Source organism: Lutra lutra, chromosome 15 (genome assembly GCF_902655055.1).
Source record: "Lutra lutra chromosome 15, mLutLut1.2, whole genome shotgun sequence".
Classification (NCBI taxonomy): Eukaryota; Metazoa; Chordata; class Mammalia; order Carnivora; family Mustelidae; genus Lutra; species Lutra lutra.
In genome coordinates this window covers 49,774,559-49,846,647 of record NC_062292.1, presented here as the reverse complement: position 1 = coordinate 49,846,647, position 72,089 = coordinate 49,774,559, and positions in this window count along the sequence as shown.

Sequence of the window (72,089 nt, the reverse complement as noted above, 5' to 3'; positions counted from 1 at the left end):
ACTAAGACACATTTATAATAATGATACAGAACTTTCCAAAATTCATGACAGATGCCAAATCATGTTTCCAAGCTCAAAGAACATAAAGTAGGATAAATTTAAAGACACCAAGAAAGTTGCAACCATACATATTATATTCACACTTATAATAAAGCTTCTTATTCCACATTTTTTAAATGTTTGCTAACAGCTCTTAAGCTGTGTCCTCCCTTTTCACATTCACAAATCAATGTCATACACCACATTAATAAAAGAAAGAATAACAGCCATATGATCCTCTCAACAGATATAGGAAAAACATTTGACAAAATACAGCATCCATTCTTGATTTAAAAAAATAAACAAAAAACCTTCAACAAACATCATAAAGGCTATATACAAAAGCCCACAGCTAATATAATCCTCAATGGGGAAAAACTGAGAGCTTTTCTTCTAGGCTCAGGAACAAGACAGGGATGTCCATTCTTATCACTGTTATTTCACATGGTAGTGGGAGACCTAGCCTCAGCCATCAGACAAAAAGAAATAAAATGCAACCAAACTGGCAAGGAAGAAGCAAACTTCCACTCTTCACAGCTTGATTATCTATGTAGAAAACCTGAAAGACCCCAACAAAAAACTGCTAGAACTGATACACACACTGAGTAAAGTCATAAGATACAAAAATCAATGTACAGAATTCTATTGCATTTCTATATACCAACAATGTAGCAGCAGAAAGAGAAATTAAGAAAATACCATTTACAATTGTACCAAAAATAAGATACCTAGGAATAAACTAAATCAAAGAGGTGAAAGACCTATACTCTGAAAACCATAAAACATTGATGAAAGACATTAGAGATGACACAAAGAAATGTAAAGACATTCTATGTTCTATGTTCATGGATAGGAAGAACAAATATTGCCAAAATGTCTATGTTACCGGAAGTAATCAATACACTTAATGTGCTCCCTATCAAAATGCCAGCAGCATTTTTCACAGAACTAGAGCAAGCAATCCTAAAATTCAGGGTCTTTTATGGTTATGGAATAGCCAAAGCAATCTAGAAAACCAAACTGGAGGCATCACAATCGCAGACTTCAATTTATATTACAAAGTTGTAGTGATCAAGACATTATGGTACTGACACACAAATAGCTATATAGATCAAAAGAGCAGAATAGAAAACCCAGAAATGAATGCATAACTAAGTGGTCAGTCTTTGATAAAGCAGGACAGAATATCTAGAGGAAAAAAAATCTCTCCACCAAATGGTATTGGTAAAAGTGGACAGCAACATGTAGAAAAATGAAACTGGACCATTTTCTTATTTACAAAAATAAATTCAAAATGGATAATTAAAGACCTAATTGTGAGACAGGAAACCATCAAAAACCTAGAGGAGACCACAGCAAGCAACCTTTTTGACACTGGCCATAGCAACTTCTTATGAGATATGTCTCCCGAAGCAAAGGATACAAAATCAAAAATAAACTATTAGGACTTCATCAAAATAAAGATCTTCTGCACAGTAAAGGAAACAATCAGCAAACTAAAAGCCAGCCTATGGAATGGGAGAAGATATGCAAATGGCATACTTGAAAAGGGTTAGTATTCAAAATCTATAAAGAACTTATAATATTCAACATCCAAAAAAAATAACCCAGTTAAAAAATGGGCAGAAGACATGAAGAGACATTTCTCCAAAGAAAGCACAGATAGCCAACAGACACATGAGAAGACGTTCAACATAGTTCATCATCAGGGAAATACAAATCCAAACTACAATGAGCTATCACCTCATACCAGTTAGATGGCTAAAATTAACAACACAGGAAACAACCAGTTTTGGCAAGGATGCAGAGAAAGGGGAACCCTCTTACACTGCTAGGAATGCAAACTGGTGCATCCACTCTGGAAAACAGTATGGAGGTTCCTCAAAATGTTAAAAATAGAATGACGCTATGACCCAGAAATTACACTATTAGGTATTTACCCAAAGGATACCAAAGCACTAATTTGAAAGGATACATCTACCCCAATTTTTAATAGTCAAGTCATGGAAAGAGACCAAATGTCCAATAACTGATGAATGTATAAAGAAGAAGTGGCATATTACACAAGGGAATATTACTTACCATACAAAAGAATGAAGTCTTGCCATTTCCAATGATGTGGACAAAGCTAGAGGGTTATGCTGAGTGAAATAAGTCAGTCAGAGAAAAACAAATACCAAATGATTTCACAAATAAGTAGAATTTAAGAAGCAAAATAAATGAACATGGGGGCTGGGAGGAAGAGAGGAAAGTCAAGAAACACTCTTAACTATAGAGAATAAAACGATGGTTAACAGAAGAAAGCTGGGTGGGAGGGAAGGGCTAAACAAATACAGGGATTAAGAAGAGTATTTGTCAGGGGCACCTGGGAGGCTCAGCCTTTTGAGCATCTGACTCCTGGTTTCGGCTCAAGTCATGATCTCAAGGGTCATGAGATCAAGCCCTGCACTGGGCTCCATGATCAGTGGGTAGTCTGCTTGAAGTTTTTCTCCCTCAGCCTCTGCCCACCCCCACCCAACACCCCTCTTTTCATGCATGCTCGCTCTCTCTAGAATAAATTAATCTTTAAAAAAAAGGGGGGGGACACTTGTGATGAGTATGAGGTATTATATATTAATGTTAAATCACTACATTCATATTCATACATATATACAATATTCATACATACCTGAAATATTACACTGTATGCTAACTAACTGGAATTTAAATAAAAATTTGGAAAAGATTATTTCAATTCTATAATGTCAAAAAAATAAAATATTTTATCTCTGTGGTCCTCCCTTCTAAAACTCATAAACACTATCTAATTATAAGAAAAAAATAGTAAGAGAAATCTCAGATGAGAGACATTCTAAAAATACCTGGCTTTTATGCCTCAAAACTGTCAAAGTCATCAAATACAATTATGAAGTCTGAGAAATTGTTGCAGCCAAGAGAAGCTTAAGATGACATGACAATTAAATGTAACAAGGCGTCCTGAATGGGATCCTAGAACAAAAAAAAAGGGCATTAGGTAGAAATCAGAAACTCTGAAAAAAGTATGGACTTTCACTAATAATATTATATCGATATTGGCTAAATTAACACTAACAAATATACTCCACTAACATAAGATATTCATAAAAAGGGAAACTATGGTGGTAGAGGTGGTATATGAAACTGTACTATCTTCACTACTTTTCTGATTATCTAAAACTGTTCTAATAAATTCTGTACAAACTTGAATATTCTTAAAAGAATGGGTAAATACACTGTGGCAAATCTCACAAAGGAATATTGTATAAAGCAGTAAAAAAACAATGACTACATGTCAGCTTCTTTCAACAAAATATGTGAATCCTACTCACCAAAAATTCATAGAAGACAACTTTTTCCAAAGTGTGGAAATAACTAAAAGCCAAATACATATTCTAAACATATGTAAAAAAAAATAGCAATAATTACCAAGATGATAATATCTCCCAGTTTCGGGATACTGTTTATATCAGATGTAAGGTTGCAAGCTGGTAATGTAAAAGAAGGGAAATACTTGCATGCAAGTGATTTTCAGTTTTCTTATCCTTGAACTGGGTTGTCCATTTGTGGGTATCATTTAATATACACACATACATTATATATATTAAAATAGAAGGGGTTCTACATAAACCAATACTGATAGCAGGCAACAAACAAGAATCATTAATCAATCCTGTGCACTGAAGTCAACAGCATCAAAACTTAGTCACACCTAAATGGATATTTAAAATATTTATCTTAGAATCATTCTTTAATTTACCTTTAAATGGTGATAGCCATACTGGCTTCCTTACATGTCTGGTGTTACTGTTATGCTCATTTTTATAATTTCCATGTACTATGCCAGACAAAAAAGCAAAAAATATCAAAGGAAAAACTGCTTGCAAAAAATATTTTATATAACTGCATGAACTGAAATGTCAGAAAATATTAAATGTTAGTGGTATACAGTAAAAATGCAGACAATGTTTAGGCTTATCAGTGAGCCAGTATTTGCAAACAGAAACCTACTCTGTTAACAAGAAAACATAACAAAGTTACACAAAAAGGTTACATGTAAAAAAATAATATTGTTACAAGGAAGCTTCCAGAAGTACTGGTAGAGCTAGAGATGTAGGCTACTTCATCAGATTCAAGTACATTTCAGTAGTGGTTCTTGATTAAAAGTCAGTGACAGTCTCTCTAGGAATAGTCTCTCACTGTGACAGTTTACCCTCAGAAAAGCAGATATCACTGAAAGCTGCATCTCTAGGAGGGATTCAGTGCAGTGCTTTCTTTATCCCGTATCTCCAGCTTCTATACTGCAGCTCTCGGTAAGTTTACTTGGTTGGTGAAACTCAGTTTGCCTCCATGGGCTAAAATATACTGAGACTGGGAAACAATTTCTAGCTTCCATTTTAGGAATTCACAAATATTCACATAATGAAAACCACCTCTAAACAGTTTTTACAAAACAACAAAGGTACATACTCATTAGAATGTCTCAGGCAAAACTTGCTTTGATTGTAATTATTTACCGAAATACTGGCAACTTGAGGAGAGCTAAACTATGATATCTGTATATTTGTATATGTAATCTAGATATCAGATTATTAAGAAAAAATTCAATGAAATAGGACCAGAATATCCATTCCTATTTCATGCCATTAGATACTATATCATATGTTAAGAGATTTATCCTAATGATACCAACTCTGAATGAAATACCATTGTAATGAAGAAGCATGATTTATAATGAGCTTATACAATTCAGTTCATAATTGATTCCTGACAATAAGTCAAAGTTCAATGAAAGCTCAAAAACAATTATGTTGCTCATAATAGAGTTCTCCACAGAACTGCTGCCTCTAAAGCTTCATTGCTTTTAGAATTTTGTTTGATAACCCTTGCAACTAATCAAGTAATTAAATGGTATGAAGCATTTTGCATAAAAGCTCTGTATAAATACATCTAAGATTGGAGGGAAAACGGCTATTCTCTTTTTTAAAAAGGACAAAAATCACTTATGGCTTGTTTCAGAAAATGTCAGGATACAGAAAGTCACATTTGGGTCTGTGTTTTGACTAAAACCAAAATCTAAGATATAGTATAGTTTGAACTTTGGTGGGAAGCAAAAGAGAGAGAGAGAGAGAGAAAAACATTAACAGGCCATGTGGCTGAAGTGGCACTTTGTTAAAACAGTTGCCTGAGAAACTTGGAAGACAAAACTAATTTCTCCTGGGAATTTACATCTAAGTAAAAAGGTGGAAAACAATGTTATTGGTGGATGTTCCCTTGCTATTACTGTCTTTGTTAACAAGATACAAAAACAAAGTGGCCATTAATAGGAAGAAATAGAGAAAAACAGAAAGATTCTAGAAATGTGGGAACTTGGCAGTTGGAAAAATCAGATGCTTCTAAATTCCAAAGAATAATTAAACAGTACAAAAAAGATTTTAAGTGACAAAAATCAAACAAGAGTTTTAATTGAACAAAATCTTCTTTTGAAGTTTAATTTACAAACCAACTGGATATAATGGCCAAAAGGATGGGAAAAGCAGAGGAATGAATAAGTGATATAAAAGATAAAATTATGGAAAATAATGAAACTGAAAAGAAGAGGAAAAGAAAAATAATAGATCATGAAGGTAGACTTCAAAAACTCAGCTAATTCCATAAAGCATATTAACTCATACACAGGAGTCCCCGAAGAAGAAGAGAGTGAAAGGAAGAAGGTTTATTTGAACAATTTATTGCTGAAAACTTCCCTATTCTGGGGAAGGACACAGATATCCAACTCCAGGAAGCATAGAGAACTCCTATCAAAATCAACAAAAGCAGACCAATATCAAGATATATTGTTGTAAAATATAAAAATTCAAAGATAAGGAAAGAAAATTGAAAGCCATAAGGGAAAAGAAATCCCTAACCTACAAGGGAAGACAATCAGGCAAGCAGATATCTCCACAGACACCTAGCAGGCCAGAAGACAATGGCATGCTATATTTAACATGCTAAATGGAAAAAATATGCAGCCAAGAATACTTTATCCAGCAAGGCTATCATTTAGAATAGAAGGAGAATAGAGTTTCCCAGACAAAAATTAAAAGAGCTCATGACTACTAACACAGCCCTGCAAGAAATATTAAAGGGGACTCTTTGGGGGAAAAAAAAGAACCCAAACCAAGAAACACAAGAAAGGAACAGAGAAAACCTCTAGAAACACTGACTTTGCAGGTAATACAACGGCACTAAACTCATACCTATTAATAATCACTCAATGCAAATGGACTGATTAAATGTTGCAAACAAAAGACACAGGGTATCAGAATCAATAAAAAAATGAGACCTATCTGTATACTTTGTACAAGAGACTTATTTTAGACCTAAAGACACTTGCAGATTGAAAGTGAGAGGATGGAGAACCATTTATCATGGTACTGGACATCAAACAAAAGAGGGAGTAGTCATACTTATATTAGACAAACTAGATTTTATAAAGACTATAACAAGAGATGAAGAAGGGAACTATATCATAATAAAGGGGTTTATCCAACAAGATGATCTAACAATTGTAAATATGCCCCAAAATGCAAGTGCCAAAATATATAAATCCATTAATAACAAACATAAAGAAACAGAAACACACTGATAATAATAATGTAATAGTAGGGGATGTTAACACCCCACTTACTCAATCAATATATCATCTAAGCAGAAAATCAAAAAGGACACAATGCCTTTGAATGATACACTGGACCAGATGGACTTAGATATATTCAGAACATTTCATCCCAAAGCAGCAGAATACACATTCTTTTTGAGTGCACATGGAACATTCTCTAGGACAGATCACATACTGGGTCACAAATCAGGCCTCAAACAGTTTAAAAAAAAAAAAAAAAAAAAAAGCTTGAGATCATACCATGCATATTTTTAGAGCACAACACTATGAAACTTAAAGTCAACCATAAGAAAAAATTTGGAAAGAACACAAACATGTGGAGGTTAAAGAACATCCTACTACAGAATGAAAGGGTCAACCAGGAAATTAAAAAAGAAATTAACAAAAATATATAATGAAGCAAATGAAAACAAAAAAACGACAGTCCAAAACCTTTAAGGTATAGCGAAAGCAGTCCTAAGAAGGAATTACATAGCTCTGCACACCTTCCTTATGAAGAAAAGTCTCAAAAACACAACCTAACCTTACACCTAAAGAAGCAGCAAATAAAGACTAAAGCCAGTAGAAGAAGGAAATAATAAGGATTAGAGCAGAAATAAATGACATAGACACACACACAAACACACACAAAAAAACAGTAGTACAAATCAATGAAACCAGGAGCTGGTTCTTTGAAAAAATTAATAAAATTGATAAACCCCTAGGCCAGACTAATCAAAAAGAAAAGAGTAAGGACATGAATAATAACACAAATGAGAGTTCAAAACCAACAATACAGAAGTAGAAATAATTATAAGAGAATGTTATGAAAAATTATATGCCAAAAAATTGGCCAACCTAGAAGAAATGGATAAATCCTTAGAAATGTATAAACTACCAAAACCAAAACAGGAAGAAATAGGAAACTTGAACAGACCCATAAGCAGCAATGAAATTAAAGCAGTAGTCAAAAGTCTTCCAACAAACAAAAGTCCAGGGCCAGATGGCTTCTCAGAAAAATTCTACCATTCAAAGAAGAGTCAGTTACCTCATCTTATCAAATCATTCCAAAAACAGAAATGGAAGGAAAACTTCCAAATTCATTCTATAATGCCAGCATTACCTTGATTCCAAATCTAAACAACGGTCCCACTATAAAGGAGAATTATAGACCAGTATCTCTGATGAACATGGATGCAAAAATCCTCAACAAGATACTATCAAAGTGAATCCAACATACCATTAAAAGTATCATTCGGGGCGCCTGGGTGGCTCAGTGGGTTAAGCCGCTGCCTTCGGCTCAGGTCATGATCTCAGGGTCCTGGGATCGAGTCCCGCATCGGGCTCTCTGCTCAGCGAGAAGCCTGCTTCCCTCTCTCTCTCTCTCTGCCTTCCTCTCCGTCTACTTGTGATCTCTCTCTGTCAAATAAATAAATAAAATCTTAAAAAAAAAAAAAAAAGTATCATTCACCACAATCAAGTGGGATTGATTCCTGGGCTGCAAGTGTGGTTCAATATTCACATATTAATCAATGTGATATATCACATTAATAAAAGAAAGAGTAAGAACTACATTATCCTCTCAATAGATGTGGGAAAAGCATTTGACAAAATACAACAACTATTCTCGATAAAAACCCTCAACAAAGCATCATAAAGGTTACTTACAAAAACCCACAGTTAACATCATCCTCAATGCGGAAACACTGTGAGCTCTTCCTATAGGGTCAGGAAGAAAACAGGGATGTCCACTCTCACTACTATTACTTCACACAGCACTGGAAGACCTAGCCATGGCAATCAGACAAAATGAAATAAAAGGCATCCAAACTGGCAAGGGAGAAGTCAAATTTTCACCCTTCACAGAAAGCTTGATTATTTATGTAGAAAACCTGAAAGACTCCCATCAAAAACTGCTAGAAATGATAAATTCTGTAAAGTCACAGGACACAAAAATCAATGTACAGAATTCTGTTGCATATCTATATGTCAATAAGTAAGCATGAGACAGAGAAATCAAGGAATCCATTCCATTTATAATTGCAACAAAAACCATAAGATACTCACAAATAAACCTAACCAGAGAGGTAAAAATGTGTACTCTGAAAACTATAGAACACTGAATAGCAATTTTCACACAGGTAGAACAAACAATTCTTAAAATTTGTATGGAACCACAAAAACCATGAATACCAAGCAGTCTTGAAAAAGGAAAAAGTTGGCGGCATCAGAATTATAGACTTGAAACTATATTAAAAAGCGGCAGTCATCAAGACAGTAGGATACTGGTAAAAACACAGATATATAGATCAATGGAACAGAACAGAAAACCCAGAAATGGACCCACAACTATTATGGTCAACTAATCTTCAACAAAGCAATCGGAAAAAATGTCCAATGGAAAACAGACATCTCTTCAACAAACAGTGCTGGGAAAACAGGACAGCAACATCCAGAATAATGAAACTGGTGCACTTTCTTACACTATACACAAAAATAAATTCAAAATAGATGAAAAATCTAAGTGTAAGATAGGAACCATCAAAATCCTAGAAGAGAAAGTAAGCAGCAACCTCTTAGACCTTAGCCATAGCAAATTCTTATTGAACATGTTGCTGGAGGCAAAAGAAATAAAAGCAGAAATGAACTATTGGGACTTTATTAAGGGAAAAAGCTTCTGCACAATGAAGGAAACAATCAGCAAACTAAAGAAAGACCTTCAGAATGGGAGAAGATATTTGCAAATGGCATATCTGAAAAGGGTTAATATCCAAAAATCTATAAAGAATTTACAAACTAAACATCCAAAAACCAAATAATCCATTAAGAAACGGGCAGGAAGACATGTATAGACATTTTTCCAAAAACGATGTACAAGTGGCTAACAGACACATGAAAAGATACTCGACATCATTCTTCATCAACAAAATGTGAATCAAAACTTCAATGAGATATCACCTCATACTTGTCCAAAAGGCTAAAATCAACAATTCAAGAAACAACAGGTGTTGGCAAGGATGTGGAGAGAAAAGAACCCACTTGCACTGTTGGTGGGAATGCAAACCAGTACAGCCACTCTGGAAAACACTATGGTGGTTCCTCAAAAAGTTAAAAATAGAACTACCCCATGACCCAACAATTGCACTATTAGGTATTTACCCAAAGGATACAAACTGATATGAAGGAGTATATTTACCCCAATGTTATAGCAGCATTATCAACAGTAGGCAAATTATGGAAAGAGCCGAAAAGACCATTGACTGAATAAACACACACACACACACACACACACACACATATGAATAAAATGAACTGAACTGAATATATATATATGTATATATATACATATATATATGTATATATATATACATACACTCAGTGGTATATTACTAAGCCATCAAAAAGAATGGACCCGCCATTTCCAATGATGTGGGTGGAGCTAGGGTGTATTATGCAAAGCCAAATAAGTCAGAGAAAGACAAATACCACATTATTTCACTCATATGTGTAATTTAAGAAACAAAACACATGAACATAGGGGAAGGGAAAGGGGAAGAAAAGAGAGAGGTACAGAAACCATAAGAGATTCTTAACTATAGACAACAAACTGAGGGCTGCTGGAAGGGAAGTGAACAGGGGATGGGCTAAATGTTTGATGGGTATTAAGCAGGGCAGTTGTGATGAGCATTGGGTGTTATATATAAGTGATCAATACTGAATCCTACTCCTGAAACCAATATTGCACTATATGTTAACTAACTAGAATTTAAATAAAAACTTGAAACAAGAAAAAAAAAAGTTCTGCTTAAGTAACTCTTCTGGGTCTTCCATTCTTCCATTTTGGAATGTTACACTTTTGTTTACTCTTTGTGTGTGCTGTGAAAAGGGTTAGTGTCTGATAGGGATAACTTACTATTATTAGTTCTAAATGTTAGATCTATGCCTAATGTAGATGAGAACACAATGGCCAGAGCTTTTAGCCTTTGAGGAGAATCCAAGAGTTGGATGAGCCTTTGGTATACCTCTTTTGAGGAGGAAGAGAATATACTTTGTGAAGAAGAGAACAAAAGAGTAAGTAGTGTAGGAAGTGTGTAGTCTGTGGAAAAAAAAAAAAAGAAAGAAAGAAAGAAAATTGTGTTCCTCATCCTCTGCCTATCTCCTTTTCCTTTCATTGACATACAGCTAAAATGTATTTCTCAGTCTACTTTTATTAAGTGGAGTTTTAACATTGGGTTCTGGCCAATGGAATGTTGGCAGAAGAGATATATGCAAATCTCAGGCCAACTTGAAAATGACTCATGCAATCTTCTACGAATTTTCTTGACTCCTATCTGTTAATGTCAACCTCAAGATGACCTTGAGAGTCACTTACTGAAGGAAGTACCACAAAGTGGAAAAGTAAATGTCCTTGTTATATGCATCAGAGCTCTCCTAGCAGTCTGCACTGGACTATGATATGGGTGAGAAATAAACTTTTTATTTACTTGTTATTTTATTTATTTGTTAGGCAGTGAAAAATTTTCTTTGGTACAGCACTTAGCATTACTCATTCTGACAATTTCAGTGTTAAATCAGACAAAATTATACCAGAAAAGTTTATAAAAAATATAAAATATAGTGATATTTGAAATCTACCATTCAAAATCCTTGAGAAGTTGTGAGGACAATATATATATGTATATATATATATATATATATATATATATATATATATAATTTTTCAAATAAATTGCATTACATGAAAGAATTTCCTGAAACTACTCAAAAAGCATTTGAAGTACAGTTCACCTTGGGTTGTAAAGCTGAGAAAGAGAATTATCATTGAAAATCTGAATTACTGCAATCACATTCACTAAATTCATCCTCTAAAATGTTGGCCTCAGAATCTTTCCTTACCATGGATCTATCAGGCAAACTCAGGTCTTCACATTGAAGAGGGGGTCTGGTTTTATTTTGTTCAAGATTTTGAAGCAAAAAACATTTTAGAGTAAGATTCAATCATAGCATATTGTGTTCCTCTTCTGATTTTTATTTTCCCTGTTTTAAATTAACATTTTCAGTGTTTGGTTATTTGTTTTACTGACAGAATGTTTTCTAAATCACAAGACCTTTTTTAACATCAAATTTTCGGGGGCCAAGATGGATAGAAGAGGCTTTTCAAGGATGAACAGCCCAACAGAGAAACTCTGCCTTAACACAGTTGAAGTAGGTTTAAAAACAAAACAAAACAAAACAAAAAGCAAAATAAAACTACCATAGAACATTTGTTTCAAAGTTAACTTACATAATTTTACAGTCTAATCGTGAAGACAGAGTGCTTCAACTAACTCCAAGAGTTAAAATAAAGCAGCACTAACAATTTATTACAAGTAAAATATAACCTTCTTAAGAATGATAATGAAGCAGACAGACTCAAATAATGATAGAGCATATACTATAGCTGTCTAGTGGAAAAACCAGCTCTGACAGAGAATTTTACTCTGGGTCTTGAGAAAACATGGGTGGGTTTTCCTTAGGAAAATAGACTCACTCAAGGGATGAGCACCATCTAAGGATCCAATAATTCATTCAAGTAAGACATAAGTATAAATTATTTGTGAGCCTGGTTGGGAGCTACTATAGTTCCAGACACATAGGTTCATTCAAGGGTAGCGTTCACCCATTTGATAGAGTCCTGAAAAGCAGAAATATAATGGCAGAGAACTTAAATTGAAAGTAAAAATTTTATCAGTACTGAACCAGTCACACAGAGATAATCACGATCTCTGGTGAACAATTGTGTTTATAAGTTATCTCACTATACATGTTCCTGCACTTCCTCAGTGAGTAATTTTGATCACATTATTTAACATTTGTTTTTATCAATATTCTATCTTCAAGTAAGAAATAATGATAGTACTCATAGGAATTTTGTGAAATTAAATGAGTTAATACATGTAAATGTTTAATAAAATGACTTCTATTAGATCATTTGCTCAACAAAATATAATATATTTTTGTATTTATCTCATTTCATGAATCCTTATTAAGCACCAATATTTTTAGGTGCTGGTCTACATGTTGGAGATATGACAGTAATGACCCACATACAAATTTATGTTATCATTCATATCATATTATACTGGGAGATAAACAATAAGTAAAATATGTACCACATTAGAACTATGCTGAATGCTACAGAATAAAATAAAGGACCAAAGTTAGGATGTGATGGAAGATAACTAGAATTTTAAATAGAAAAGTGTAGAAGTGAGTTGGGGGTAATCAGAGAGGGAGACAAACCATAACTGTGGACTCTGAAAAACAAAGAGGGTTTTGGAGGGGAGAGGGGTGAGGGGTTGGGTGAGCCTGGTGGTGGGTATTATGGAGGGCATGTATTGCATGGAGCACTGGGTGTGGTGCATAAACAATGAATTTTGGAACACTGAAAACTGAAAAAAATTAAATTAAAAAATAAAAAATAAAAATCTAATCTAAAAAAAAAAAAGTGTATTACTTAGCTCAGGCTGCCCTGAGAACACCATACATAGACTAGGTTACAGAACACCATAGCATAGACTAGGTAGCTTGAAGAACAGAAACTTATTTCCTCACAACCCTGAAGCTCCAAGTCTGGGATTAGAGCTTGGGGGAGGGCGATCTTTCTGGCCTGTAGGTGAGGCCTTCTTGTTGTTGTCTTCACATGCTAGAGAGCACACGCTTGTGTCACTACCCCTACTTATTATTAAGGTCACCAGTTCTATGAGATTGGGTCTCCACCTTTAGGATTTCATTTAACTTCAATCACATCCTTAAAGGTATTATCTTCAGCATAGTCACAGAAAGATCAGTGCTTTGCTATATCTGAAGGGACATAATTCAGCCAATAGAAGGGAGTTTGGGAGTCCTTATTGAAAAGATAGTATTTGGGGCGTCTGGGTGGCTCAGTGGGTTAAAGCCTCTGCCTTCAGCTCAGGTCATAACCCCAGGCTCCTGGGAATGAGCCCCACATCTGGCTCTCTGCTCAGCAGCGAGCCTGCTTTCCTCTCTCTCTGCCTACCTTTCTGGCTACTTGTGATCTCTGTCTGTCAAATAAATAAATAAAATCTTAAAAAAAAAAAAAAGATAGTATTTAAGGGAATATCTGGAAGCATATAGCAGAGGGACCAGGGGATTATGTGGGGAAGACTAGTTCAAGGAAGAATAAAGTATAAGAGCGAAGATCCTGAATGGGAAGCATGCTGGGCAGTTAGCTAGAGCAAACAAAGGGAAGAATAGCCAGAAATGAGGTAAGAGGTAACAGGAAGATTTGATTAGATTCAGCTGTTGTACCCTTATAAAAATGCTGATTTTTAATTATGAGATGGGAAGCCATGGTAGCAAGTAAGTGACTAAATTTTAATAAGATCATTCTAATTACTACATTGAGAATAGACTAAAAGGGGAAGATGGGAAGTAAGCAGACTAGAAAAAAAGTGATTAAAATAATCCAGAGATTACAATGGCTTGGGCCAAGTGGTAGCAGTGGACAAAGTGTCAAAAATTAAATTTTTAGGGAATACAGTGCAGCCACTCTGGAAAAGAGTACAGAAGTTTCTTTAAAAATTAGAAATAGAATTATTTCTATTGATAGCTGAAATATCCAACTATCTTGAGAAGCTTTTCTTTCACTACCATTGTAAGAAATATGTGGATACTATCCCCCCAACCAAATTCTTCTCCCCTGACCCTGAAAAAAGGGGAGTAAGTCAGAAATACACACATTATATGGGAAAGGGGTTCACTTGCATGAAGTTTAAGAACCAAACCACGAGATCTACTGTGGCTTCTTCCATAAACAGTTAGTGGACTTGACAAGATTTGGTTTCTCAAATTTCATTCTAAGAGTGTTGCCTGATAGGCTCCACCCTGGGACTGCGTGGCTTACTCCCCTCCTTTATTTTCTTGGCTTGTAGATATGACTTCCTGAAATTCCAAGTTAGGTGATCCATACCATATATTCCAAAAAGAGAAGATCCTCATCTAAATAATAATGGTTTGTGATGTTGGAAAGCAATGCCATTTCAGTAATCAACTGGGAATTTACTATATATATATATATATATATATATATATATATATATATTAACTGCATGCAGTTATCATATTAATCTGATCACCTAACTCACCTGGAGTTTAAGGGAACAAAACAAGTATCTGTATAATTAACCCACTGGGGGACAGGAAGTAGTGGCTGCAGAAACACCTGTAGCAGCAAGACTACATTTCTCCTACAAGAATTCAAAACTTTATAGCTAAACTTACTGAGAGACGACAAAAAGGGTGGAAGGGGGAGATTAAGTTACACACACAAAAAAAGTAACAGAAGATTTAAAATAAGAAATGTAAACTTAGATATTAAATATAAGAAAAATTTAGGGAATTTTTAAATAAAAATAAAACTAAAACTAAAAAAATAAGATGAAATATATGCAGTTTAATATTTTAAAAAACTTATTAAAGATATAAGTTATACTGAGGAATAAATGATCAGTGAGCATGCACAATGAGAAAATATCTTAAAAACAAGAAAATAAAAGGATTGAATCTACCTGTTCAATAGTGTTAAAAGTGGTGTTAAAACTCATGAAAATTTCCACTATAAAAACAAATGAAATTATAGATTGAGAATGAAAGATATATAAACACTTTGTAAAATAGATTAAAGATGACTAAAAGCAAAAAGCACGGAGATTAGAGAAAGAGATGTGTAACAAATACGTTAATAGAACAAGGCAATAAATACAAAAAGTTATCAAAGTAAAAAAAAATTAATTTTGTAAATGTATTCCAAGATATTCCCTTATCAGCATGTTGTTTGTTATGAATCACAATCTCCTAGACTACACTAAAGACATCTGTTGTCTCTTACCTCCAGACTCCCTTTTAAAGAGTCCACCTAATGAGATCAGGGACACAAAGGGTGATCTCTCTTGGAATTAATACTAAGCAATGGTTGAATGACCTTAATTACATCTGAAAAACTCATTGCTTTTTGGCATGTAATATAACCTGACCATGGGAATGAAATCCATCATATTCATGTAAGTCCCACCAACACTAAAGGAAAAGGGATTATATAGGTCCTGCATACTATGGAGCAGGAATCTTAGGGGTCATTTAAAATTCTACCTATCATATTAAACCTTTCTCTTTACAGAAAACTTAGTGAATATTGAGAATATTCTTCTGTGCTTTCACATGTGACTTCAACTCTATGAAGACATGCAGAATGAATCTGAATAGTGTTAATTAAATTGAATATATGTAAGGAAGAATTGGGCTCTCACATGAATCTTTTAAAACTACTTTGAGTATTTAAAAAAAAAAATGCTTCCTGCTTTCCTCTCTCTTACACACACACATACACACAGATGTTTTCAAAGTTAACACAGGATGGGCTCCCCAGTAAGAAAAAAACTTGAGAAGAAATGTAAGGAAAACTTCTAATTTAGTTCTACATCAGTATAAATTTGGACTCTTTAAAAACAAGTATATTAAGATATTTCATATAATTAGTTAAGCATGTAATACGGCACATATTATCAACATAAAAATTTCAATAGAAAGTAATTCATAATAACATTTTTAATAGATGGCTATATATAAAGATAAAATTATATAATAAATTATACTCTTATTTATGTCTATATAACAAATTATTCTTTTTGGTATTGGTATTTGGCTAGATGTTTAAATTCTAACCTCTATTAATAAAAACACAGAAGAAAATCCTTGAATCATTTCAGAGTACTTTCAAAGCTTCATGGCTTCCACAAGAACAGAGGTGAAGACCATATCATACTTCCTATTTTCTTAGTCTAGCAAGTATACATTGTCTTGTAAGCATAGGCAACATGCTCCATTGATGGAAAATAAGGTAGGTAACTGTCTTCTACAAGCTTAGCATTAATTTATAATCTACTTTAACACTGCTCTTAAGAATTGCAGTGTAAGATGCTTTTAATAGCATAAACAGAAAAAAACATGTTATGAGGCCCCGTGAAATTCATATTGTATTTTTGAATTAGCTAAAGTCACAGCATGCTGAAAATCTTACAGAATTTACAGTGGTTGGGTAGTCTTTGACAAAGTTGTGTTTAAAACTAAATTCTTGGGGCGCCTGGGTGGCTCAGTGGGTTAAAGCCTCTGCCTTCGGCTCAGGTCATGATCCCAGGGTCCTGGGATTGAGCCCTGCATCAGGCTCTCTGCTCAGCAGGGAGCCAACTTCTCTGCCTACCTCTCTGCTTACTTGTGATCTCTCTCTCTCTGTCAAATAAATAAATTAAAAAAAAAAACAACACTAAATTCTTTCACTATTTGTTTTATTTAGATTTCACCAAATACACATTTTTAAAGATAAAATGTATAACTGTCAAAGTGTTAAAAGTAGCAAGATAGTTTTTACTGACTTTAGGTTCTGATGAGTAAATGATTTTAAAAATGTTTTATATCTAGATTTTAATTGCCACATAAATAATGACAGAATTTTAGTCCCTGATATAAAAGAAATATGAAATTTTAACATAACAAAATAGTAACAGTTCAAGACATCCAAAGCAGAATACAGTTTCTAAGAACAAAAAGGAATAAATTTAAAGAGGATATAGATTCATTATAAAATATTTTAGCTAATATTTGTTTAGCATTTAAAGAGTAATTGGCACTATGGTGTTTTATATTTGATATTTCATTTCTACTTCAAAACTATCCTAGGAAGTAGGTATTCTTTAGATTTAGAAATAACTATAGGAGATCAAATAATTAATCATAGGAAGTAGCAAGTGATGATTGTGAAATTTCACCCTAATCCTCTGATTCTAAAGCCTGAGCTATGACCCATCATGTATTATTGCAGATTCAAAAAAAATATTTTTTGGTATCCTATCATATTAGAATCCTCTAAAAAATCTAAAATCCCTAATTATCCTGTAGTAGAAGCACTTTACGTGAATTTAATTCAACTACTTAGAATTTTTCTTTTATGTTTAAGCCACATTTGGGGGAAATTCGGTGCTTTATTTAGCTTATATATAAAATAATAAATATATGTGTATATATTTAATCACAAATTTTCTTTAAATCTTGCAGGTTTCTTCCTTGTTATCTTCTAGTATATATTACAGCCATGACTAAACTCCTAGATAGCAAGATATGAGGAAAAGCTGGCTGGAGATGTATCCCCGCATTAATCATTAGAGCTGATTTGTCTGACTGAGTATGCAAGTGCCCTGTTTCTCTATACTCCATCAAGGTACTTCTTCAACTAGTGTGCTTTTTTAATAAGTATTACCTTCCAGTCAGGAGTGGAATATCCTTCAATCAAGGATATTTGATTGCATTATCCATGCCTTGTTTCTATTTGCATTCTCCATCAGTCTCAAGGAAATAAATATGTAGGTCTTTAAGTAACAAATGAAAATCTACACTTCTCCTAAATATAATGCTCAATCATCAGTCCTCATTAAACCTGAGTTACGAGCTACTGATATAGCCGATCAGTCTCCTCTTTTGAGATTATTTTCTCCCCTTGTCTTTGAGGCTAGCACATTCTGTTCAGAGTGAACACTCACTTCCCTCCTCCTTGTCCACTCTTCCAACATCTCATTTGCTACTTCCCCTCCATAAAATTTTGACTGCTCCAAGGCTCAGCCTTTGTACCTTTTCTCTTTTGCTGTTTATTGTCATTTTCTAAGTCAGATCACTCAGTCTTATTACATTAAATGCCCTAAATATGCTGATAAATTAAATGTGTGTATCTAATCTGGACTCCTGTGAAACACAGATGCATATTCCAGTGCCTATACTACCACTCTGATGTATACTTGGCATCTCAAATTTAAAATTGTCACAAGGAGATGAGGGGAGTAAAGAGCAGATTTTTGTTTTTGTTACAATTATCCCATTGCCATTAGTGGAAATTCTTCCGGCTGCTCATAATTAAAATTTTGGGTTTATCTTTACTTTTCATTTTTCTTTCAAACCTTACATCTAATCTACTGGGTAATCCTGCTAGCTCTATCTTCAGAATGCATCCAAAATAAGGAAAGTTCTCATTTCATTCACTGCTACTCCTGTGCTCCTAGTTCCCAGCATATATCACCTGAATTGTTAAAATAGTCACCTTCTGATCATCTTCCTACGGTTGCTTTTATAATCCTTTATTCTCTTTTCTACTCAGTTGCTAGAGTTGTTTAAATACAAGTTAGATTGTGTCACTCCTCTACTCCTAAGTTTTCACTGGCTTCACAGCTCATGAATAGTAAATGAAAAACTCTTACTAGCCTAATTATCTTAATTTTTATATCCTTTTCCCCTAAGTCATGATAAAAAGCTTTTGCATAGTAAAGGAAACCAATAAAACCAAAAGACAACCGAAAGAACGGGAGAAGATATTTGCAATGACATATCAGATGAAGGGCTAGTATCCAAAAATCTATAAAGAACTTATCAAACTCAACACCCCAAGAACAAATCATCCAATCAAGCAATGGGCAGAAGACATGAGCAGACATTTCTGCAAAGAAGACATCCAAATGGCCAACAGAAACATGAAAAAGTGTTCAACATCACTCGGCATCAGGGAAATACAAATCAAAACCACAGTAAGATACCACCACACACCAGTCAGAATGGCTAAAATTAACAACTCAGGAAACGATGGGTGTTAGCAAGGATGCGGAGAAAGAGGAACACTGCTACACTGTTGGTAGGAATGCAAGCTGGTGCAGCCACTGTGGAAAACAATATGGAGGTTCCTCAAAAGTTGAAAATAGAGCTACTCTATGACCCAGCAATTGCACTACTGGGTATTCAACCTAAAATACAAATGTAGTGATCTGAAGGGGCATGTGCACCTGAATATTTATAGCAGCAATGTCCACAACAGCCAAACTTAGAAAGAGCCTAGATGTCCATCAACAGATGAATGGATAAAGATGTGTTATATGTGTATATGTATACATACATACATTGGAATACTATGCAGCCATCAAAAATTGAAATCTTGCCATTTGCAATGACATGGATGGAACTAGGAGGTATTGTGCCAAGCAAAATAAGTCAATCATAGAAAAACAATTATCATATGATCTCTATGATATGAGGAATTTGAGAGGCAGGGCAGGAGGTCATGAGGTAAAGGGAGGGAAAAATGAAACAAGATGGGACTGGGGAGGGAGACAAACCATAAGAGACTTTCAATCTCAGAAAACAAATTGAGGGTTGCTGAGGGGTGAAATGGGGGATAGGGTGGGTGGGTTATGGACACTGAGGAGAGTATGTGCTATGGTGAGTGCTGTCAATTGTGTAAGACTGATGATCCACAGACCTGTACCCCTGAAACAAATAATACATTATATGTCAATAAAAAATAAAAATAAAAATAAATAAAATACCTCATCTCCTTCCACTAAACCCCACTCCCTCTAGTTGCAGCCATACTGGCTAGCTTCCAGGCCCTTCCTCAAACATGCCAGATACACTCCCACCTCAAGGGCTTGTCACTAGTTTTTTGCTTGAAAACACTAACATATTCTCTCATCTTACTCCTCTACTTCAAGTGTGTGCTCAAGTATCCCTTCCTTATGAAACCTCTCCCATGTCACTTTTTAATAAATTGCTACCTACAACAATATTCTTTTTTTAATCTCTCTTTGACTTTTCTTAACACCTATCACTATCTAATATACCATATCTTTTGCTGACTTATCTTGTTTATTCTGCCTCTATCTACTAGAAAGTACTATCCATTAGCATAAACATGCTTATCTCCTTTTTATTGTTCAGTCACAACTGAAATATTCACTAGAGTATAATACTTAACATATTTGTTTAAAGAAACCAAATAAAAAAATGTAAAGTAAAACATCTTGCCTATCCTTTAGGATTTTCATATATATTCATTCATTCAACAAGTATTTAGTGAATTCCTACACTGTGATATAGTTCATTTAACAGATAAAGTAGTGTAGGAGTTGACAAAGCCCAAGCTGTATAGGGGCTTATAATTCGGTCAGAGAAAAGGTTAAAAAAAAAAAAAAAGCCAAATAAAAAGCTTTTTAAATATGTTCAAATGGTAGTAATTACTGTGAAAAAAAATTAAATAAAATGCTGTGTTAGAATGAGGCTGGTCTATCAGAAGCTGCATTAGATAGCAGGGTAAGGAATATCCTCTTTGCTACTTCAAGAAATACATTTAAATTGAGACTCGAAAGATATAAATGAAACAGCTAAGGAGAGATGTACAAATGTCATTTCATACAGGATAAAGCAAGAACAAAAGAGAACTGCAGGACAGGGTAACATAGGTCTAGGAACCAAAGGAATTGAGTGTGAAAAAACCTTTATGACCAAGGGGAAAGCGGTAAAGGGTTTAGGCAGGAAAGTGACAAATTTGGATATTTTAAAAGTTCATTCAGTGTGTCCCAAAGAAAATGAATTGTAGTAGAACAGAAGTGGTAGCCAGAAGGTGACTAGGAGGCAACTCTCTTATTCAAGGCTATTGATGCCAGTTTTGAGGTAAAGAAACTAAGAAAAATGTATAAATTTGAGATACATTTTAGAAATAGAGTCTATTGTACTTACGGTAGATTTTATGGGGAGTAAAGAAAGGAGGCAAATAAATAATAAATGTTCAATTTTTAGGCTGGAGAAACTCTGAATTTTAGTATCCCCTTTGGGTAAAAATTCAAGAATTATGTTTAGTATACATCATGTTTGAAATGTCTATTAAACATCCTAGTGGAAATATAAGTGGGGAATTACAGGCATCTGGAACTAAGATGAATGCAGAGCTGTACCTGTAGGAAATATCTGCTACTCTATCCCACTGACTAGATCAGTGTCTTACACATTGCTGAAGATCAATAAATGTGTTGAATCAAAGACTAGTCCTCCTTCTTTCAAATATGCATGAGGAAAATCTTATCTTAGTTTATAATTCCTAATATTTAGATTTTTAGTTTTTTTTCTTTACTTGGTAATAACATGAGTAAAATCTATACCATTAGTTCTCAATTTTCTCAAGTAACTGAAAACTATTTCTCTAAACATGATGAAATCATGCTAATGCAGGTCTAAAATGTTTTCAAAGCAGACCATTTGCAAGCTCCAAAACTATGCTAATTAATGCATATTTTAAACCTTTAATAATTAAATACCTTTTTTGAAACTCTTCTTTGGAACAAATATTTATATTTTTCTCTTTGAGGTTTCTGAGGGTTTTGCTAGAGGTTTTACTCTTTTAAATATGATAAAATCTTAGTATAAATGACAACAAAACATAAAACTTCTATTTTGCTTCAGGGTCTAAAATCCAATTGTATTTGATTGTGAGAGTTGGAATAAAGTAAAAAAAAAAAAGGAAAAAGCACTACATCTTATAAGTGAAGCAATTTCCCTAGAGACAAGAATAACACATATCTTCCAATCTCATCTATCTTAGCATTCAGAGTACTATGTACATGATTTTAAATAAAGTCAATATGTTCATCTTTCTTTTTTCCCATGTGTTAATAAATCTTAGAGGACTTCATTAAATGTTCTTAAATGTATACAATGATTTCCTGCCCTCTCTTAAGATTAGGCAGTTATTCAAAATTATCAAACAATCAAATTATTTCTCTATTTAGGTGCTATTTATTTCCTTGTGCTATAGTGGGCCATGTACTTTTATATGGGTTTCTCTAACAGTCACAAACAATATCATATAGTCCCATGATTAGACTGTCAAGGTGAGACAAAAGTCAAAGGGAACTGGAGAGAGACAACAGATACTGTAAATACATATATGTACTTTTTTTTTTAAAGATTTTATTTATTTGTTTGACAGACAAAGATCACAAATAGGCAGAGAGGCAGGCCCAGAGAGAGGAGGAAGCAGGCTCCCTGCCAAGCAGAGAGCCCAATGAGGGGCTCAATCCCAGGACCCTAGGATCATGACCTGAGCTGAAGGCAGAGGCTTTAACCCACTGAGCCACCGAGGTGCCCCTACATATGTGTACTCCTATTGTAGATGTTTATTATGCTATACTGTTAGAAATAAAATACTGTTGCATTGAAATATTTTAAGACTTCTAGACATTAACATGTTTAGAACTATTAATAGGCTAATTAAGTGGGAGAGGCAGCCTCGTATTATCCACTTTACCCAATTTTGAGCAAATAGACCAATCTGATATTATACTGTAGACCCAAAATCCCACTCTCATTTATGAGAAATAATAAATTCCTGATTAAAAAAAAAATAGAAAAAAAACGCATGGAAGGATATATTAGAAAGATAAATTTGAATATCAAAACGCACAAGATATTAATCATTGTGTTTGCTTTGTTATGTCCAAAAACAATTATCCATTTTTGTTTGCACTAAATAGTGAATAAGTTTCAAAATCATCTTTAGGGTTTATTGCTTCTTTCTCTAGCCTCCCTCTCTACATACCTCTGTCCCTATACCATAGTGTACAGAGCCTTGCCCTCATAGAACACTGCCTTCTCTCCCTTCCTATTTCAACTCTTCCTATTTTTAGGGCAAGTAGAAGTCCACTTTGCTCTGTAATGCCTTTAAATCCTTATTGACTTGCGTTTCTTTAATCTTACTTCATTTTCTTCTTATATTTTTTCCAGAAGGATTCTGGAATAAGGAATTTAAAAGATTATTTAAAACTCATACACCAATTGCTATGTATACTCACTGTCCTCTGTAACATCACTGAGAAACAGTCTACATGGATAATCATATGAATTTTTATTTACATAATTCATGAGGCATCATAGTCATTTAACACAGTTTTTCCCGCTTGTCTAAATTAAAACTGCTTTCTGGTTGCTAAATTTTCATGTCTTCATTCTTTAGTGTATGACTCTTGTTTATCAATTCCTAGATGGAAGGAATACTGTGTAATTAACTTGAATAGTAAATAGGTATTTTTTGACCTGTATTCAAAGCATAGGTTGCAATTTTCTTTTTTTTTTTTTTTTAAGATTTATTTATTTATTTATTTGATGGGGGGTGAGGGAGAGAGAGAGAGATCACAAGTAGGCAGAGAGGCAGGCAGAGAGAGAGGGGGATGCAGGCTCCCCGCTGAGCAGAGAGCCCGATATGGGGCTCGATACCAGGATCCTGAGATCATGACCTGAGCCGAAGGCAGTGGCTTAACCCACTGAGCCACCCAGGTGCCCCATAGGTTGCAATTTTCTATCCAATACTAAAGGTGATATCTGACCAGCACATATAGGAATATATAGAGAGCATACTTTGTGATAAACATCATACATTTATTTATATGGACAACAACTATACTAGGCTTTTTGGCACAGCCAGCACACCACCATTAAATTGTACTAACTTTTAGTCCACTTAAATCTCAAAACCTTCCTCATGATTTGTGACGTGTAGCCCTGCATCTCTCAATTTGAGATATTTTAGCACAGAGTTACTATTTCCCCCTTTACACAGTGCCTGATAGACAGTAGAAACTCCATACTTTCACAAAATGACCTCAGAATGAAAGAATTTATTGAATAATTTTTTTTTAATCTTAGAAATAAATGAAAATACTTTAGAGATGTAACCTATGGAAAGGTGGTATCCAGCCTGTCTTGACTTTGGACCTTCTCATAACTTCTTTTCATCTACCATACCCTAAACTTCATTTAAACATGAAAGCTAAAGTATAGAAAGATAAATAAAACAAAAGTAATATTGCATGAACTCAATAAAAGGAATATATAAAACATTTCCATTAAAAATCTTCAATAAAAAAACAAACTCCCAGCCACAGAGAAATAACACAGATCCTTAAGAGATTAAACATATAAAAAATTAAAAACTCAGTTCTCATTTAAGAACTTATAAAAGTGGGCCTCAGGTAAAGATCTAGGTTAATAACCCTTGAAGGGGAATCTCAGAGAAAGCTGAGAAACATAAAATTTCCACAAACTATGGGGTCACACAAACCAGAGTCATCCATGTTAGACAGTTAGATCCAACTTCAAAAACATCTCTCTTGTGCTGTTTACAAAATTGTACGAAATCCTTAAAGTCCTTAATTCCCTAACTAGTATTTCCCCAATTGATATTTTTGTTTTTCTTTTTAAAGCCTAAGAGCTATGTTTCATGAATTTTCATTTTAATACAGATCAAGCAATAATGTAACTGCCAATCAGAGATCATCTCAGATCTTAACTTCATCTTCTGAAGTGTTTATTAACCCTCCAAATAATTGATTAGCACTTCAATTTTTTTAAGCTATTGCTTTAAAAAAATAAATTACTAAGCAAGTTAGCAATTTACTGGTGAGTACTCTTACCAGAGTAAAACACATATGTTGATTCACACATCTTGGGAATAGCAATTCACTTACAGCACCTGACTACATTATCATCCTCTCTTTATCCCAAAGAAATCAGGAAAAACTATCAAATACCTTGCCAAAATCTGCATCAGTGTATCCATGTAATTCCCTGACTTACTAGTATAATAACTATATTTGGAAATTCTTTAGCATCATATGAAATGGTCACTGAAGTTTCTTCCCCTTTTGGGAATTAGAGCCAATCCTTAAATTGGCGGGGGGGAGCTGAGATATTGATAGTATAACAGAATTAAATGTCACAAGAAGGAAGAAAAATCACATATCTGGCTCTCTGGTCCTTGAAGAATGGGTAACTTGGTCTTAAAAGTTTATCACTAAATAATCCAGATCAAAGACTGAGATGTTGTGGGGGATTATTCTATTTTAGGTTTATGAAAAGTATTGCTAGGTATATTCACTGTGTAAGATACCAATGCTTCAAAGTTTCTAAATTCACCTGAAATGTTCAAGGACCTGTGAGTTTGGAAAATCTCCTGAATTTACATTAGAGCCAATACTTTTAGGGCTATACTCTTGAGATTTATCAAGAAAGTAAAAAATCAAGACAGAATCATGGGGGGATGTAAGTATTGAACATCAGTACAAAATCATTACTACATAGTTCTTGTGTTTCCATTCATTTATTCAAACATGCATTTAATAACATGCTTAAAAACCAGGATCCTTTCATATACTGTTGCTCAGGTGAATGATTTATGATGAGTTTGAAGGTTATACTATCCTAATTTTATTCCTCCATGATGTTTTGAGTTATGATACTAATAAATTAAGTCCATTTACAGGGCTTGATCTGTTCATCTTATTTTTCACTCTTTGTGACCTTACGAAAGAATAGTCTTCAGAGGGGAGGAATCAGCAACCTTTATCCCTGTTGGTCTTTTACTTGTAAAAAATAATATTTCAATTATTTTAGATAGAGAAAATAAACTACGTAAAGAGAATAAGCACCGTCAGTAAATACAAAAGAAGGTAGTTTAAATCAATCATAATTAATCTGGTCATCTGTGTTGGAGAGATGAATAAACAACAGGATGTGTAAGTTTGGAAGTATTTAGAGACCTTAGAGCTTGAATGTCCTGTTAGTGTTAGAGAATTGGACAAAGAAAATACTTAAAAAGATAATAGATAAAAAAGGTTTTAAGAACTGTTGACATATACTTCATAGAACCATGAAGCTCTAATGATCTCTAGCAGCTTAGGAAACCACCACCAAAAACTAGGATAAAAACTTCTAAATTAGTCACACTGTCCTATAGTAAAAGAAAAACAAATCTTAAAATACAACTAAAGGGAAAACAGATTGTCTTCAAAGGAGAGTTAATTAGTCTAACAATGAATCCTCTATCTCAACAATAAAAAGAAAGTAGAAGGATACCCTCAATGTACTAAAAACAACAACAACAACAACAGAAACCTACAATTCTATTACTTGTGAAGAATGTAATTAACATGGTATATTTTACTCAAATACATTGAGTAAACATATTTGACGGAAACTGAATGAATACTCCAATCTGAAGAAATGTCACCAACACGTAAACAAATCAACCAGTAGGTATATAGAAAATTTAAAGAACGCTATTAACCAGTATGTGCTAATTAACATTTATGGAAAACTATGTCCCCAACAGATAATAGGACATATGTTGGTCCATAAAATAAGTCTTGATCAATTTCAAAGGACTTAAAAACTTGAGTATATTCTGTGACACAAATACAATCAGTTAGAAATAAAAATGGGATTTGAAGCAAATTTCAAATATTTTGGAATGGAAAAAAGCATATTTAAGTAACCTATAGGTCAAAGATGAGATAGTGAAAAGAATTAGAAAATATTTTGAACAGAATAATGAAAATATAACACATCAGTTACTTTAGGTGCTCATGTAATAAAAGATTTGAAGTAAAGACCAAAATATCTAATTTAAGAAGCTAAGGGGGTAAAAAAAGAAATTAAACACAAGAAACAATGGGATAATAAAAGGGGAGAATAATAAAAATAAATCCATAGAGGAATGTTACAAACCCAAAAGCTGTTTAAAATTGATAAATGAAACAGGAGAGATAGAGAACATAAATTACAAACATTGGGAATGGATATTTCTACAAATTCTACAAACGCTGAAGGTGTAATGAAGGAACATTAAGAACTTCATCTAAAAAAATTGCTAATTTAGATGAATGAAATAAGAAAACCTTTTAAATAATATTGTTTACCAAATATGACTTGGAAGTAAATAGAAAGTACAAATAGCACTCTGTTAAATACCTAATTAAATTTTCCAAGAAGAAAACTCGAAGTTCAGATGGCTTCATTGGTAAGTATGTAGGTAAGAAATAGTACCAATGTTTAAAAATTCCCACAGAGGGGGCTGCCTGGGTGGCTCAGTGGGTTAAAAGCCTCAGCCTTCAGCTCAGGTCATAATCTCAGGGTCCTGGGATCGAGTCCCACATTGGGCTCTCTGCTAGGCAGGGAGCCTGCGTCCTCCTCTCTCTCTCTACTTGTGATCTCTCTCTGTCAAATAAATAAAATCTTTAAAAAAAAAAAAAAAGATGTTTTCCTGTTTAAAAAAAAAAAAAAATTCCCACAGAGGAATTCCTATAAGAAGAAACACTTTCTAATTCACTTTAAGAGAAACAAATAATATAGGTATCAAAAGCTGATAAAAACACTAGCAAGAGAATTATAAGCCAATATAGTTCTTAAAATTAGAAATAAAAATCCTCCCCAAATGGCAAAACAAATCCAGTAATATATTAAAAGTATAATATACATAAATATGAATAATTCCAAGGTAACTATAACAATCAAGCATCAAAGTAATTTACCAATATTGGATAAAAGAGAAAATGATAACTTTAATAAATTCAGAAAATGATTAAAATTCAGTAACCATAACCATTTCTAATAAAAATTTTGAAAAATTTGATTAAATTAAAAATGAAAGAAGTTTGTTCATGCCCCATAAGGTAAGGAAGTCCTCTCTCAGCATTTATATCCCCATAATGGAAATTTTAGAAAACATAGTAAGGCAAACAAATAAAAAAGTAAAATATTAGAAAAGATTCAAAGTTATTATACATAGCAGACATGACTGTCTATAAAGAAAACCCTAAATAAGATCTACTAAATATAGAAAAGGTTACAGGATACAAGTTCAATACAAACATCAATTATATATTCTAGAACTATGGAAAATAGAAATACTGATCACATCAGCATCAATAATAAAATCTGTAAGGATAATTTAACCAAGATGTTTAAGACTTCTAAAATAATAACTATAACAGTTTGCTGAGAAAAAAAAAGAAAAGAAAAGAAAAAAGTCAAGAGATATTTTTAGTTCATGGACAAGAAAACTCAATCTCATTAAGATATAGATTCTCCCAGAGACTGATCTATGCATTCTGATTTTTTTTTTTTAAAGATTTTTTTATTTATTTACTTGACAGACAGAGATCACAAGTAGGCAGAGAGGCAGGCAGAGAGAGAGAGGAGGAAGCAGGCTCCCCGCTGAGCAGAGAGCCCAATGCGGGGCTCGATCCCAGGACCCTGAGATCATGACCTAAGCCGAAGGCAGAGGCTTTAACCCACTGAGCCACCCGGCGCCCCAATGCATTCTGATTTTTTAAAAAACTCCAAAAGTTTTGGGCGTCTGGGTGGCTCAGTTAAGCAACTGCCTTCAGCTCAGGTCATGGTCCCAGAGTCCCAGGATCGAGTCCCACATCGTGCTCCCAGCTCCACGGGGAGTCTGCTTCTCCCTCTGACCTTCTCCCCTCTCATGCTCTCTCACTCTTTCTCTCTCAAATAAATAAATAAAATCTTTTAAAAAAAAAAGTTTCTTTTTTTCCCCAAAAGTTTTTAGGTAAGCAGCGGATTCTGAAACTTATATCTTAAGCACACAGAATAGCCAAAAAATCTTTAAAAAGAACAAATTTGGAGAACTTCCTCATCTTGATTTCAAAACCTACTCTAAGGCAACAGTAATGATGATAGTAGTCCTGAAGAAAAAATGTCGAGTATATGGAAGGGATTATAGGCATAGAATAGACTAAACTGATTTTTCCAAAAGCCACCAAGACCACTTATTGGTAGATATAAAATTTTGCTTTGTTTTTCAGTAAATGGTGGTAATTAAACAGGACAAATGCATGGGGGGGGAAATCTGTGACCTCATACTATATACAATTATTAATTTAGATAAATCAAAGACCTCTATAGAAAGACATGAGCTGTATAAAGATTATATTTTTTGCTTTGGGATATATAAATTTTTCTTAATGTAGAAAAATAATCATAAATGGAAAAATCAGGTAATTTTCACTTTACCAAAATTAAGTACTTCTGCTTGTCAAAACATCATAAAGATAATGAAAAATCAAGAGTTAGAAGAAATGCCACTTCTACAAATTGATCTACTATCTCTCTACATATCATCTATCTATAGGCTGACAACAGTGTGTCACATAAAATCCTACATATCAGTAGCAACCCAATAAACTGGGCAACAAACTTGAAATGTTCTTAATATCACCAATAAGGTATACAAATGGCCAAGTAGCTCATGAAAAGGTGTTATCATTGCTAATCAGGGAAATGCAAATCAAAATTAAAGCTGGGTTTCACTTCACATTGCTATAATAAAGGTAAAAAATGAAACAACTATCAGGATTAAGTACTGGCAAGCATGCAGATGTAAAAAAAATAGTACAACTAACTTTAATAGTTTCTTATATACTAAATATGCAGCATCCTATGACCCACCAATTTCACTCCTCGGTATTTACTCAAGAAAAATGTAACATTTATTTATAAAAGTAATTCTAGAGTAATATTTATTACAACATCATTCCTAATAGGCTCAAACTAGAAACAACTCAAGCATCCATGAAAGGAGAATTCATATACAAATTGTGGTATATCCATGTGGCGGAATACAATTCAGTCAACATAAAAAAGAAATACGGCATATACAATAATATGAATGAATCTCAAGAATGAGTGAAAGAAGGCAATATAAGAAGTATATATTCTATAAATTCATGAGTTCAAGAGTAAGATAAACTAATGTATGGTTATGGAAATCAGGAAGTGGTTGCATACGACAGACGAAATCAAAATTGTGGCTTAGAATACTATTTGAGGAGACAAATGCTATATCTTGATTCAGCTGCGGAATACATGGATGTATGCATTTGCCAATACTCACTAAATTGTATCCTGAGATCTGAGTATTTCACTAAATGAAATCTTACCTTCATTTAAAATGTTATCAAAATAATTGATTCAGCAACATTACCCATTTGTGACTAGTAGATTTGAACAAAGACAATGTTTCCCATGTCCACAGTGACATAATTTGCTAGCATTAATTTATGATACTACCCTAGTTATTTTATAAGCTTTGAGGAAATATAAAAGATATATTCTCTGAAAAAAAGTGTTGCTAAATAAATATATACACACACACACACACACTGTTCTGGCTCAGATTCAAAGAGCTGCCCAATGCTGCACCATCTTCTCAAGACTTATGTCTTGGTATCCCTCAGTGTTTGACAATATTAGGCACTCAACCATGAACAGAAATAATATGATCTTTGCTATCCCCAGAAATCTGGTACTGTCTATTTTATATAATTAGAATTACTAGAAAACCCAAATCTTAACCCTCTATTTTAAAATAATTGAATGTGTACAAATTTTTTAATTTGACTTACAGGATTATTTAATATGAATTAAGTCCTATACTTTAGGCACATGTAATTATGACTTTAACATTTTTTTTTCTTTTCTGTTGAGATTATATTTTTGTATTCAAGAGATTATGGCAGTTAGGAAAAATAGAGTAATATTGAATACATTGAAAATATATTGAATATATTGAAAATAGAGTAAATGCAAATAAAACCCCATGAATAATTAAAAAGTAGAAGAGTTATAAGTCACACTCATCTCTTACATTTACCATCAACACTGTAAAAAATTACTCAGATATAGGCAAAGTTTGGTAGTATGTCCTTCATTGTCACACAGAGTCATGGTTTAATAAGTTCACACAAGAATTAAGTTGTTTAGTAAAATATACCTGTGTTGTGATGTTCACTCTTAGAGGAGTTTACAATCTTTTGGATAAGGTAATTAATTGAGAGGATGTGCACTGCTGGTTGACCCTCAAGATGGACCTAGGCAATCAGGAGGCTCCTCACTCCCTGCCGTACCCTTGGAATGTGCATTTGCCTACCTTCCGAAAGTAGGAACTGTTTTAAAATATGTAACTTTGTGGCAGAGTGAGATTCCTGATCTTAGGGTCATGAGTTCCAGCTCCATGTTGGGCATGGAGCCTACTAAAATAAGAAAAAACAAACAAACAAACAAACAAACAAAAAAACCGCAGTCTTGAAAGAGTAAGGTGTTGTTGAAACCATCTGGTCTGTATAGATCAGTAAACTCCATTAAGGCCTCTATATAAACTTTTAAGATTCTGGCGGGCAGGTGTGTAGATCTAGTCAACTTACAGGTGCCATGGCAAACCTTTACGTAAGTCCCCTTATTTAAATTGTCACCAAACTCATCTGGAGTGATTAGCATCTTTCTCAGTTTCCCCTTACCCTCTGCAAATGGGAGCCAGTTTCAGAGTTCACCATTTAGAAAAATATATGTCTAAGGTTATAGTTATAATGTCTTCTATAATACTAATCCATTTTTATCTATAATTCAGAAAACATTTCAAGATTGCTTTCCTGGTGAACTATACATACTCTCTTACACAAAAATATCTTGAAATAAGCTTTACCAATTAAGCTTTGATGAACTTTACCCTCATTAATAACTTGACTAAATTTTTTGACTTTTGCTAATTCTATAAAAACATGAAAGTCATGTTTTTAACTTTTTGAAAATAGTGCCTTAATAACACTCATATAGAAATACAGTTCTTAATGTATTTATTCTAAATTTGAGGAATTTATTTTACTAAATTTTCTGTAAAATTTACACATCAATGTATACTTTCCATTTAAGGAGTAAAATCATCTCCAGGTCTTTACAATTTTTCTGTGTGATGCCTTTTGCTCCCTGAACTTTGTTTATGAGAATGTTCTTCAATGCCTCCAAAAACCAATTAGAATAGAACTTCCTTAAATGGCAACATAGCAACCCAAGCATATTTCAAAGTATCAAAATAATTTTAGTAATGTGTATAACCTAGAAGTCAGGTGGGCAAATATGGGAAAAAAGGTACAGCGCCTAGAAATAACAGATGATAGTTTACCCTGAAGTATGCTTTTTCCTCAAGACACTAAAACTTCAATAAGGTTAAACGCATTAAATACCTGAAGTCACTGGAATTATGAGGAAACAGTAAAAAGGCGATATACATATATACATATATATATATGTATATATATATATATAAAGTTCAAATTCATGTAGACAAATGTAACTGGCATTTGTATTCAATAATGTGGGTTCAGAGAAGCAGAACACAGAAAACACAAATTCACTAGAATTATTTTTTTTTAATTTTTCCTGGAAATGCTTATAAAATTTTGGGTCCAGATGTTGTTTAGGTCAAAAAAGTTAGTTTATGTGTTGGGGAAAATAAGACTATTTACATATCAGTAGCAAGCTATTTAAAAATTCAGTATTAGACTTAGCAATTACCAGAGAACCTTGGGCCATTTCTACAACTTGGGGTTCAGCCAAATATTCTGTTGTTCTTCTCAGCTCCATCACTCTTATTTTTCCTTCTCCCATTTCTCCCTATCTTACGATCTTCTCCATTTTAGTAAGAAGTGCCAGGACACACACACCCCTCTCTCTTGCCTTCCCTACCCTCTGCCTCTCAATGCCTCTCACTCAGCCTTTTATAGTTAGACTATAAGACAGTACTCTGGAGAAATTTAAATTTGTTTTGTGTTGTAGTTCATTTAAAGGATCACCCTGCATTCCTAGAGGGAAAGTGGTTCTGAATTTTCAGTTATATTCATTTACAAGCTGGTGTCCAACCTCCTATCAACACCTTCCCTTCTGTCAGTTTCTGTTCTAAGTTCCCTGAAGGCAAGAAAAATGTTTTATTCACCTCGATATATACATGATGACCTAGTTCACCCAATGGCTTACCACTAGTCATCATTTTTCAGATGAATATGTGGGGACTTAGTGGGATTAAGTCATTTTCTCAATATCAGACTCAAATACAGTGCTGAGCTGGTATTGAACTAAGGCAATGTGGGGCACCTGGGTGGCTCAGTCAGTTAAGCATCTGCCTTCACCTCAGGTCATGATCCCAGGATCAAGTCCCATAGTGGGCTCTCTGCTCAGTGGGGAGCCTGCTTCTCCCTCTCCTTCCTGCTTTGCCTACTTGTATGCACTTGCTCACACTCTGTCAAATAAATAAATAAAATCTTAAGAAAAGAACTAAGGCAATGTGATCCCAGAACTTCTTCCTGTGTACTCTATGCATTTTGCCTACTATAACTGTTGAATGAAAAACATTTTCCATCCTAATACGTATCTTTTCCCTTCTTCCTCAACCCAACCAAATCTTGTCTTGAAGTCTTCATTCTTGTGCATACTCTTTCAACTCATTATGACTTCCTCTCTTTCTGATCTTCTATGCTGCTTTTACACACAATTGTGATGTTTTACTGCCACCTATGTTATTTTATCTCCACTGATTCACACAATGCTAAAACTTATATTTACGTAGTACTTGGGAAAATTTTTTAAAGATTTTTATTACTTGAGAGACAGCACACACAACCACGGGAAGGGGCGGAGGGACAAGCCAGACTTCCCACTGGGCTGGATCCCAGGACCCTGAGATCTTGATCTGAGCTGAAGTCAGATGCTTAACCAACTGATCCACCTAGGCACCCCAGAAATTTTCTAATATCAATATACGTTACTACACTGATACTCCAACTAAATTATAATATTGAAAAAATATATATATATTATATAGAATGTAGCAAGGTTAAGATACACAGAAATTACTGAGTATTTCTATAGTTAAATGTAAAAAAAATTACAGAAATTACTCTAAATAATGATTTATTTGAACAAATTATGTATAAAATATGTAGATCTTTTATTTCCAACTTTACATAAACAACCAATATTTAATTGGGCATAATGCCAACATTTACTACTTCAGAATTTATAGTTGTAATAAATATAAGAGTGAAGTATTTTTTGGTTACAAGAGTGAAACAAATCAAGTCATGCTATTTTTCTTCATTTCATCTATGTGCTTTGCTATATAAGCAAAAAACATCCTATTTGGATGTCAGAGAGGGAACATGAATAAAAAGCCATTAGCTATAACTGTTCCAAATGTATAATAGGCTGGGATTATGAAACCAACAAAACATCTGTTTTTCCTGTGAGGTTCTGACAACTTAAACTCTAGTTGTGGTGGACTGCTATTAGATACCATTAAAGCCTGTACTGAATGCACATGCCATCTGTCATCATGAAGCTGCATTAACTCATCATTTAATTCCATGCCCTTTTCAAATTGTGCCTTTTAATGTTAACTTCAAAAATTGTTCTAACAGTTTTTAAAATACCATATATCCTCTATGTAACAATGAGAAGTATCTGAGGCAAAAATTATTTTCTATATGTAGAATAAATGTAGCTTCATCTCTATTGACCTACCCTTCACTTTTTTCTCCTCATCCCCACCAAAAGAAAAATATTTATCTGCTGTAAGAACCTAATCACAATTATTCACATGCTCATCCCTAGAGAATTCCTAGAGAAGCAGTGTTTGCTTCACAATCTACCCATTTTCTCTTTCACTATATCATGCACAGTAACTTCTTTCTTCTTACACTATTACACATCCCATTTACTTATGACAGTTACAACACCATTCCCTTTAGATTTTATGAACTTCATGTTTTGTTTCTATATGAAAACTTATACCACTTGATGTCAGTGGCAATCTATCCAAAAGTCAAACATAGTGTCTTGTTCTAAGTATGTGGCGAATAATGAAGAGTGATTTATAGATGAAATCCGATTAATCCTAGGTAGCTATAATAAATTATAAAGAAAGAAATTATTTTACTGAATTTAAACATATCTTATGGAAATAAATGAACATAAAGACTAAGAGCAAAGCAATTTTCTAGAACACAGATTTTCTCAGTAAAATTTCACAGACTGTAGACTGTACCTTCTGAATTTTTTTTTAAATAAACTGTTCTGCCTAACAATATTGTGATATTCTAGATTTACTATTATGATGTCTGTAAGTGCTCTAGAAAAGGAAAGAATGCCAATAAAAGACAGAATGGGTGTCTGCTGATATTTTGCATCTTAAATTTATTGAAAGCTTCACTGCTTTAGTGATGTGTAGAATTAATACCCATATTTAAGTCACTGTTTCCTGCTCTGCTGTATACTAAAAATAGTGGAAGGTAAATTTATGTTGTTTTCATAGCATGCCAGATACAAATGTTTATAGGATTTTATCCATAAAATTACGTACCTGTCACATAAATTTGACATAGAAAATGTTGAAACAGTAGACCAACCTGATAGCTAGTGATTTTACATGACTTAGCTTATGTCACCTCTCAAGCTACATAATGGTATTCTAGCTCTTCTTCATTATACTACCTCATCTTAAGTGGTTAATATATTTATAAATATATCATGTTCATCATTATTGTTAAAATTATCAAGCTAATATTTTAAATTGTACATTTTGTTTCTGATTAACAGAAATAACACGAAGCAGGGACTCCTGGGTGGCTCAGTTGGTTAAGCAGCTGCCTTCGGCTCAGGTCATGATCCCAGCGTCCTGGGATCGAGTCCCACATCGGGCTCCTTGCTCGGCAGGGAGCCTGCTTCTCCCTCTGCCTCTCTACCACTCTGTCTGCCTGTGCTCACTCTCTCTCTCTCTCTCTCTCTCGAACAAATAAATAAAATCTTAAAAAAAAAAAAAAGAAAGAAATAACACGAAGCAGAAAACTGTTTCAAGTAACGACTTAAACAAAACTGTTTAACTGATCAATCAAATCAACATATTCAACATTAATCAGTAACTAAAAGGTCAAAAATGCTCTGACAATTTTAAAAGCCCAGGAAAATGAGTATTGTCTTCTCTTCCTAATATCCTTTGCTATTAAAATCATTATTAACTTATTTAAAACATCTATATAAAGAACTATAATGACTTTCAAATTTTATCACAGTAGTGAGCCTTAAACTAAGGCATGTATTCGCTACAGGAGATTTTAAAAATTAATGGCATATAGTTAAGATGTTACCAAATTTTTTCATGGTTTCCAGATTTTAACATTAATACAATGTCCAAGTTATTTGGTTCTAAGACTCCTGGAAGTTTCTCTAGTTTCCAAAATTAAAATTGCATTAATATGGCAAAAAAAAAAAAAAAAAACCCACAGTGAAGTGTTATGGATAGTATCTCCAATTTACATTAGTAACTACTTACAAATATTACTTTTGAAAACCTGGAATTAGATATATCATTTTTTACTAATTTCTTTACAATTCATCTTTCTTGTATATAAGCTTGATTTATTCCTCATACATTTCACCTTTTTCAGTTAAAATTAAATATTCATTATTTCCAGGCTAACATATTTCCATTCTTCTTGATCTTTGGCTCTAAATAAAAAGGAAAGCAACCCACCTTCCCCAAACACACCTACTAAGCTAAAGCCAAAACCAACACCATGTATATATCAAAAATATATATATATGAAGATGACATTCTATGACAACTTATGGAATACATTATTCCATAATAGTGTTATTTCAAGCCTGAAACATCCATAAATTGAGAAGAGTGTTTTTTTTAAAACATCTGCACTTGTGTATAAAAAATGCTTACAATAAAATTACTTATCACCTTATTATTACTTAACACCTTGCCTCATCACCATATCGCATAGGTATGTTGAATATCTTAACATATGAAAAAAGATGAAGACTATTCAGTGAGTTGAAAAACCACCACCTATTAAAACATATGTGTTTTCTTACATAGCTACACATATCACTAAGAAAAATTTCTACAAATGTATGCATTAAAACTTGATTCACTTATTCTTCTTTGTTTCAAGAATGCGTATTTTTCATTTGAGACTATAGTTGTATGTGTGCGTATATACACATAGTTTACTGGCCTTTTCCCTAATATTATACAAAATTTTAAAAATTTAAAAAACATAAAAAAAAGCTTATGGTACCTTCAGGCAAAATAAAACTTGACAACTTTTAAAGTAAAAAAAAGCTTATGGTACCTTCAGGCAAAATAAAACTTGACACCTTTTAAAGTATTCTAACAATTTTAGAAATATGTATATCTTACATCTGTCAGAATTCAGTGTGAGCCCTGTACAGTATTCTTTGCTAATGTTTTATACCAGATCATATGGAGAGTATACAGGATATAGGTTACTTTCAAAATCAAGTCCATTGTGCTGTTTTTTATTAGCCACATGGTTTTCTTGGATGATACTCATCTGGGGGACATTCATTCTTAAGGCAAACATATTAAAAAAGAATTTAACAAGAGTGAAAGTGAAAAGTTTGCTAGTGTTTATCTAGCGTCTACCAAATGACATGTAATATGCAATTTAATATACCTTAACTCATTTATTCTACACAATAAGTAATTAATAATATATGCTTTTCATTGGGACACAGTTTTAACATAAAAACTATGTAACTAGATAGTAGCCAACCTAGAATTCACACCTAGAAAGTGTTAGCTTACCAGTGCTATGGAACAGTATTTCCACAATCTTAGTGTCTTAATGCAACCCATTTTTTATTTCCCAGTTGTTCTGGGTCAGTAGTCAGTACAGCTTAGCCTGAGGTCTCTTTTTTGGTACTCATGGTCCTGAGTCTCTGAATAAAAGTCAAAATTAACAACTGGGCCCCATTTTCCTTAGACTCAATTAGATAAAAGACCAGCTATGAGAGGAGATCAGTTCTATTCTTGATTAGAAACTTGATTAGAAATCAACCCTTGATTAAACTTGCTTTAATAGAAGGATTGATGTAAAATATTCAATCTCTAAAATCTCAAGAAACTCATAAATATTAATTCCCATGGGTTAAAAATGAATGCTCCAAGTTTGCTTTAAATAATGTTTGTATTACCAAAATTTGGCAAATATTTACTCAGTACTAACAGAACTTTTGTGATGCAGAATTGTTGATTCTAGGAAAAAGGAGCCTAGGTCTCTCAAAGGTTCTGAAATTAAGCTATACAAATAGATCTCCTCTAATAGGAACAAACAATAATATAAACACATTACATTAACGCATGCTTCAAAATTACTCAACTGTATAAACTTTTAGTATTTAATAAACATTCTATGTTGTTACTAAATCAGAATCAACTTCTAAACCATTAAGTGGATTCTAGGGACACCGGGTGGCTCAGTCATTCAGTGCCTACTTTCGGCTCAGGTCATGATCCCAGAGTCCTGGGATCAAACCTCACATCAGGCTCCCTGCTTGGCGGGAAGCCTGCTTCTCCCTCTCCCACCCACCCCCTGCTTGTGTTCCTTGTCTCACTGTGTATCTCTCTGTTAAGTAAATAAATAAAATCTTTTAAAAAAATAAATAAATAAACCAATAAGTGGATTCTAACTCAAGGACATACCCTTTCACAATTTCTACTTTATCATTATGAACAACATAATATCCCAAAGGTTCCCCATCCAATAAGCAAAGTTTCCAAGAAAACAAAATTCAAAGGAATATTAATTATATGCTAATAAAGAACATATTTAATACAGTATTATAGTTTCATGAATATTTATGCATCTAATATGTGATTTAACAAGTAGAACACTCATAACATTTACATCTGCCAACGTACTAGGTATGTACTTCTTTGCTACCTGATTTCCTTCCTCTGAGGTTGCCATTTCTCTGGCCTTTAGATTTATCTGTTTATCAGGTCATGATCCCAGAGTCCTGGGATGGAGCTCAGAATCAGGCTCCCTGCTCAGTGGGGAGTCTGCTTCTCCCTCTGCCACCATCTCCTCCTCTTTGTGCAATGTCTGTCAAATAAAATTAAAAAAAAAAAAATATATATATATATATAATAAAATTGTATATTATTAAAATAGTATTAATGTATGTAATCTTGAGAAACTTGTATTTTCCATTCAGTATTCTGATTCTGAGATTCATTCATGCAACAAACAACTAGGGCTAATTCATTTCTGTTTCTGTAAGATATTCCTTTCTGTGACTATACCAAAATCCTCTCCTATTGATGGATATTTATTTCTAGCTTATTTACTATTATAAAAAATTCTGTTGGTAACATGCTTACAAAATTTATAATCATCAAAGCTTTCTCTACTGTAATGAGATTACATTGTTTGGTAGTAGGATAAACACATAGTTCTATAGATAGTCCCAAATTTTCAAAATTGATTATGCAAAATACACTCTAACAAGCAAAGTGTAAGAGTTTCCATTGGTCCATATTCTTGCCAACAATTGGTAATGTAAAAATTCTTAATGTTTTTGGAATTTGGTTACAAAGTTATTTTGGTGTGCTTATTTAGGTCTTATTTTTGTACATAGCTTATGCGATATATTTATGATTATGAGAAGTTTTGTCACCTCTCTCATTTGATATTTCTCTTTTTTTATCTCTATTTTTGTATAGTTATGTAGATGACAAAGTCAGTTATGTAGATGACAAAAATATTTCTTGAAATTTTGATTCCCATTTTCATTTTATTTTGGTGTCTTGACAAAGAGATGTCCAAATATTTAATATTTTGAAGTTTTTCTTTTATGAATGGTATTTTTTCTGATTTAATAAAGCCAACTCCAATTCATTTCTTCTCCTGTATCATCTAATAATTTTCAGGAATTGTCTTTTCCATTTAAGAAGTTAATAGAGAACTGATTTTTGCATACAAAATGAGAACAGTCTTATAGTATTGTTAAATATATAGCATGCCATTTTTTGAATATTTCAATACATTTTTTTGATTAGTCAACTTGTTCCCCAATGATCTACATTGCTATTACTGTGATACAGAGTCTATGGAGATAGAGACTTGTTTATAGATTTCTACTTTGTCCCATTTATCATGTACTTGTATCACCAATTTCTATAATTTTATAATAAGGATATCTGGTAATATAATTACTCCCTTTTCTATTTTCTTATAAGTGACTTGGGTCTTCTTGTTCCTTGATTTTCCACATTAAAATTACAGAAATTCATTGCAAAAAATTTTGAAGATAGCTAGACAATAATTTTACTGAAAACAGGTATCCTAAGTTTTGATTGGAAAAATAATAAACAGGGGCGCCTGGGTGGCTCAGTGGGTTTAGCCTCTGCCTTTGGCTGCAGTCATGATCCCAGGATCCTGGGATCGATCCCCGCATCAGGCTCTCTGCTCAGGGGGGAACCTGCTTCCTCCTCTCTCTCTGTCTGCCTCTCTGCTTACTGTGATCTCTCTGTCAAATAAATAAATAAAATCTTTTTTTAAAAAAGAAAAATAAGAAACAATAATTTAGATAGAACAATTTAGGTAGAACTGAAACCATCATGATATTGACTCTTTTATACTGCCACATTATCCTGCCATAATGTTTTAAGTTTCACAAATATCTCTACAAATATCTTAATATGTTTAAGACATATCTAAAAACATTATTCTGGCTATTTTTATGCCCAAAGAATTAAATATGGAATGAATATTTTTTTCAAAAAGTGGGGCAGCAAAAGTTGGTTATCTATATGCAAAGTATGAAATTGAACTCTTGTCTCACATTATATAGAAAAATTAACTCAATAATCTAAATTTAAATGCTGAAAGTATAAAATTCTTAGAAAAACCTTTAAGTGTTTCATTTTCTCAGATTAGGCAATAGTTCCTTAGATATTTTACCAAAACCACAAGCAAGAACAAAATATAAAAATTAAAATTTGGATATTAAAAGAGACCATAAACATAGTGAAAAGATAATTCATACAATGGGAGAAAACTTTTGTAAATCATTTATCTGATAAACAATCTATCTAGGATATAAAAAGATGTATTATACCAAACAACTACATGCAAAAGAATGAACTTGGATCATTTTCTTAAACCATATACCAAAATAAACTCAAAATAAAGTAAAAACGTAAATGTAAGACCAGAAGTCATAGAACTCCCAGAAGAAAACATAGGCAGTAGGCTCTGTGATATCAGTCTTAGCAATATTTTTTTGGATATGTTGCTTAAGCGAGGATAATAAAGCAAAAATAAATGGAATTACATCAAACTAAAGTCTTTTTTTTTTAAAGATTTTATTATTTATTTGACAGACAGAGATCACAAGTAGGCAGAGGCAGAGAGAGAGAGGAGGAAGCAGGCTCCCTGCTGAGCAGAGATCCCGATGTGGGGCTCGATCCCAGGACCCTGGGATCATGACCTGAGCCAAAGGCAGAGGCTTTAACCCACTGAGCCACCCAGGTGCCCCAAACTAAAGTCTTTTGTACAGCAAAATAAACCAATAAAACAAAAGGCAATCTACTGAATGGAGAAAATAGTTGCCAATGATGTATCTGATAAGGGGTTATCATACAAAATATATAAAGACTCCTACCCTAACCAAAAAAAAAAAAAAAATCCCTTAAAAAAATGGAGCTCCTGAACAGACATTTTTCCAAAAACTATAAACAAATGCCCAATAAGTACATGAAACCATATTCATCACTAACCATTAATGAAATACAAATCAAAACCACGAGATATGACCTTACACCTCTCAGAATGGCTATTACCAAAAAGAGAAGAAACAAGTGTCATCAAGGAAATGGAGAAAAGGAAACCCCTGTGCACTGTCAGTGGAAATAGAAATTGCTGCAGCCACTATGGAAAAGAGTATGGAGGTTCTTTTGACCATTAGAAATAGAACTACCATAAGATTGTACACTCTGTTTCTAGGTATCTATCTGAAAATGAAAACACTAATTCCAAGAGACATATATGCCCTTATGTTTATAACTGCATCATTTATAATAGCCAGGATATGAAAGCAAAGAACATTCTTTCATAAGTACTCTATAGTTTTCAAGATATCAATCTTTTACTTCTTTAGTTGGATTTATTCCTATGTAGCTTACTGTTTTTTTGGAGTAATTGCAAATGGGATCAATTTCTTGATTTCTTTTTCTACCTCTTCATTATTGGTGCATAGAAATGCAACAGATTTCTGCACATTAATTTTATATCCTGCAACTTTGCTGAATTCATGTAGCAGTTCTAGCAATTTTTTTGGTGAAGTCTTTTGGGTTTGCTACATAGAGTAATCATGTTTTCTGCAAATTGGGAAAGTTTGACTTCTTCCTTGCTGAATTGAAAGCCTTTTTATTTTTGTCTGATTGCTGAAGTCTTTCCAGTACTATGTTAAATAGTAATGGTGAGACTGGACGGGTCTTATTCCTGACCATAGGGGAAAGGCTCTAAGTTTTTCTCCATTGAGGATGATATTAGCTATGGGTCTTTCATACATGCCCTTTAGAATACTGAGGTATGTTCACTCTATCTCTACTTTGTTGAGGATTTTTATCACGAATGAATGTTGTATTTTGTCAATGCATTTTCTGTATCTATTGACAGGATTGTACAGTTCTTATCCTTTATTAATGGTGTATCACGTTGATTTGTAAATATTGAGCCACTATTGGGACTTCATCAAGATGAAAGCTTTCTGCACAACAAAGGAAACAAACAAAAAAACTAAAAGGCAGCCTATGGAATGGGAGAAGATATCTGCAACCAACATTTCTGATTAAAGGATTAGTATCCAAAATCTATAAAGAACTTACCAAACTCAACACCCAAAAACCAAATAACCCAGTTAAGAAATGGAAAGAAGACATGAATAGATGCTTTTCCAAGCAAGACACTCAGATGGCTAAGAGACACATGAAAAGATACCCAACATCACTCATAATCAAGGAAATACAAACCAAAACCATGAAGAGACACCATCTCATACCTGTCAGGAGGGCTAAAATTAACAAGAAACAACAGGTTTTGGTGAAGATGCAAAAGGGTTCCTCCTCTTACACTGCTGATGGGAATACAAACCGGTGTAGCCACTTTGGAGATAGTATGTAGGTACCTCAAAATGTTAAAAATAGAACTACAATCCAGCAGTTGCACTATTAGTTACCCAAAGGATACAAAAACACAGATTTGAAGAGATACATGCACTCTGATGTTTATAGCAGCATTATCAGCAATAGCCAAATTATGGAAAAAGCCCAAATGCCCATCAACTGATAAATGGATAAAGAAGAGGTGGCATACGTATACAATGGAATATTATGCAGCTATCTAAAACAATGAAATTTTGCCATTTGCAAACTTATGGATGGAGCTAGAGTGTATTATGCTAAGTGAAGTAAGTCAGAGAAAGACAAATACTGTATCATCTCACTCATATGTGGAATTTAAGAAAGAAAGTAGATGAACATATAGGAAGGAGGTGGGGAGAAAAAAAAAAAAAAAGAGAGAGAAACAAGCCATAAGAGACACTTAACAACAGAGAACAAAATGAGAGTTGATGTACAGAAGTGGATGGGGGATAGGCTAGATGGGCGATGGGTAATAAGGGAGACACATGTTATGATGAGCACTGAGTGTTGTATGTAATGATGTAATATGTGTAATGTATGTAATGTAATGATCACTGAATTCTATGTCCAGAAACCAATATCACCCTCTATATTAACTACCTAAAAGTTAAAAAAAAAGAACAACAAAAAAAAAACATGTTGTAATGGGAATTATTCTATAGGAAATATAATATTTAAAATTTTTTCTCTTGATTTCTTGTATACATAAGTATAATGTCCAAGTACCAGATATTTTATTACTAATAAAATAACCCATTAAAAAAAGATTCTCTCCCTCTCCCTCTACACTTACCTCATGCCCCATTGCACACATGCTCTTTTTTTTTTAATTTTTTAAATTTATTTTCAGCGTAACAGTATTCATTGTTTTTGCACCACACCCAGTGCTCCATGCAATCCGTGTGCACACATGCTCTTAAGAACAAAGACTCCGATATGGAGAACTGATGATCGCCAGAGGGGATGGCAGTGTGGGGATGAACAACATAGGTGAAGGAGATTAATAGGTACAATTTTCCAGTTATAAAATAAATAAAACATGGGGATATAATATACAGCATAGGGAATATAACCATTATTATTACAAAAACTTTTTAAGATGACATGATAACTAGACTTACTGTGATTACTTTGTTCTACATATATCTGTGTGTGTACATATACATACACATATATATTCATATATATGTACATATATACACACACATATATATTCATATATATGTACATATATACACACACACACACATATATATAGAATCACCATGTTGTACACCTGAAACTAATCTAATACTGTATGTTAATCGTATTTCAATAAAAAGCTATTAAAACTTTAAAAATTAAAATGGTCAAATGACCTGAATAAACATCTATACATGGAAGATAGATGAATGATAATAAGCACATGAAGAATTCACTAGGTTTGGTAGAGTTTGGGAGTTTCTCAAATGATTAAACAGAGTCAATCAAATGACACAGCAATTCCACTCCTAGGTATAAATTCAAGAGATATGAGAACATCCACACAAAAATTTGTACAGAAGTTTTTATAGCAACATTATTCACAATAACCAAACTGAAAAAAAACAAACCAAATGTCTGTAGACTTATGAATGGATAATTATGTGGCATAACTATAATAATTACACAACAGTATAAAAAGGAATGAAGTACTTATACCTGTTATAATATGAATAAACCTTGAAATCATTATGTTAACTGAAAGAAGCCATTAAATTATACCCTCTAAGTGGATGATTTGTATGAGATTTAAATTATATTTCAACAGAACTTAAACATATATGCATTTGCAAATATGATTTCTTTAAAATTATAAATGTATTTGTGTACAAAATGTTTGTATCCTTTGTATATTTATTATATCCAGTTTGCACCATGATTTGAATTTATATCATAAAGATATACTTAGTGAGTACTTTACAATTAGATGAAGTGATATTTTTCTATTGTAAAACCTATTTCTTAGTTTATATCCTTTGTCTCACAATTTTGAATCACCTGGGAAAAAATTTCAAATCAAATTCCTCAGAGCAAAATTTCCACTTCTATATAGACCATTATGAAAAAAAGTATCCCAATTCCTCTTCTAAAAACTTACCACCACCACCTTGCCATGGTGTGCCTCAAGATCCCCCCAAAAATCTCATGGCTGCCTGTAATCTTACAGGTCACTGGTCACTCCAAAAGTTTGCTAACTCCTTGGCCATCTTTTATCTCCAATAGTCCATTCCCATCGAGTTCCCACATTCTTAATTATCTCTTTTATTCCATTAGTTTCCAAGTCCCACCAAAATGTTGTTATAATCTTCTCTGAAGCTTCCCTTCATGTTTTCGGTCTCTCTCTAATTAGGATCACCCTTGAATCTTTACGGTTTTCTTCTACCTTTCTCATAGTGGTAGTATATGTGGTGATGGGCAAGTGTCCCTCTACATTATAGTCACTTACAGATCCATACATCAATTCTTTCAAGTAGCTTGAAAGTTTTATCTCCAGGGTCACTGCCATTAATATCACTCATACCTTGGTTTTTGGCCACTGAAATATTCTGTACATGATCCTTTCAATACTCTGGTTTCTCAAATTTTTGAATTCTATTCTACTAATATACTTGTCAATCTCTCTGCCTGTACTCATGCTTCTGGCATTCCATATGTCTTATCATAAGTGCAAACCTTCCTCTAACCCAGCTAAAAGCATCTCTCACTGAACATCATCTCCCATCCTTCATGCTAACTCTTCCTAGTACCCCATCAACCCTCTACCTTGACATAGGCTCCAACCTATTTAATTGTCCCTCACCCTTTTGTTTTTATTTTCCGGTGGCCAATTGCTCTTTCATCCATATCCTAACTCCTTAACCCTCTTTCTTCATCCTACCTCTTTTAACTTGAATACAAGACCTTGAGAAAACACTTCGAAAGGATTTTTTAAGCCCACAGATGTTCAGGTATCAAAGAATTCCAGAGCAGCTTTAGAGATTTATTTAATGTCTCCCCATCTGACTGTAATACTCTCCAAAGATAAGGAGATATGGAAGTCATTTACTTACCCAGACCTTGACCTTTGCCTAAACAGCTCAGGTTTTGGCATACTGAATTTCCAGTGAATCCTGTAATGTCTAAAGCAGGAAGAGTGGCAGGCAGAGGCAGAGAGAGAAGCAGTCTCTCCGCTGAGCAAGAAGCCCGATGCGGGACTCTATCCCAGGACCCTGAGATCATGACCTGAGCTGAAGGCAGTGGCTTAACCCACTGAGCCACCCAGGTATCCCTCAATTGAATTTTTCAATGAAATTTCTTAATATCTAATTCTGACACTCTCTGATAGTTCACATAATGTAGAATGAAGTCCAAATCAAGCAACATGAAGATTATGAGCTCAAGTAAAGCCAATCAATCTTTGTAAATCTCATTTTATTGATTTATAAAATAGGGATTATCTCACAATGTCACTAAATGGTTATTAAATTGTACAGGTTTACCTCATTATACCTTTGCGAAGTATTTGGGATAGGACCTAGTGCAGATTAATATAATTGCAAAAAAATGGTCCAGTAAGAGTAACTTTCAAGAATATTATGTAACTCCAAGGATCTGTTGATCAAAGAGTTAAAATATTCTTTCAGCTGGCATATATATATAACACTGGTCAGATGTAACACCTGCTCAAATTGCTATTACACAGATACCACTTGAGATTCAGGATTTGAAATTGCCAGGTCAGTTTTTCAACCTCTAAATCCTAAACTTTGATGGCCACTTTTCTTCAGGAAAAAAGTTACATAGATTTATTGAATGTTAGGCAGCTTGTAAATGAGATCGGCCTGTTTCTTGCAACTTTTTTGATTTGATTTTACTTGACAACTTTTTTTTTTTTTAAAGATTTTATTTATTTATTTGACAGAGAGAGATCACAAGCAGGCAGAGAGGCAGGTAGAGAGAGAGGAGGAAGCAGGCTCCCTGCTGAGCAAAGAGCCCGATGCGGGGCTCGATCCCAGGACCCTGAGATCATGACCTGAGCCAAAGGCAGCGGCTTAACCCACTGAGCCACCCAAGCGCCCCACTTGACAACTTTTTCACTCTTATCCTCCTGCCATTCCTATGTTCAGGCCAGTGAGTTCTACTTTCAAAACCTTTGAGGTCAACTTTTGAAATAGCAAATAAAATTTTAATTAAGAAGTGAATATATTTAAAGCCTCCTCAAATACCATTAATCAAAAGGTTTTGGTCTACTTTTTCAAAAACAGAGCATTTCACTGGCCTTCAAATTTATGTCCTGACGTCCTAACTATGATTAGAATGACAATTACCTACACTATTTACACATTTGTATTTAGCATAGTATTAGCTAAAATAAGCTTCGTCTGCATTCATGTGCTATTGCTCAGATGATTTCATTCAGTTGGCAATCACCCAACATGGAATTAAGTGGAGTTTGAGGTCTATGACCTCCATTGCCTGTAAGCCTGTCTAACCCAGTCTGGAAGTGAGATAAGGTATACTCCAGATAGCCATATAACTACTAAAAAATGGAGCAAGACTTCTCCTCCCCAAAAATGGAAATTTTTAAACAGAAAACAGCTAGAGTGACAGCACAATAAAACAAAGTGTCGTTTGGCTGCCATCCACTAAACACTGAGCAAAACCCATTAAGGGAGTAAGTAAATGGATCACTCCTCGTTCAGCTGGCCCAGACTGGTAACAACTCTAGCCTTTTGCCTATGTTTTCTAAGGATTCATTTCCGTTCCTCTGTGATCTGTTTTGTTTTAGAATGACTGGTATCCCAAAACTACATTTCCGAAGCTATCTTGCCAGCTGCCTTCTGGTTGTTTATGAGTGGGATGCACTAGTGGAAAGTGAGAGCGGAAAGAGACAGTTAGCTCTTCTGTGGCTTCTGCTGGCTGCTCATCTAGCTGGACACAGACCTCCAGACCAAGGGGATTTTCCCCCTTCCCTGTTTTACACATTAAACTTCTTTCTTAGTCTTCTGGCATCCATTTCTGCTGAGAAGTCATCTTTTGGGCTTATCACTGTTCTGCCTATGATGTGCCCATTTCCTCTGGCAACTTTTAATATTTTCTCTCTTTGTTGTCACCAATTGAGACATGATGTGTTCAGGTGTAGTTTTCTTTGTATTTATCCTGCTTTAGGTTCACAGATTTTCTTGGATACACAGGTTCAAATTTTCATCCATTTTCCAAAATTCTCAGCCAGTTATCATTTCAGATATTTTTCTCTGCCCCATGTACGGTCTCCTGTCCTGGGACTCCAGTTACATGCTGATTAGACTAGCTGGTATTGTTCCACAGATGCCACATAGCTCTTTCGTTTCATTTCTGTTTTTCCTATATTTGATTCAGTTTGGCTCATTTCTGTTGACCTTTTATTAATTTCATAAAATCTGCTCTGTCTTTTAGTATACCTAATGAATTCTCCATTTCTGATAATGCATTCTTCCCTTTTAGCATTCCTTTTTTTTATCATTTCAATATCACTCTAATGGAATTCCCTATGTGCTAATCACTGTCCACCTTTTCAACTAGATCAGATTTTTTTTTCCAGGTCTCTAACTTAAAAAAGCATCTCAACCTTCTGTACCTTTTCTTGGTCCCTTCATAAACTTCTTTATTGTTTCTCATCTTTCCCAAGACTTAGATTTTCTTGATACTCAAAATATCCTTTTATAACCAGACATAATATATTAAACAGTGTGACTAGTATTTGGAAAACTTTTTGTAAAGGATAAAATAATAGATACTTTAGGTTTCACAAGCCATATAGTCCTCATCACTACTACTGAAGAGCCATTTTAGCACAAAAGCACCCAGATAATATGCAAATAAATAAGAATGGCTAAATTTTAATGAATATTTATAGACACTAAAGTTAGAGCTCTACATAATCTGTCCTACAAAACTTTATTTTTAGTATGTAATTATGTAAAAACAATTCTTAGCCAATAGGCAATATTAAAAATTTCCCCATAAGCCATAGTTTGTTGATTTCTTGTAAAGATGAACAGAAATATTTACCCATGCAAGAAGGCGTGCTCTTTCTTTCCAATACTGTTTCAATCCAATGTATATTTGAACCAGATCTTTGCCTTCTGGCAACTTTTATAAATTTATAAGTGAACTTGGGGCACCTGGGTAGCTCAGTGGGTTAAAGCCTCTGCCTTCGGCTCAGGTCATGATCTCAGGGTCCTGGGATCGAGCCCCACATTGGGCTCTCTGCTCAGCAGGGAAGCTGCTTCCCTCCCTCTCTCTCTCTCTCTGCGGGCCTCTCTGCGTACTTGTGATCTCTGTCTGTCAAATAAACAAATAAAATCTTTAAAAAAAATTTATAAGTGAACTAAAGCTATCAAATATTTTGAAAATGGGATCAGGATTGATCCCTAAGAAATCTAGAATTTTAATTACCACAAGACTTCAGAAATTCCAAACAGTTTTCAATTTACCTGTAACTTTCCAATCTATGAAATAGTCTCTTCTTTATAGCTTACATGTCAGTTTTTTAGCTGTTAATGAGTTCTCCTTGCACTCCATTTTCCTACATCACAATCTTACTCCCAGATGATGCAGAGCCACTACAACACACCTGATGGCCCAGAGTATGTTGAATGGAGCTCATTTCTCCTGAACAAACTCCAGCTTCTGGTTTACTACACTATCCACGCAGTGAAGGACTCCAGACAAGAGATGAGGAGCACAGCACACTGACTCCATGGTTAGAGATCTTTGGTATTGTAATATATCACACAAGACCACATGCATCTGTAATAAAAACTTCAAGTCGCAACAGTAAGTTTCTCTTTAACTCCATATAGGGTGTTCATGTCTATTTTTGCATGCTGCCGGAATAAAAGCAGTTATCTTTTCTTCTGAAAAGGTTGGCTACTTACCAGAATTTTGTTAATTTTTAAATCTGACAGGTTGTTTAAAGCTATATTATTTTTAGTTGATACAACTTCTCATATTGAGTGGGAGCAATGACATTTTGCAACTTATACTCTTCTGAATAAAACCATTAAATATGGGCTTCTTATTAAGACCTAAGATTCAGACTTTTATTTTTAGCCAGTACAAGTGTAAGGAAAGAAGCAGCAACTGTATTTAACAGAGAACATTAAGATACAGTTCAAGGTTGTGGCAAGAGGGACGAAGTATAGAGAAAAGAGATATATTTATGATTTTTTATGTTTTTATGCCAATTACCCAATACATCATGTTCTTTCAATAAAGATTTATGAAGCATGTTAGGAAAAAAAAAAAAAAAAAAAAAAAAAGAACCACCACCACAGTCTCATGAGACCAAGAATCAGAACCAGGTTCACATGTGACAGACAAACGTTTTCACATTACCTGGTAAGGAATTTTACATAATTGTGATTTAAAATGTTAAAGGCTCTAATGAAAAAAAATCAGACTTTACACAAAAAGAGAAAACTGAAAAAAGAGTATCAGAAATCAAAACACCAATATAAATGAAGAATGCCTTTGATTGGGTTTTATTAGAGTGCACATGGCCAAGAAAAGAATCAGAGCTTGCAGACGGGCTAACAGAAACTTCCAAAATACAAAAGGTGTAACATATGCATGATTTAAATATCAGATAAAGAAAAATATCTGACAATAATGACCAAGAATAATAACAACAACCACTGAGCTAGAAATCCCAGGGAACACCTAGTAGACAAATGCCAAAAAAACTAAATGTAGCCATATATTTAAATTGTAGAAAAATAAAAACAAAATCTTGAAAGAAGCTAGGGGAATGAGGAACATTACTTTTAGAGGAACAAAGATAAGAATTACATTAGACTTCTCATCAAAGACCATACAAGAAGCAAGAGTGGAATGAAATATTCAACATGTTGAATGAAAAAAATCCCACCAACCTATAATTCTGTGTCCAGAAAAAGTAATCTTCAAAAATAAAGGGAAAATACAAGATTTCTCAAACAAAAAACTCCGGAAATTTGCCACCAATAGCTCTGCCTTGCAAGAAATGTTAAAAGAAGTTCTGCAGAGGGGTGCCTGGGTGGCTCAGTTGGTTAAGTGTCTCTTGATTTCTGTTCAGATCATGATCTCAGGGTTGTGAGACGGAGCCCCATGTTGGGCTTGGCATTGAACACGGAGCCCATTTACAACTTCTTCTCTCCAGGATGCCTCAGTGGCTCAGTCAGCTAAAGTGGCTGTCTTTGGCTCAGGTCATGATCCTAGGGCCCTGGGACCAAGGCCCACATCCTGCATCAGGCTCCCTGCTCAGCAGAGAGCCTGCTTCACCCTCTCCCCTCTGCCTGCTGCTTTGCCTACTTGTTCTATCTGTCAAATAAATAAAGTCTTAAAAAAAAAATTCTCTCTCCCCATTTGCCCTTCCACACCACTAACTTATGCACACTCTCTAAAAAATTAATGTAAAAAAATTTTTTTTCTAATTTAAAATTTTAAAAAGTTCCGCAGAGAGAAGGAAAATGATACATTTCAGAAAATTCAGTTCTTTTAGGCAAAATTTTAGGGACAGAGAACAAATCAGTGGTTTCTAGGAGCTGAATGCCAAGGAGGTAAGGACAGGACTGATAACAAAGGGGCCTTAGAAAAGTGTCAGGAGAGATGGAAATATTCTGTGAGTTGATTGTTGTGATGATTACAGGACTATATGCATATATCAAAGTATATGTGTACCTGAAAAGGTTGAATGTCACATCTCTAAATATTACCTCAAACTTTATTTTAAAATGGTTGACTGATACTAAACTTGAGTTTTCTAGTACCTTAAAATAACTATATTAATATTAGATAATAGCAAAAGTAACTCCAAATCAAAACAAGAAGGTCTTAATCGGTGTCCAAATGTATACATATTAATGGTTAATGCCTGTTCATGGGAACTCTTGTCTACCTATGAATTAAATATAGAAAGTTAAAATTTTTTAGAAACTTAGCTTAACATTTAAGGATCAGATAGATTATACATATTTTTAAACTTATTTGTAAAATTACTTTTTGAACATCTGTTAAGCTTATTTGAAAATATAAATAGTATATCATACTACATTTTTCCCCATGAAGTCATTAAGTTACAATATTCTATGTCTTAATGCTTAACAAGTATTGATTTTTTTCCTGATTTTTTTAGGTTTAGGTTGAGTCAGCCCTTAAAAGACCAGTATTCTTATTTTTAAGCATACTGATTAAACTGAAATGGCCCTTGCAGTGGGACTATGGAGAATTTAGTATTTTGAAGCAAATAATAAATATTTGGTCTCAAATCTTAAGCCACTGATACCAAATAGCTCAATAAATTGAAGACATTATAAAAAACACTGGAAAGAAAAAAGAATCAGTTATGGTTTTCTCCTGAATATCCAGTATTCATGCAATGGATTATCAAAGGTTTAATTTGCTTCTAAACACCTTTTACTTGATAATGAACATTATGATATAAAATTGTTTAATAAACAGTTGTGTTAGTAGTTATTCAGAAAAACCCCAAGGCAAGTCAGACTTACTATTCTATTTTATGGATTAGGAAATTTACCAAAGCTGGAAAACAACTTAAGTTGAATATTAAATCAATGGCAGAATAAACTACTGAACTCAAGCACTCGGGCATTGTTTATTTCATTACATAACAAAATATCTTCTATTTTGCATGGAATAAATTTAAGTAATGTATCCTGCTAGGTATGTATTAGTTTTAGGAAATATTCATTGTCAGAATAAACACTAATCCATTTTTAAAAATGAATAAATCTCTCATTGAAATAGTTTATCAAGAAATAGATTCTTACAGAGTTTGAGAAGTTCAAGTTTCTCCTTTTTTTTTTTTTTCAAGAGAAAGAGAAGCTACTCCAAAAGACCAAAAGCACTTGTGAAAAGCAATACCAATACTGCAATCCCAAGAGAATCTTTGGTGTAGCAGTTAACATAAACTACCTTAAGAATTACTAGTTGGATTTGTGGTAGATAAAAGTAATAGAACTATAGCAAAAGATATAATTAACACAATGTAACTGTCAGAAACATTGTGAAAAAGAAATTTAAATCGACTTTAAAGCAAATATTTAAGTGAATTGAAAATAAATAAAGTTACCATAAAAGAAAATCAGAGGCCAGTATGTAAAGCTTATTTTTGTCCATGTACTGTTCTATTTACAATAGCACCAAGAACCATAAGATACCTGGGAATAAACCTAACCAAAGAGGTAAAGAATCTGTACTTGAGGAGCTACAGAACACTCATGAAAGAAATTGAAGAAGACAGAAAAAGATGGAAGAACATTCCATGCTCATGGATCAGAAGAATAAACATTGTTAAAATGTCTATATTGCCCAGAGCAATCTATACTTTCAATGCCATCCTGGTCAAAATTCCACCGGCATTTTTCAAAGTGCTGGAACAAACAGTCCTAAAATTTGTATGGAACCAGAAAAGACCCCAATTGCCAAGGAAATGTTGAAAAAGAAAAACAAAGCTGGCGGCATCACATCGCCTGATTTCAAGCTATATTACAAAGCTGTGATCACTAAGACACTATGGTACTGGCATAAAAACAGACACATAGATCAATGGAACACAACAGAGAGCCCAGATATGGATCCTCAACTCTATGGTCAACTAATCTTTGACAAAGCATGAAAAAATATCCAGTGGAAATAAAATAGTCTCTTCAACACATGGTGCTGGGAAAATTGGACAGTTATGCATAGAACAATGAAACTCGACCATTCTCTTACACCATACACAAAGATAAACTCAAAATGAATGAAAGACCTCAATGTGAAGCAGGAATCTTTATCAAAATTCTAGAGGAGAACATAGGCAGTAACTTCTTCGACATGGGCCACAGCAATTTCTTTCAAGACATGTTTCCAAGGCAAAGGAAACAAAAACAAAAATGAACTTTTGGTACTCCGTCAAGATAAAAATCTTCCACACAGCAAAGGAAACAGTCAACAAAACAAAGAGGCAACCCACGGAATGGGAGAAGATGTTCACAAATGACACCACAGAAAAGGGCTGATATCCAAGATCTATAAAGAACTCCTCAAATTCAGGGGCGCCTGGGTGGCTCAGTGGGTTAAGCCGCTGCCTTTGGCTCAGGTCGTGATCCCAGGGTCCTGGGATCGAGTCCCGCATCGGGCTCTCTGCTCAGCAGGAAGCCTGCTTCCCTTCCTCTCTCTCTGCCTGCCTCTCTGCCTACTTGTGATCTCTCTCTGTCAAATAAATAAATAAAATCTTTAAAAAAAAAAAAAAAGAACTCCTCAAATTCAACACCCAAAAACAGATAATCACATCAAAAAATGGGCAGAAGACATGAACAGATATTTCTCCAAAGGAGACATACAAATGGCTAAAAATGTTCATCATCATTAGCCATCAGGGAGATTCAAATCAAAACCACATTGAGATACCACCTTACATCAGTTAGAATGGCCAAATTAACAAGACAGGAAACAACAAGTGTTGGAGAGGATGTGGAGAAAGGGAACCCTCTTAAACTGTTGGTGGGAATGCAAGTTGGTGCAGCCACTTTGGAAAACAGTGTGGAAATTCCTCAAAAAATTAAAAATAGAGTTTCCCTATGAACCTGCAATTGCACTACTGGGTATTTATCCCCAAGATATGGATGTAGTGAAAAGAATGGCCATATGTACCCCAATGTCGATAGCAGCAATGGCCACAATCGCCATTCAGCAGACGAATGGATAAAGATATGGTCCCTATATACAATGGAATATTATGCCTCCATCAGAAAGGATGAATACCAAACTTTTGTATCAACATGGACGGAACCAAAAGAGATTATGCTGAGTGAAATAAGTCAAGCAGAGAAAGTCAATTATCATATGGTTTCACTTACATGTGGAGCATAAGGAATAACATGGAGGACATTAGGAGAAGGAAAGGAAAAGCGAATTGGGGTAAACCACAGGGAGAGACAAAGCATGAGAGACTGTCGACTATAAGAAACACACTGCGGGTTTCGGAGGGCACGAGGGTGGGAGAATGGGAGAGCCTGGTGGTGGGTTAGGGCACGTATTGGAGGACTGGATGTGGTGCATAAACAATGAATCTTGGAACACTTAAAAAATAAAAAAATAAAAGTGTCTATGAAGTTAAGGACCAACACATAATTATGTGCTCTATGGCCTAAACCAAGTCTCTATTTGTAATTTTTCAGGCTCTCAAATTTCTTTAACAGTCTGGGTTCTTATCTTTAGTATCTTCCTTACTGCTTCTCCACATAGCCTTTTTAGAACTTTCAATCATTCCTTTTTTAAAAGATTTTTATTTATTTTATTTGACAGAGAGAGATTACAAGTAGGCAGAGAGGCAGGCAGAGAAAGAGGCGGAAGCAGGCTCCCTACTGAGCAGACAGCCGATGTGGGGCTCTATCCCAGGACCCCAAGATCATGACCTGAGCTGCAGGCAGAGGCTTAACACACTGAGCCATCCAGGCACCCCAAACTTTTAATCCTTCCTTAAGCCACACCACCTCTTTCACATCATGTCCAAAAATGACTATCCACTGGGATCTTAGTTCTCCAACTCAGAAAACCTAAGGAGTAGCCATCATAGTTTATAGCTGTCTTTTATTCTCCAGTTTTAATGTCAATACTACAATTGCCCCCACACACACACTTAAGGCTTAATTCTTCTACCAGTGTTTTCCACAGACTCTGCTGTATCACCATAAAGAGTATAATTCTTCAGTAATACTTTATGTGAACACAATTTCCTTCCATAATTAGAAACAAAAGTAAAATGTTCTACCACTTTGATTTCTCAGTATTTCATCATTCTTTTTTCCTTCCTTGTAACTTCCGGTAAGATAGGCTGCTGAAAAAAAGTCAAAGTTTTTGACTGCAAGCAACAGAGATAAATTCCTGCTATCTTAGGCAATACCAAGAACTCCTAGAAAGAAATGGGGAGCTCTCAGAATTGAGAAATGGTGAGGTCCTGAAAAATAAGTAGAAAACATACCCAAAATTATAGCTGATTCTTTATAGCTTTAATCTGTGTGGCTTTTTCTCCTTTGAGATAAGCACTCGATGGCTTCTGTTTTCAATACACATCACTTCTATCAAAATTGAAAATTTTGGGGCGCCTGGGTGGCTCAGTGGGTTAAGCCGCTGCCTTCGGCTCAGGTCATGATCTCAGGGTCCTGGGATCGAGCCCCACGTCAGGTGCTCTGCTTGGCGGGGAGCCTGCTTCCTCCTCTCTCTCTGCCTGCTTGTGATCTCTGTCAAATAAATAAAATCTTAAAAAAATTAAAAAAAATTGAAAATTGAATCTAAGATGTACACATTTATAAAACGTTTTATTTTTTTTTTTATTTTTTTTAATTTGCCAGAGATCACAAGTAGGCAGAGAGGCAGGCAGAGAGAGAGAGAGAGAGAGAGGAGGAAGCAGGAGGAAGCAGGCTCCCTGCCGAGCACAGAGCCCAATTCGGGGCTCGATCCCAGGACTCTGAGATCATGACCTGGGCCGAAGGCAGAGGCTTTAACCCACTGAGCCACCCAGGCGCCCCTATAAAACTTTTTTTTAATACAAAAGAAAAGACTTACAGCTTCTTTATCTGGACTCTAAATCAACTCTATAAGCCACCATCTACATTAAGGTAAAGAACTTCTATAGAATTTTAAATGGTTTTCTTCAGGCTTCCTCTTCAACTGTGAAAAAGCTTGTTTTGGGGTCACTTCAATACAGTATGTTGTATGTGGGGGAACATGTGTAATTTTAGACTTTGCAAAATACTGATATCATTCAACTATATTCCAATTACACATGATCTAAAAAAATTAAAGGAACACATTTCCTATCGAAGACCCTATGTTGCCTTATCTTTCCCATTTGTTTGTAATCCTCACACAAGCCAAAAGGAAAGAAAGGAAGAGTCTCTTCCTTTCTAGTATTTATTTAATAAGCTTATACAGTGCTTATACCACTTGGAAACACTGGATTTAATGCTATATGAATCAAGTGAACAAATGAGCCTTATATTCTGTTTCAGATAATGATTTCTGTCTTTCTAGCCATACTTTGCACAAATGAATGTTCTCATAATTCCTAGGACTCCCAACTTTGTCAGTAATCCCTTAGATTCAAGTCTAGTTCTTTTAGAACCATATTCTCTTTGGCTCCCATGTTCTTTTAAAACTGCAAGTGAGACAGTTAAACTTATTTAAAACTTCTTTGAGGCTCCCTGTTTACCTGCTGGGCAAAATAGATGTTTTCTCACTACAAGGATGCCCATCATCTGCATGATATTTCATTAAACTTCATCACATGCCACTCTTTGTTTTGTAGTTAACCCTCTGGTAAAACTACATTGAGATTAGATTTGTGCAAACACCCTGCCAATTTCCCCTCTTATTTCCTAGACTCCATCCCTACTCATCCTTCTAGTATCTTGACCAGGAAGTCTCTCCTGACTATGCCTGTCCTAGCTGTCCCTCAACTGCCTCAAAACTTCTGTGCATATAGCTATTATCATGATTCATACTGTTTTATAAAGAGTATTTACCTATTTGGGAGTCTGCCATCAGATCATTGAAGGGGTCTTATTTTGCATGCTCATATGCAAATTAAAGACTCTCACAGAACCAGTGAAGTGTATTTCCCAATTTATGTGAATTCAGCGTATACTTTATTTAGGGGGTCCTGATGCTAAATTTATATGTGCTCTTCTTTCAAATTCCAAGTTCATATTTTTAATTGTCTTAAAGGAATATTTATCAGTAATTCTGTCACTTCTTAATGAAATGTTTTTTCTAAGATACTCATATAACTCCCTTGTTTCCTTTCAAATTTTGCTCAAAATTCTCTTTAGCACAGACGTCTTTGAATCACTACATGAAGTAACATCCTTCACCTCTCTATCCTCTTCATCTAGATTTTCTTAATTACCACCTTTATTTTTTGTTTATAGTCTTTCTCTTCTCACTCCAGTATAAGCTCCATGTAAATAAAGAATTCACCTTGGGGGCATCTTATGTGTCCCGCTTTGTTAACCATGTTTGTGAAAGCATGTTCTTAAAAATTAAAGCAGTATAAAGTGAAAGACCCTCCTTAGTTTTCTTTTATACTAGATTATCACTTTCTATCACAATTGTGAAATGTAACGTTGCAGAAATGCCCAATAACTAACACCCGATAATTGTGGAATGCATCCCTCAGTATGCCAAAAGGATCTCAAACCTATGCAGGTCCAGAATTTAACTCATCTACATTTACTCTTCACTGTCAAATGAACATCTCCTCTTAACATCCCTCTTTCTCAAGGCAACATTATTCGCTAAGGCATCCAGATGGAAACCTTGGAGAATGTTCCTGTTAGCTGTTTCTGACTGCCCTCATCCTAAGTAGAATTACTTGCTGATGAAATATGAACTTAAACATCCCCAGTCAAGTGGGAAACAAAGTATAGATAAATATTTGATATTGCATACTGTGCAAGAAGGCAATCCTGCAATTAAAAATCCTGATAGAAAAAGAGATAGAGTGTGGCATATAAAAAGGAAATGTAAAATGAGTATCTTAATTTTTACTTCTTCAAATCTGTGTCCCTTTTCCCAAACACAGCCATGGAGATGAAACCAAGAGAACAGCCAGTCTATCCTTCTGTCTGCTGCAGGCCAAATGGACAGTACACCATTGAATGGGCATTATCTCCCAGTGAAGCAATGTCACCCTCTAGTGATAAATAGCTAAAGATGTTCTTCAAGATCTTTTCATAATATAGGTCAATACAGAAGTGTTCAGAGAGAGGGACACCCACGTGCCTCAGTGGGTTAAACATCTGCCTTCAATTCAGGTCATGATCCAAGGGGTCCTAGGATCAAGACCAGCATTGGGTTCATCACTGCTCAGTGGGGAGTCTGTTTCACCCCGCTCCTTGCTTACTCTCTCTCAAATAAATAAAATCTTTAAAAATAAATAAAAAGAAGTGTGAGGAGAAAAAGTGCCTATCCCCAAACAAATACAGTGTTTCCTAAATTTTAATTTTCCTTTAATGCACTGCTCTGAATAGACAAACTTAATCTCAACCTGTACATAAATTCTCTTCAAAGAAAGAGGCCATCAGGTTATTCAAGTAGTCATGCTCTACCTAAAATAGAAGATTAACTTTATAAGAACTATCACTGTTCCTTTATTTTTATTTCTGGAAGCAGTAAAAATGGGCTATTCTGTTATAGCTTTCCTAAGTCTCTGAAATAGAACAGGAAATTAATGAAACTTAAAGACATACTGCTACCTAGACGAAAGAGGAAAGTATCTTCTATTCTCTGCCAGATTATCTAACAACATTCATCAAAATGTATATAATGAATTCTAGCTAAAACAAAAAAGATGACCCAAATTTAAACAAACTCTTTCCCATTATATCCTCCAATGTATTTAATGTTTAAAAATAAAAAAAATATATTGTTCCTTTAATTTTATAATTCATACATAGCTAGCTAACTGGTTCCCAATTAGATGCCAGGCAAAAATGGAAACTAACTTCAGCAGATGTAAATATATGCAAAAGGCATAAAATAGGGTCTGGCACATGATATTCCATCATTACGAGACCATATTAAGGGCCATATTTGTAGTGGAGATTTTGCTTTTTCAAAGTTCTAAAGGTCCCTAAAGAACATAATACAGTGGTCTTATCAGTCGGAATGGACTAGGTTAGGCTCTAATGATAAATAACCCTGGGTTTACACTCACAAAGTACTACATTATACTATTACATGTACACCCATACAACTCTGCTGGATGTTGTTTTCACATCCTTTGCACAGGAGTGGATTACTATAAATACGATCTCTAATAGTTCTAACCATGAAAATTTGAAACTTCAAAGATTCACATATTTATTAAAGTAAGACAAAAATGGGGGAAAGAAAGATATATTGTCATGGATCAGCCTCAGTACTGGATACCTGATATTTAATACACTGGAGTAGCTAATATTTATCTATTTTATAGATGTGGAAACTAAAGCCAAATATTATAAACAGTATTTATAACCTCACATAGTATAAGATCCTTAAATTTATTTAAACTTACGTGGCAAAATGATACGAACTGAAGATTGGCAGCTTTCCAAATCCACCTATAAAAATGATAAATATACACAGATTTGTACTTAGATAGACTGGTATCCTAAGGTTCAACAAACAGAATTTCAATGAGATGATTTACATTTTTAAAAAATCAGGTTATATACAACTCTTTCTCTCCTGCCCCACTACCTACTCCTTCTTCTCCCTCCTCATAACCACGTATGTTGAACTGAATCAGAAGGTTAGCAAAAAATAAAGACTCTCTGGTTATGAGCTAACATGAAGGAGAGAAGACAGCCTGAGAAACCATTAATTTGGGAAATAGTTCAGAGTTTCAGGGCACAGAACTACTCTAAGGAAAGGGAACAAAGATGCCAAGAATGGAAACCATAAAATTTCAACCATACTGTCACACAGATTTTAGCAATGCAGGATACTCACCATCAGCCATAAAGGCAATTCCTTAGGAAAAAGTTTGATTACTTATCGAATAGTTATTTCTCTGTAAGTTGGCTTTACATTAGTTACAATAGTTTGAATTTCTCTGTAAATTGGCTTTACATTTGGGGATCAGGTAAAATTCTCCAGCAAAGGTAAATCAGGTCTTCAAAAACAAAACTAAGATATGGGCCCTAGGTGACTCAGTGGGTTAAGCATCTGCCTTCAGCTCATGATCCTGGGGTCCTGGGATCAAGCCACACATCACACTGAGCTCCCTGCTCAGTGGAGGGTCCGCTTCTCCCTCTCTTCTTCCTCTCCCCACCTCCCACTTCTGTTCTTTTCAAATAAATAAAAACCTTAAAAATAAACAAACATAAAAACAAGAAGATTCTGTCCTGAATTCTCACATCTTCTGGTCTTCAGGTATTGTCTTAAGTTTTTTTTTTTTTAAACACAGTCTAAATATATATTTCAAGTAATATATTAATTTGTCTCATAGATATGTATACATTTTATGTAGATTACCACAGACCTTATCCAATTTGTATAAATAAGGAAATGATCATAGTAATAATGCTAGAAAAAAATCAAGGTCACTGTTTAACACTTAATTTTATCTGATCCCCAGAGTTCCATTTGCTTTTCCAATATTTCCATTGAATCTTTTATTGGTTAAAAGAAATCAAAATTTAAACTGCTTATCATTCTCTAAAGTTAGATATCTGCTGTTTTACTAAACTTCAAAAATATCAATAATGACCAAACTATATAACTACAATTAGTATTCTAATCAATGTCACTTTCAAAGCTATAAATTTAGTCTGACATTTTTGAACATACTCATGAAGTTATATACCATAATTCTTGATACTGTATGTTTTGCTTTCTACAGTGTAAGTATATGTGGCATACAGAATCATGATTTTGACAGAATCATGATTTTGATAGAATCGTGATTTTTTTTAAGATTTTTATTTATTTATTTGACAGAGATCACAAGTAGGCAGAAAAGCAGGCAGAGAGAGAGGAAAAGCAGGCTCCCCGCTGAGCAGAGAGCCAGATGCGGGGCTCGATCCTAGGACCCCGGAATCATGACCTGAGCCGAAGGCAGAGGCTTTAACACACTGAGCCACCCAGGCGCCCCGAGAGAATCATGATTTTGATAGAATCATGATTTTGATAAATTTTGATCCCATGGAATTGAAATTCTATTGATTCCTTGGTTTTATACTTTTTTCCCCCATATTCCATTAAGGATTTATTTCCTTAAAAGAATTACTTTTATGCATTTATTTGTTTTTATTCTTTTTGTTGTTACTTTTATACCAGGGTTTCTCTTTATAAAATGAAAGTGAGGGGTGCCTGGGTAGCTCAGTTGGTTAAGCATCTGACTTTCAGCTCAGGTCATGATCTCAAGATCTTGGGATCAAGCCCCGTGTCAGGCTCCAGGCTCAGTGAGGAGTCTCCTTCTTCCTCTTCTGTAGCCCCTTTCCCCCGCTTATGGTCTCTCTTTATCTCAAATGAATAAATAAAATCCTTTAAAAAATAAGTATAATAAAATAAATGTGATTCTTCTATGGAACTTGGTAAAGAGTTTTATTCTATAATCATAGTGGGGATATTTTTGTTGTCAATTCCATGGACTTTGAGTAGTACATATGCTTTCATGCCATAAATCCTAAAACTAAATTGCAGTATCCTCCCAAGTGAGATGAAATGGATTTGAATTGGACACCAGAAAAGTAAACTGCTGTGCTATTTGTTACAGCTGGCCAACTTTGCTCAATTGAAGCAACAGGGATGTGTTGAAAACCAGGCTGTTTCCATAAGGTCATTATGAAGCTCAGTCATGGAATTGCCTAGAAAATTTCAGAGAATTCTCCTATGGAGCTCGGATGCTTCATTCCAACTAAGGTAGCAATCTTCTATATATTCACCGCTAAGCATAGCAACTTTTGTTATCTGAGGAATTTAAGACCTTGATATAGGTTACACTGGCTATAAATTTTGATTTTCTTTTAATTGTATAGCTTGTTGTCAAATATAAAGAGAACTTTATTTTTATAAACATTGTAAGAGCATATCTGCCTGCAAATAGGTTTTTTGTTTTTGTTTGTTTGTTTTTTACCATTCATTAGGAGAATATAAGGAAAGAAAGCATGAATCACTACAAAAAAAGAATTAGGTGTTTAAAAATTCTTGAAGAGTTTTCATTATGGCACCAGAAAAATAAACATTTTCTCCATACTCTGTGATATGTATTTTTCCCAAAGACTAAAGTGATCAAGTGTTAAATTCACAATACAAACAGAGTTTAGAAATTTACAGTAAAATTATAGCCTGCTAATTTGGATGTATAAACTGGTATCGTTTCATTGCAGACTAGGAAGTCTAACCATAACATTCATTTAAACGCTTTTTTATGGTTTTAACTATATTCCAAGCTAGACAACATGAAGACCTACTACATGAACCAAGAGTCACATTTTTGAGAAACTCAGTAGGTAAATATCTAAAAAATTAAAGGGTATAATTAAATGAGCACTCTTTTATAAAGCTCTAACTACAAAATTATAGGTAAAGTTGTTTAGATGGCGTGCCTTTTTTTTTTTTTTAAACCCCTTCCAGCACATCACTGTTCGCTTTTCCATTGCCTTTTAGGTTACTGTTTATAGTAACTGAGCAAGTATGAAAAAACGGTAACTAGAGCAGTGAGCAGATGGCTAACACAGTCCCCTCCATTCAACTCCTGCTAACATAAGAAGTCTGCTCAAGACTACATGGTAAATAGTGTTTATCATAGGTGGGATCATTAGCCCTTTAGCCCCTTCATTAACTCTTTGACCCCTACAGTTCAGCATTAATGAAACCATAACTAACCGTTCCTGAGGCCTCTGTACTATTCCTAGAGTTCCCTAGTAATGGTGTGTGTGTTTACTGCAGCTACATTACAGAGCTTTGTACTGCATGCCCCTAGCATCAGCCACACACAGTTGTGGGTCTTTGACACACACTGGTAAAGTTCTGCAATGAACTGTGCTTATTAGAGCCCACCAGGAAGGCAAGCTTCTTAGTATAATTAGCTCCCCTGAGAACAATGGCTGCCTTCACAGCTGGAAAGCTAGAAGAAATTTATTCTCAAGTATGGAAAACACTGAAAAGGCACCTGTAATTAAATTTCTTTCTCTCTTTCGCATTTGTAGTTTAGTTTTGTTTTTGGGGTTTTGGTTTTTTACTTTTCATCTCCACCTTGATTAGCAAAGTGTACCTACATAATTTGGCAATTACAAATATAAACTGCTAAAGGTCACTTCATAAGTGCTATATTACTAACCTTGCTTTTATCTTTTAGTGCCACTTCAGTAGATAAATATTATAGACATATACACACAAGACATGAAAAAAGCTTAGCTGTTTAGAACCTTCACTATGTAGACAAAACACTTAAATGGATTAATTTTTATATAAGACATATTTCCACCGAAGCATGGTCTTGACTATGGTCTGAGGCCTTTCTCCTATTACTTCTCATTTCCTTTTGATATTTTTCCATTTTCTTCCTCTGTCTGCTGTTTTTCACTCTATCATCCCACTACAGCCTTCTTGCTGATAGCTGACAGTCCGTTGACTTTTGTTATGAATATACCAATTATCGTTTTAATGGTTTCCAAGTTCTCTCAAGTGGTAAGGTAAATTGTGTAAGAAATGCATAGCAGGTGCTGGCAACAGCATATTATCATAAATGTGAGTAACTACAATTCCATTGACTTGATGGCCTCAGATTACATTTCACATTCATATGGGAGAATGAGATAGGGTCTTATACCATCCATTCTAATGAACGAATATTTATCTAGTAGATGACCGTCTCTTGAGGCATTACATGGGTTTATATATGGACCTGGGATTGTTATGAAGATCGATCGAAGCAGTCCTTAGTTCATTTGTCTAGCCTTGAGAAAAGCATGTTTTGAAGGTATCTGGGGAACAGAAATGCTAATAACTATGGTAATTAAAATTATCTTGCAGTTGGAGCTCTTTCATAAACATTTTACTGAGTCAACTATGAAAACAATAGAAGGCAGTCTGTTCAAATAGCTGACACTATAGCCTAAGAATCTCTGAATCTGGGATTTTCAAAAAATCTACAATAAAGTCAAGATTTTTTACTCCCTAATTTTCCTGTTCCAAGGCTATATTTGCACAACACAATCAAACCCTGCTGTTTCAATCAACTCAGTGAGGGAAAAAAAAAGTCAGGAGAACCAGATGTTTGGCATTTTGTATATGAAACAGCTGGTTGATTGTCTGAACTTTTCGTTTTTCAACTAATCTTGCTGTCATAATATAGAAACATCCTGAAAACTGATTTCTTTGCTTGTGAAATGTAAATAGCTCCCTTTAGAGGCATGGTATGGGGTTAGCTACCTTAGAATTAATAGGAAGTGGTTTAAATTGAGTAAAATTCCACTTACAGATAGTAAGGAAGAAAACACAAATGATGTTCAAGGAAAATTAAATTAAGTTTCAACAGCCCAGCTACAAATTTTATCTTAAATTCTCTTCAGCTGCACAATGTCTTACTGCAATAAAGAATTAACTACTAATTTTTTATTTTTAAAAGATGATGAAAGTTCTTCTAGTTATGGAATTATTTGAATCTTTGTCACATTAAAATTTAGGCCTAATTTTAAAAACTCATCCTAATTTTAAAAAACTCATCCCTTTTACTATTACAGTTTTGTATTTAAGCAGGATTTTATATATCTCAACTAAAATGATTTCTTAAAGAATTATGCATTTAATCTCTAAATAAAGCAATTTTAACACCACAGAAGTCTTATGTTAGCAAATTACAAAACTATACACAATTATGTGCATGGCAAAGACACAGTAAGGTTAAGTAAATGTTATCACTAGCTTTTCTAACAGACTTTTCTGGTCTACAAACACACAGTGCATTCTATTTTCTGAGTCTTTGCTCTAATTTTAAGTTTTATATTTACCTATGTATTTACCTAGTCAGTATGTACCTGTCCCAAATGAACTAGTGAAATAGGTATCTGGATATTTCAATGCAATATTTTGATTCCATCATTCAATGATATAACAATAAAGTATTTATTGAAAAACTGTTATACAAAAGGTGTTGTGTCAGGCACGTTTAGAATATAAAAGTATGTGCATAACACCTGTTTAATAACAGTATAAGGCATTAAATAAATAAAATTTGCAATACAAATAACAAATGCTTGTAATTTTTAGAGGATGATTATCTTATGCTAGAGGCAAGTAAGAAAGTGCATACTGAATAAGCTAGTTATTAACAATGAGTATAATTTGGAAAAGTGGCAATGAGGTGACATTACTGGTAGACTGAACACAGGCACACTGGAAAGAGAGCATGATCAGAAGTGGCTGTTAGATCTATTTGTAGCACCAGTAGCACCAATAACAAAGAACATGGGTCACTGATAATTCTTGAAGCATAGAATGCATTTAGTAAGCAGACAGAATTCAGTGCAATATGTATTTTGTATGATAAAGAATATATTACAATTCTTAATGTAAAACTCATTCTTTCCTTGTTGGCTGTTATAGCTTGAATTGTGCCCCCCAAGCCCTAACCACTCCACCAAAAGAGAAAAAAAAAAAAAAAAAAAGGGTGTGCTAAAGTCTTAACCCTGAGTAGCACAGACCATAATTTTATTTGGGTCATTGTAGCTTTAATAATTAAATTAGAATGAGATCATATTAGAGGAGAATTGACCCTAATCCAGCATGACTACTATTCTTACAAGATGATGACCATGTGAAAAAAGACACCTAGGAAGAATGCCATGCAGAAAACAGATTGGAATTAGGCAGCTGAAAGCCAAAGATTGCTGAACAACTATTAGAAGTTAGGAAGAGGCAAGGAAGAGTCTTCCTACAGGTATTGTGGGAGCATGGACCTGCCAGCACCTGATTCCAGGCTTCTAGACTCCAAAGATAATGAATTCTTATTGTTTTAAGTGACTCAGTTTGCAATACCTAGCAAACTAATACAAATACTAGCAAACTAACACCTAGTTATGGCAAACCTAGCAAACTAATACACTGGCTATACAGTACCATACCAAAGGTTAAAAAAAAGTGTGGCAACACACATCCCTTGCATATGGCTACAGGGGCTTAAGAAATTAGAATTAATTTTCTTGTTGGTTGTTTTCACTTAGTGCTCTTTTAATTCAATTCTACATTGGGTAATCAAGAGACATAACTTGATAATTATCAAAATGTTACATAATCATTCAAAAGACATTGGCTAACTATAAATAACATGTGTGCCTTATACTACCTAAAGTACCTGTATCTAAACATAAATGTATGTTTAAACATTTATGTTTAGATATGTGGATAAACATAAATTGGTATTTGAATTTAGGTTTATTATGGTACTATGGCAAAACAACAAGAAAATATTAAAGTTGATTTATGGAGATGACATCTTTGCTTAATAAAGATGTTATTAAAATTAAATACTTAGTTCAATTGGTAGTCCCATCAAAAAACACAGATTTAAAAAAAGTCTAACAATGGGTTAGAAAAGAAGTCTTGGGAGAAATAAGATACAGATCTGTAAAATTAAACACTAATTTTTTCTTTCTTTCAAAATTTTATTTAAATTCAAGTTAGTTTACATATAGTATAGTATTAGTTTCAGGGGTAGAATTTAGTGATTCATCACTTGCATATAACACCCAGTGCTTATTACATCAAATGTTCACCTTAATGCCCATCACCCAGTTACCCCATTCCTCTACCCACGTCCCCTCCAGCAACCATCCATTCGTTCCCCTGCCGAGAGCCCCTCCAGCAACCCTCCATTCATTCATAAGGAGTATTATGATTTACCTCTCTCTCTTTATTTTTTCTTTCTTTCCCCTATGTTCATCTGTTTTGTTTATAAAGTTCCATAGGAAAAATCATATGGTATTTGGCTTTCTCTGACTGACTTATTTCACTAGGCATGGATATACCCTAGTTCCATCCAGGTAGTTGCAAATGGCAAGACTTCATTATTTTTGATGACTGAGTAATATTCATGTGTGTGTGTGTGTGTGTGTGTGTGTGTGTGTGTGTTTGTATGTGTGTGTATGCACACACCTCATTGCCTTTAACCATTTATCAGTTGATGGACATTTGGGATTTTTTCATGTTTTGGGAATTGTGGATATTGCTGTTATAAACAAGGGTGCAGGTGCCCCTTCAAGTCACTATTTTTGTTTCCTTTGATAAATACCTAGTACGACAATTATTGGGTTGTAGTGTAGTTCTTTTTTTAACTTTTTGAGGAACGTCCATACTAAGCACTAATTTTTTAAGCATTCATTTCAAATACAGAAAGAACTGGGTGAAAAGGAAATACTAGTTAGTATTGGTGATTCATATTTAGGACAAATCAAAGCTGTATATTACCTCCAAAATTCTGTTAGTAAATATAAATTTAAAGTGATTTTTATGTAACAATCATTCATTGGTAAAAAGTGTATACATGACACAGAATAATAAAAACCTTAAAAGAATCTGAATTTCAGTAAGATTAAAAGTTTTTAAATGTTTTCAGATTGAAAGTAGTAAGTTCTGGTATATGCAACAGAATATTACTTGACTTTATAAAATAACAAAATTTTGCCATTTTGGACAACATGGATGGACCTTAAGGACATGATGCTGAGTGAAATAATTAAAAGAAACATTCTATGATCCCTCTTATATGTGTAGCCCAAAGCAAAAAATAATCTAACTTTGTATCTAAAGAAAGTAGAAAAAGAACAAATTCCAAAGTTAGAAAAATGGAAATAGTGATATGAATAGAAAGAGACACTTAAAAAAAATAGGACAGATCAATGAAACAAAGAGTTCTTTGAAAAAATAAAATAAACCTTTAGCCAGAATCATTAAAAAAAAAAGAAGACTCAAAATAAGAAATGAAAATAACAACTGATACCACAGAAATATGAAGAATTATGGGACTACCATGAAACATTATTTGCCAGTAAATGGATAACCTAGAAGAAGTGGATAAATTCCTAAAAACATACAATCTCCTAAGACTAAATCAAAAATTTAAAAATCTGAACAGACTAATTACTAGTAAATAAGATCAAAACTCCCAACAAAAGTCCAAGATTGGATGGTTTCACAGGTGAATTCTACCAAACATTTAAAGAGTTAATACCTATCCATCTCAAACTATCCCAAAAATACAAGAGGAAAGGAAACACCCAGATTTAACTATGAGACCAGCATTACACTGATACCAAAACCAGGTAAATACACTACTAAAAAAAAAAAAGATAACTATAGGCCAATATCCTTGATAAACATATATGCAAAAATCTTCAATAAAGTATTAGCAAACCACATCCAGTGATACATCAGAAAAATCATATACCATGTTCATATGGGATTTATTCCTAAATACAAAGATGGTTTAATATCTGCAAAATTCAGTATTAAACACTACATTTAAAAAATGAATCATAAAAACCATATAATCATCTCAATAGATGCAAAAAAAATATTTAACAAGATTCAACATCCTTTCATGATAAGAAAAAAAAAACTCTCAACAAAGTAGGTTTAGAGGAAACATCGCATAATATAATAAAAGTCATATATGACAAATCAACAGTCAAATTACACTCAATGGCAAAAAACAGATTTTTTTTTTTCCTTTAAGATCTGGAACACCACAGTGTGTCCACTCCTAAAACTATTATTCAATGTAGTACTGAAGTCCTAGTTGCAGCAACCAGACAAGAAAAATAAAAATAAAGTTTCAGGATACAAAATTAATATACAGAAACCTACTGCATTTCTATACATGAATGATGAAGTAGCAAGAAGAATCTAAGAAAATATTAAAAAAACAAAAAACAGGGGGGAGGAGTCAAGATGGCGGAGAAGTAGCAGGCTGAGACTACTTCAGGTAGCGGGAGATCAGCTAGATAGCTCATCTAAAGATTGCAAACACCTACAAATCCAACGGGAGATCGAAGAGAAGAAGAACAGCAATTCTAGAAACAGAAAATCAACCACTCTCTGAAAGGTAGGACTGGCGGAGAAGTGAATCCAAAGCAACGGGAAGATAGACCTCAGGGGGGAGGGGCCGGCTCCCAGCAAGCGGCGGAGCAACGGAGCACAAAATCAGGACTTTTAAAAGTCTGTTCCGCTGAGGAACATCGCTCCAGAGGCTTAACCGGTGTGAATCCCACGCAGGGTCAGCGTGGCCTCAGGTCCTGCAGGGTCGCAGAAGGATCGGGAGTGTCTGAGTGTAGCAGAGCTTACAGGTATTAGAACAGGAAAGCCGGCTACAGAGACAGAACCGAGGAGTAAGCTCTAAGCTCAGGGTTACCTTGAAAGGGTCGCAGGCTCGGTCAGCTCGGAGCGCGGCCGGAGGCCAGGGTGACGGGAGTCATTGGGTGCTGTTCTCTGAGGGCTCACTGAGGAGTGGGGCCCCAGGCTCTCGGCTCCTCCGGGCCGGAGACCAGGAGGCCGCCATCTTCATTCCCGTCCTCCGGAACTCTACGGAAAGCGCTCAGGAAAAAAAGCTCCCGAAAGCAAACCCGAGCCGATTACTCAGACCGGCCCCGGGTAAGGGCGGTGCAACTCCGTCTGAGGCAAAGATGCTTGAGAATCACTACAACAGGCCCCTCCCCCAGAAGACAAACGGGAAACCCAGCCAGGACCAAGTTCACCTACCAAGGAGTACAGTTTCAATACCAAGGAGAGCATCGGAATTCCAGAGAAGGAGAAAGCAAAGCACGGAACTCATGGCTTTCTCCCCATGATTCTTTAGCCTTGCAGTTAAATTTTTTTTTCTTTTTTTTTCAATTACTTTTTTCTTCTTCTGCTAAATTTTTTTAACTTTTACCCTTTCTTTTTTAACATTTTCTAACTAGTTTATCTAATATATATATATTTTTTTTCCTTTTTATATTTTTTCTTTATTGGTTTTCTTTTTTTTATTGTTTCTTTCTTTTTTTTTTTTTTTCTTTCTGAACCTCTTTTTATCCCCTTTCTCCCCCCTCACGATTTGGGATCTCTTCTGATTTGGCTAAAGCATATTTTCCTGGGGTTGTTGCCACCCTTTTAGTATTTTACTTGCTCCTTCATATACTCTTATCTGGACAAAATGACAAGGCGGAAAAATTCACCACAAAAAAAAGAACAAGAGGCAGTACCAAAGGCTAGGGACCTAATCAATACAGACATTGGTAATATGTCAGATCTAGAGTTCAGAATGACGATTCTCAAGGTTCTAGCCGGGCTTGAAAAAGGCATGGAAGATATTAGAGAAACCCTCTCAGGAGATATAAAAGCCCTTTCTGGAGAAATAAAAGAACTAAAATCAAACCAAGTTGAAATCAAAAAAGCTATTAATGAAGTGCAATCAAAAATGGAGGCTCTCACTGCTAGGATAAATGAGGCAGAAGAAAGAATTAGCGATATAGAAGACCAAATGACAGAGAATAAAGAAGCTGAGCAAAAGAGGGACAAACAGCTACAGGACCACGAGGGTAGAATTCGAGAGATAAGTGACACCATAAGACGAAACAACATTAGAATAATTGGGATTCCAGAAGAAGAGAGAACAGAGAGGGGAGCAGAAGGTATATTGGAGAGAATTATTGGAGAGAATTTCCCCAATATGGCAAAGGGAACAAGCATCAAAATCCAGGAGGTTCAGAGAAGCCCCCTCAAGATCAATAAGAATAGGTCCACACCCCGTCACCTAATAGTAAAATTGACAAGTCTTAGTGACAAAGAGAAGATCCTGAAAGCAGCACGGGAAAAGAAGTCTGTAACATACAATGGTAAAAATATTCGATTGGCAGGAGACTTATCCACAGAGACCTGGCAGGCCAGAAAGAGCTGGCATGATATATTCAGAGTACTAAACGAGAAAAACATGCAGCCAAGAATACTATATCCAGCTAGGCTATCATTGAAAATAGAAGGAGAGATTAAAAGCTTCCAGGACAAACAAAAACTGAAAGAATTTGCAAACACCAAACCAGCTCTACAGGAAATATTGAAAGGGGTCCTCTAAGCAAAGAGAGACCCTAAAAGTAGTAGATCAGAAAGAAAAACAGAGACAATATACAATAACAGTCACCTTACAGGCAATACTATGGCACTAAATTCATATCTCTCAATACTTACCCTGAATGTTAATGGGCTAAATGCCCCAATCAAAAGAAACAGGGTATCAGAATGGATAAAAAAACAAAACCCATCTATATGTTGCCTACAAGA